Source organism: Xenopus laevis, chromosome 6S, assembly GCF_017654675.1.
Source record: "Xenopus laevis strain J_2021 chromosome 6S, Xenopus_laevis_v10.1, whole genome shotgun sequence".
In the NCBI taxonomy this organism is placed as follows: Eukaryota; Metazoa; Chordata; class Amphibia; order Anura; family Pipidae; genus Xenopus; species Xenopus laevis.
Genome location: NC_054382.1, coordinates 1,438,647 through 1,510,735, shown reverse-complemented (window position 1 = coordinate 1,510,735; position 72,089 = coordinate 1,438,647). Strand labels below are relative to the sequence as shown.

The 72,089-nt window shown below is 41.7% G+C and overlaps 3 protein-coding genes and 1 pseudogene across 14 annotated transcripts; 1 reads left to right on the top strand and 3 right to left on the bottom strand.

Moving 5' to 3' along the window:
• The window catches only part of LOC108719645, a 27,712-nt pseudogene extending 4,392 nt beyond the window's left edge, over positions 1-23,320 (bottom strand).
• A 4,035-nt stretch (positions 23,321-27,355) lies between these two features.
• On the top strand, positions 27,356-32,539 carry LOC108695571 (gastrula zinc finger protein XlCGF7.1-like). 3 transcript variants are annotated; one of them, XM_041568219.1, is made up of 3 exons: positions 27,356-27,814; positions 28,447-28,569; positions 31,413-32,539. In XM_041568219.1, exon 3 carries the CDS (start codon positions 31,559-31,561, stop codon positions 32,294-32,296), a length of 738 nt encoding a protein of 245 aa, XP_041424153.1. In that variant the 5' UTR covers positions 27,356-27,814; positions 28,447-28,569; positions 31,413-31,558; the 3' UTR covers positions 32,297-32,539. The 3 variants fall into 3 exon arrangements, with proteins under 3 accessions (XP_041424153.1, XP_018079650.1, XP_018079649.1); XM_018224161.2 differs by lacking the exon at positions 28,447-28,569 and having other exon boundaries at positions 27,464-27,814; XM_018224160.2 differs by lacking the exons at positions 27,356-27,814; positions 28,447-28,569 and adding an exon at positions 28,843-28,953.
• An 8,824-nt stretch (positions 32,540-41,363) lies between these two features.
• On the bottom strand, positions 41,364-67,195 carry LOC108695538 (gastrula zinc finger protein XlCGF64.1). Of its 10 annotated transcripts, none has more exons than XM_041568212.1 (3): positions 65,915-67,195; positions 64,261-64,369; positions 41,364-42,445 (listed from the first exon to the last, which is right to left on the bottom strand). In XM_041568212.1, exon 3 carries the CDS (start codon positions 42,410-42,412, stop codon positions 41,567-41,569), a length of 846 nt encoding a protein of 281 aa, XP_041424146.1. In that variant the 5' UTR covers positions 42,413-42,445; positions 64,261-64,369; positions 65,915-67,195; the 3' UTR covers positions 41,364-41,566. The 10 variants fall into 10 exon arrangements, with proteins under 10 accessions (XP_041424146.1, XP_018079641.1, XP_041424148.1 ...); XM_018224152.2 differs by lacking the exons at positions 64,261-64,369; positions 65,915-67,195 and adding exons at positions 46,236-46,337; positions 46,676-46,831 and having other exon boundaries at positions 41,364-42,563; XM_041568214.1 differs by lacking the exons at positions 64,261-64,369; positions 65,915-67,195 and adding exons at positions 46,236-46,337; positions 46,676-46,831 and having other exon boundaries at positions 41,364-42,540.
• On the bottom strand, positions 49,135-58,244 carry LOC108695562 (gastrula zinc finger protein XlCGF7.1-like). The gene is made up of 2 exons (XM_018224146.2): positions 58,114-58,244; positions 49,135-50,399 (listed from the first exon to the last, which is right to left on the bottom strand). The coding sequence occupies exon 2, from the start codon at positions 50,310-50,312 to the stop codon at positions 49,461-49,463; it is 852 nt and encodes a 283-aa protein (XP_018079635.1). The 5' UTR covers positions 50,313-50,399; positions 58,114-58,244; the 3' UTR covers positions 49,135-49,460.
• Positions 67,196-72,089: the final 4,894 nt, after the last annotated feature.

Sequence of the window (72,089 nt, the reverse complement as noted above, 5' to 3'; positions counted from 1 at the left end):
CTGGACTGTCAGTGCAGACACTATGGGGTTAAGTATCCACCTCCGGAGGCAGGACAGAAGAATAAACTTTCGGCTCCACCCTCCACATATATACAGATGCTCCTCCTGTATTCCACAGTTTTTATTCTTCATTTTAGTATGGAGGAGAATCAGTAGAGACATGCAAGCCATGCACAACAACAGTAGTAACATGTTAACAAACAAACTTAAAACATATGCAGGGTGGGGCTTACTGCACGGACAGTCCAGGCCATCTAGAAAAAGATTTTTTTCGGTAAGTTAAAAATCCTTCTCTCTCTAGACCGGCCCTTCCTGTCAGTGCAGACGCTATGGGGACGTCCAAAAGCTGGTCCCCCGTTTGGGTGGGTATAAAAATCACTAGTGCCGCTCTGCAGCTTGTAGTACTTTTCTACCAAAAGCTGCAGGGGTTGAATGAAAGTCATGTAGTCTGTAAAATTTGGCAAAAGTTGAGAGTGAGGCCCAAGTGGCCACTCTACAAATTTGTTCAGGTGTAGCTGAATTATAGAGAACCCGAGAAGTACTTAGTGCTCTGGTGGAATGGGCTTTGACCTTAAACGGTCTGTGTTTGTTACTGAGATCGTAGGCACATTTTGTTTATTGTGTCTACCAGCCATCTAGCAATTGTCCCTTTTTGAAGCTGGTGATCCTTTGTTTCTACCATAAGTGACTAGAAAAAAAACATTTTTTCTATAGGGCTTGGATCTGTCTAGATAGTATCTAATTGCCCTGACAACATCTAGTTTATGTAGTTCATTCTCCTTCACATTAGAGGGCCTTGGGCACAGTGAAGGGAAGTTGATCTCCTCGTTTATATGAAAGGAGGAGACCACCTGGGGTGTAAAGGATGGAATTGTTATGAAAACTGCCCTGTCTTAGTGCAGTATGAGCCATGGTTCTTTCTGGGAGAGGGCTGCCATATCCAAAACCTGTTTTGCTGATGTAATTGCATAAGAGAAACGTCATTTTCCAAGTAAGGAACTTAATGGGACAGGACGCTAATGGTTCAAAGGGGGGACCCTGTAATGCCGTTAGCAGTTGTAGTAAGGTCCCAAGGTGGTGTGGGATCTCTAAAGGGAGGCCTAACTTTGCCTATCCCCTATAGAAATTGTATAAGTTCTGGTTCTCTAGCCCACTGGTGTTGGAGCAGCAGAGAAAGAGCTGAAACTTGACCCTTGAGAGTGGCTAAGGAGAGTCCCAGTTGGAAACCCTGAGTGAGAAATTCCACAATGGTTGGTAGGGAAGCTTGGCACCATGGTCTGCTTTTGGCATCGCACCACTTTATGAATGTTTTCCAAGTCATATGATAAGCATTAGTTGTGGACTGTTTTTTGGCCTTCAGGAAGATGTCTGTGGCCTGCTTTGACAAACCCTTGGAACACCATATTTCAGATTCAATAGCCATGCCGTCAAATGTAGACACTGTAAATTGTCGTGTTTTACTGGTCCGAGTTAGTAGGTTGTGCCTGAGAAGTAGCCTCCATGGAGGAGCTACTAAAATATTCACAATCTCTGAGTACCATGGTCTTCTCTGACAATCTGGGGCGATGAGAATGGTTTGCGTTCCCTCCTGTCGTATCTTGCGGATGATCCTTGGTATGAGGGCAAGTGGTGGAAATGCGTAGACTCTGTTGAAATTCCACGGTATGACTAAGGCGTCCACGAATGCTGCCCCGGGTCCTGAGACCTGGCACATTATGTAGGCACCTTGCAGTTGTGTCTTGACGCCAACATGTCTATGTCTGGTGTTCCCCATTTGGACACGATCTGTTGGAAAACTTTGGAGTGGAGCTCCCACTCTCCATGGTGTATTTGTTGTTGGCTGAGGTAATCTGCCTCCCAGTTCAGAATTCCTGGTATGAATATCGCTAAGAAGGCCGGGACATGGGACTCCGCCCAGTCCAGTATATGCGTCACCTCTGGAGCCCTGGAGCTGCGAGTACCGCCTTGTTTGTTTAGGTAGGCCACTGCTGTGGTGTTGTCGGACTGAATTCTGAGAGGGTGAACCGTCAGTTCTTGTGACCAATAAAGGATGTCATTCCTGATCGCACTGATCTCTAGTACATTGACAGGCAGCTTTGCTTCCTCTGGTGACCAGATGCCCTGGCCATAGTGCTCGCCTGGCCACTGTGGTGTCGATGCTGGTCTTTGCTGCCAGCTTTATCATATCCATAGCTGGGGCTAGCTATGGGGCTAGACATAGTCAATTTCCCAGCTGCCCCAAGTCATGTGACTTGTGATCTGATAAACTTCAATCACTCTTTACTGCTGTACTGCAAGTTGGAGTGATATCACCCCCCTCCCTTCCCCCCCCCCCCACATCCAAACAAAAGAACAATGGGAATCAGATAACAGCTCCCTAACACAAGATGCCTGGTAGATCTAAGAACAACACTCAATAGTGAAAACCCATGTCCCACTGAGACACATTCAGTTACATTGAGAAGGAAAAACAGCAGCCTGCGAGAAAGCATTTCTCTCCTAAAGTGCAGGCACAAGTCACATGACCTGGGGCAGCTGGGAAATTGACAAAATGTCTAGCCCCATGTCAGATTTCAAAATTGAATATAAAAAAACCTGTTTGCTCTTTTGAGAAATGGATTTCAGTGCAGAAGTCTGCTGGAGCAGCACTATTAACTGATGCGTTTTGAATTACAATGTTTTTGCCCATGACAGTATCCCTTAAAGCTGGTTCTGTGACCGCTTGGTTGTGGCCTTTTTGGCTTTAGGTGTAGAGATGGTAGTAGTCATCTCATTCCTGAGATCTTCTAGCACATTGTCTGTATCCATCATGGATCTGTGTGATAGAGACAAATATGACTAAATCACTCTAGATCCCCTGTACTGGTATATAGAAGTAGCTGGCACTAGTAATACATTAGAGTAATATATATAGCATGCCCAGTATAGCTTTTCCTACAGGCATTAATACTATATGAAACAGGCTGTCTGCTGTGTATAGTGGAAAGGGACAGTCAGTGTGCTTGTATAGATTGTAGACTGAAACAGGTTCTGGTTTTATGCCAATCCCCAGTATCTGTGAATGAAGAAACAGCTGCCTTGCTGCATGTATTGGAGCTCCTTCCTACAATGTGCGCTGTCAGAAAAAAAACTTAGATGGGGCCCGCGTGCAGTACGTTATGTACGTCTTTTGGGGCCCAGAATTAAGCGCGCCGTAATGGCGCCGGTTGTTGACCCGGAAGAGTGGTAGTTGCTCTTTTGGCGGTTCACTTCTGAATGCGGAATACGGTTGCTGTGAGTGCGGAGAGGTGTGCTCCTGAAGGCTCCGTTCCTCTCAGCGCAGAAAATAAGGGGAACACTTTTGGTAGCCTGCAGCAGTAGTCGTCTCTGAGAGACTTTACTGTGCTCTTGGAGTCAGGAAGAAACCTAGCGTTTTAAGCTCCCTGCACCCAATAGTCACCTCTGCTAGACTTTACTGTGCGAGTAAAAAAAATCCAATCTTCTTTTGCACCCAGTCCTGTAGAGTGGTATGTGGGCTAACCTGAATGAATACAAATCCAGAAGAATTTTTGTATAATATAAAGAATAATAATAAAAAAAAAATATATATATATATATATATATATATATATATATATACTGTCCTAACCTCCAGCAGGACAGAAGGAAAAACTGTGGAATACAGGAGGAGCATCTGTATATATGTGGAGGGTGGAGCCAAAAGGTTATTCTTCTGTCTTGCCTCCGGAGTTGGATACTTAACCCTATAGCATCTGCTACAGGAAGGGCCGGTCTAGAGAAACTCAGTTCCCTCGTAGCCCTGGTATGTGACAGTGCGAGAGTGGGAGGCAGCAGTGAAGGTGAGGTGCACTCAGGCGCTGGCAGGCTCGGGCACATCGGGAAAACTTTGCCCACAAACCCCACTACAAACCCTGCTCGACCAGCCAACATTCGTACAGCTTCGGCCATGCCTGGCCAGAGCCTAAGAGCGGAGCCTCATCCTCCTTCACACGCTGTCACTAGAATAGCCAGGGAGGAGAAATCGAGCACTGCAGGAAGGATTGTCTCCCTGTCACCATTTTGAAGAGGAGCGGAAGTGGAGTTTCGGTAAGTTATTTCTTAATAAAGGCTTTGCAATCTAAAAGTTTAATTTGTCTTGGTGTTTATTTTTCATTGTATACCAACAAATTTTTTTAAAAATGTTTTTGATTTTACTGTTCCTTTAAGTGCACGCAGAATTATGGGGGAGCGGAGGAGATGGGGGAGTCTACTGATGGCAGGAATATGACAAGATTTGAAGCAGAGACAGTCGTGTAACCTGACAAATAAATATATATATATGTGTGTGTGTGTCACACAGGGATGGTGGGTGACTGGGATGGTGGGTCACTGAGAAAGGAGATTGGAGACCCCAGAAATGACTGTATTCTGTATCTTCACAGATTCTTCCACATGGAAACAGCACAATGAGAGTCTCCACTGCACCTGGCACTCACTTTTGGGTATATACCTGCCCCTTCACTTCACAACTCTCTGATTATTAAATATCAGTAATGCAGACGGGCTGTTATAAGCTCACAATCTGTATTTCTTACACCCACACACAGAATAGCTGTCCTCCCACTATACCTAGGGCCGCAACATTCTGATATACTTCAAAAGTAATTAACTTTATACAACTTAACACAACTTATGCAAATACATAACATTTCTCCCCTCTATTATTCTTCAAAAACCTGGAAACATTATAAAATACATAGTCAGCCAGATGCCTAGGTAAGTTGTTGGTGTGAGTTGAACTTCTGAATTTCTCTGGCCCATTCAATAAGGGTTGGAGTATTGCCTGATGTGTTTCCTGGTATTAATAGCTGTGGAATCACATTGGTGTCTCATTCCAGAAATGGCAGTTAGAAACAGTCAGTGTCTTACCCCTATGAAGGCTCAGGAACTGGTTCTATACTGCTCCCATGTCAAGTAGATCCATCCTGTAATTTGTAGGTTACTGGTCCCAACTCACTGTGGATCTGAATGGGGTCAAATAATATGAGTTCAAATTTTGACCTTGTTGAGGGCTTTCTTATTTTAACCATTTCACAGCATTCAAGGAGTTCTTCACCTTCCAACACTTTTTTCAATTCAGTTTGGTTCAGCTTGCTAAATAAAAACTTTTTTCAATTACTTTCTATTTTCTATTTGCAACGAAATTCTAATATTGAAGTTTAAAGTTTAATTTTTAACCTTCTTGTTAGAAATGTGTTGGCCGGCTCCTGCACAAAATCTTTGGGTCACGGGCAGGTCCGGGTTGAGCTCTTCTCCTGATATCCCTGCCCACGACCTAACACTGCCGGCTTCTGGCTTCCGGCACCTACTAAACTAACTACAACAACTTAACTGAAATAGGTGTTTGGAAGATGAACGAAAAAAGGGTGCCAAAGTCTCAGTGTACAGACTGCTTGGAAAGAAGCTGGTGTCCACACCAATTGAACATCTTTTTAAGTAAAGCACATAATTGTGTTTTGATTTCTGCATATTCAGCTACAAAACAAACAGTTTATGAATCACAGAAAAGCAGCATGTTCTGCTCTATCTTTTGGCTCAGGTCATTGATGCATAGTCTCAAGACTGGATTCCAGGTCCGGCCTGAGAATTAAAATAGGCCCTGCCATTTCAGGTACACAGAGGCCCAATCAGCCTACATAGAGGCCCAAACAGTCCCCACCAGCCCACTAAATAGTGACTTTCTATGGGACCTTATAGCAGCCCTTCTGGCATTTGCCAGAACCCACAGATTGCCAGTCCGGGCCTGCTGGATTCTATGGGTTGAATACCCTGGGATGAGAGTCTTTGACTCACAAAATCAACTTCAGTTTATGCAAAAACATTAAACCATACAAAATCAGAGGCCCTAAACATTTCACTCCCCCAACCCACCATGAAGCTTCTGAAATGGAAATTTTGACTTTAAATAGCAACACACTACTATTCACTACCTAGGAAAATGATATCCCTCAAAACACCACCACAACGTATCAACACAATTACATTGGAAAATGGCGAGAGAAACCCTACTAGAGAAACCCTACAACACTGGTCAAAACTGGACCTCTCCTTGTTCGGTAGAATACATGCATTTAAAATAACCCTTTTACTATTAACTATAACATCTGTTCAGGGCGTTACCCATTCCAACTCCTGAACGCGTCATTATTGCCATGCAGAGGAAGGGATTTCAGTTTATTTGGGCAGATAAATATCCTAGAATTACCAGGAAGACCATGTACAGGACTAAATGACATGGAGGACTGAGCATCCTAAATTTGTTATACTATTACAGTATATAGCGGCTCAACTGGTCCCTCTTGTCCATATACATGCTACTGTAACCCCCAAATAGGTTACTATATTGAAACACCGATTAAATCCCCATGTGCCTTATTTTTGTGACCTTCTGTCCACCGCCCAGAAATCACAGATCCCTTTCTAATTCACTCCCTAAATATCTAAGACAGGTACAAATACCCAGCTAAACTTATCAAGCAAACCTTACCAGCAGCACTGAAATTAGGAAATCCCCTATTCCCCCCCCAGGACTATATCATAAATCATTTAAATGGCGGACAGAAAACGGCTTAACCGTCTACATTTCTATTCCATATCAGCTATAAAACGTGGCATCGGATTGAAGAAGCCTATAGTCCATAGTCCACCACTCTCTGACATTATTGCTATCAGCAAATAAACCACTTTATATGTACATTTAAAAAAGACCTCTCCATCCCTCTCATATTTTGAGACTACCTGCAACAAATACCCATACTCAAAGGGCTTAATCTCCATCCTATATCAAAAGCTACTTGAAATTAATGTAAACGCTCCACCACCTTATATGACAGCATGGGTCAAAGACCTCAATAATACCATCAATGGAGAAACTTAGTCCCAGATATGGGACTCTTCAGCACGCTGCTCAAGAAATATATCATTATAGAAACAGCATATAAAGTAGTAGCTCGTGGTAAATGGTTCCCACATGCCTACATAGGATTAATCCCCAAAATAGCGAGGAATGCTTTAGGTGGTGAGGCTGTACAGGGTCGGTGCTACATATCTGGTGGGAATGTCCCAAAGGCCAAACATTTTGGATTGAGTTTATAATTATATATTCATTGACACAAACTAACCTCAGGAAGGACCCACAGCAAGCTCTATTGAACATTAAGATTCCAAACGTCAACAATCATATGAGAATATTGATCATGTTTATTTTCTTAGCAGCAAAAATCACAATTGAAAAGTTTTGAAAAAAACTTTTTATTCCCATTTCTCACTTCAAAAAAAAAAATAAACTGCATCGTGATTAATAAAAAAACTGACAAGCATACTGGTGGATAGACATGAACAATTCAGGAAGATCTGGGAGCCATGGTACATATACGCTGGAACCAATTTCCCCGAAAACATTCCTAGTATAAAATAGTTCAACTTTAAAAACAGAGGAAAATAATTACATTTCAAAGACAGAGGAGGAGAATAAAAAGGTTCAGAGATGTTTCCTTCCCCAAAAGGACACTAAGCACCATAAATACATAACATTAGTCCTTCCTACAGACAGTTGCCTCTTGGTAGACTTCCTGGAACAAAAATGTCTAAATTCTCTCTTGTAATTACTGGTTACACTATGGCAGCTGATAAGTACAGGGCCCAGTTGCTACTCCCTAACCTGGACACTAATATGGCACAAGTTATGTGGATAATGAAGCAGTAATTCTTAATGAATCAGATGAACGTGAGTGTAGGACTGGGATGACTTTGACATAGTTGATGGAATATATTGCAATATATGGACAAACAATCCCTGTTTTGGTTAAAAGGATGGGAATTTCAGTAGCTTAATACACAGAATGTATTGGTGCCCCTAATATATTGATAATGGATGAGTGCAGAGGATACACACAGTCCCAATTCTGCCAAAACTCGGAATATATCAAAAGCCCCACCCATTTTCTGACTTGCACTTTCCCACCCCTGCTTGTATCACATTCAAGTGATATTAGCGGAACTGGGATTGTGAACACCAATCTCCATGTGCAATACTTTTATTTATAGGCTTGATTGTGTTCAGCTGTTTTTTTGTGATGATTTGCTCGTGTTTGTGAAACGTTTTCTGCACTTTTTTCATTTGGGGGCAACTTAATACGGGAATACAGCTCGTGGTCGCTGAAACAAGAAAGTAAAAGAGAAGTAACGGCTCCGTAATCTTACACTTTGTCATTTAATAAAGTCCATATAATTCCATTGCTACTCATTAAATGTCATCATCGCACCACACACATAAACATTCCAAAAGCAAATTCTTTTTGTTAACAGCTGGTTGCAATTTTATCCCCTGTATTCCCAGGGAAAGACATACACCCCCAAAGTCACACATCCTAGGTGACCCGTTATTAGTCCATTGTCACCTGGGTGTCTGGGATTTGGCCAACAAAGAGCCTGGGGCCTCAGTCAGGAAAAAATGGACCATGCGCCCATGGCCCTAGTCATGCTCTATTATACATAATCACCTGCCCAGGATTTGCCATGGAAGCTTCAAAGGGGAAATTAGTTCCTTAGGGATACTGGGATCCTGTCATGGGAAAAATCTTTTTTCAAAATGAATCAGTTAATAGTGCTGCTCCAGCAGAATTCTGCACTGAAATCCATTTCTCAAAAGAGCAAACAGATTTTTTTATATTCAATTTTGAAATTTGACATGGGGCTAGACATTTTGTCAATTTCCCAGCTGGCCTTGGTCATGTGACTTGTGCCTGCACTATAGGAGAGAAATGCTTTCTGGCGGGCTGCTGTTTTTCCTTCTCAATGTAACTGAATGTGTCTCAATGGGACCTGGATTTTACTATTGAGTGTTGTTCTTAGATCTACCAGGCAGCTGTTATCTTGTGTTAGGGAGCTGTTATCTGGTTACCTTCCCATTGTTCTGTTGTTTGGCTGCTGGGGGGGGGGAGGGGGGTGATATCAGTCCAACTTGCAGTACAGCAGTAAAGAGTGACTGAAGTTTATCAAAGCACAAGTCACATGACTTGGGGCAGCTGGGAAATTGACAAAATGTCTAGCCCCATGTCAGATTTCAAAATTGAATATAAAAAAAATCTGTTTGCTCTTTTGAGAAATGGATTTCAGTGCAGGATTCTGCTGGAGCAGCACTATTAACTGATTCATTTTGAAAAAAAAATGTTTTTCTTCCTATGACAGTATCCCTTTAACAATTAAACAAGCTTATGCCACATTTCTGTGCAAGTGAAAGGTTTCTCTCCTGTGTGGGTAATCTGGGTCAAGCAAAAATAGTTGTTTTATTGAATTTGTTTGAAAATGTTCTTCTAGTGAGAATTGTATAATGCCGTTGAAATTTGACCTTTATCAAGAATCATTTGTCACATTCTGTACATGGGAAAGTTTCCATTTCATGTGAATTCTCTGGTGATTGTTAAAGTTCATCTGTATATGCTGGAGACTGGCCTCTGATAAGAAATGTTCGCCACATTCTGTACATGGGAACGTTTCAGTCCTTGTGTGAATTCTTTGGTGCTTGGTAAGGTTTCTCATGTTAGAAACTGTTGGTCACATTCTGTGAATAGAAAAGAACAGGGAGAGGCATATTCTTACATTCTGTGCATATGAATGGTTTCTCCTCAGTATCAGTTGTGAGGGGGTAGAGAAGGTTTCTCTCATTAGAGACTTTCCCACATACTATACATGAAATTATTTTTCCTTCTGTGTGACGTTGTATGTGTCGTTCAAGGTTCTCCCTACGAGACAATTGTTTCCCACATTCTGTACATGTAAAAGCTCCTGTGTGGACACTTATGTGAGTAGAAAGTCGGCCCTTTGTAGAGAATTGTTTCTCACATTCTGTACATGCATAAGGTTTCTCCTTAGTGTGAATTCTCTGGTGTTTTTTAAAGGCATTCTTTACAGTGAAAATTTCCCCACATTCTGTGCACAGAAATGGTTTCTCCTCCGTGTGAATGCTCAGGTGTTTATTAAGGTGGGTTTTCGTTGTAAATTTTTCCCCACATTCAGTGCATGTGAAAAGTTTCTCTTCTGTGTGAATTCTCCGGTGTTTTCTAAGGGTACAGCTTAGTCTGAAACTTTTCCCACATTCTGTGCATATGAATGGTTTCTCTCCTGTGTGAGTTGTCTTGTGATTATGAAGTTGATATTTTCTTGCAAACTTTTTCTCACATTCAGTGCATGCGAAAGGTTTCTCCCCTGTGTGAGTTCTCAGGTGTTTTCTATGGGTACTTTTATCACTGAAACTTTTGCCACATGTTGTGCACTTGTATGGTTTCTCTCCTGTGTGAATTCGCATATGAATACGAAGGTTCTTTTTGTCTGCAAATGTTTTCCCACATTCTGTGCACAGGTGTCTCTCCCCCGTGTGAATTTTTTGGTGAACTTTAAGTGTTTCCAGTAGGGTGAAATGTTGGTTACATTCTGTGCACTTGAAAGGTTTCTCTCCTGTGTGAATTCTCTGGTGTTGTTTTAGGGCAATGCGTAGACTGAAGCTTTTCTCACATACTGTGCACTTGAATGGTTTCTCTCCTGTGTGCGTTATCATGTGTTTATGAAGGTGGTGTTTTCTTGGAAATGTTTCCCCACTTTCTGTGTATATGAAAGGTTTTTCCCCTGTGTGAATTCTCTGGTGTTTTCTGAGGGTACTGTTTAGCCTGAAACATTTTCCACATTCTGTGCACTTGCATGGTTTCTCTTCAGTGTGAAGTCTGATATGAATGTGAAGGTCACTTTTTGTTGCAAATTTTTCCCCACATTCTGTGAACATAAATGGTTTCTCCTCCGTGTGAATGCTCAGGTGTTTATTAAGGTGGGTTTTTGCTGTAAATTTTTCCCCACATTCAGTGCATGTGAAAGGTTTCTCTCCTGTGTGAATTCTCTGGTGTTTTCTAAGGGTACAGCTTAGTCTGAAACTTTTCCCACATTCTGTGCACATGAATGGTTTCTCTCCGGTGTGAGTTCTCTGGTGATTATGAAGTTGATATTTTCTTGCAAAAGTTCTCTCACATTCAGTGCATGGGAAAGGTTTCTCCCCTGTGTGAGTTCTCAGGTGTTTTCTATGGGTACTTCTATCACTGAAACTTTTCCCACATGCTGTGCACTTGTATGGTTTCTCTCCTGTGTGAATTCTCATATGAATATGAAGGTTCTTTTTGTCTGCAAATGTTTTCCCACATTCTGAGCATTCGGATTGTTTTCTTACTGAGGGAAGTTCCTTCTGGGAGTTGGGAATGTTCATTGTAATGATGGTGATTCTGGGTCTGATACAGATGTTTCTTTCCAATGTGAGGATTTGCTGGTGTTGGAGAAGTTGCACAGTCTAATGGTCTCTTGTCTTTATCCAAAGAATCACAATCATTGGCTTCTGGGGCTTCTCTATCTCTTCTTTATTTGATGCAAATAAAAAGGAAAACAATTAATTAAATTATCATTCATTGTAAAAAATGTGTGTTATGAAATGTGTTCTTTGGTTTTGTATTTCAGTTACCAGAGTATTTATTTTTAAAATATAGTTTATCGGTAGAGTCATCACAATGAGCCCATGACTAAGTGGTATAAGGAGGAAACATGTAAGGCTGTCTCTGTAATGGGTACAGAATAAACGGACATTGATTTTACTTCTCTGCTCACTGAGTGTCTGCTCACAATATACACAACTCAATCTGCTCCCCCAGCTGAAGTCTCAGGCCACTGTACCTGCTCCTCCATGTGAACTTGATGAGTTGTGGCCAAAACCTTTATCCAATCATAGTCCTCACAGTAATTCACGTTTGTGTAAATAAAGGTTCTGTCCCAGTGGCTGCACAGATCCTATCTGATCCCCATTGTAAGCAGCAGTCCTGTCCTGCTTTATGGCAGCTGAGATTCTAGCTATCTGTATAACAGAACATTCTGTCCCAGTGGCTGCACAGATCCTATCTGATCCCCATTGTAAGCAGCAGTCCTGTCCTGCTTTATGGCAGCTGAGATTCTAGCTATCTGTATAACAGAACATTCTGTCCCAGTGGCTGCACAGATCCTATCTGATCCCCATTGTAAGCAGCAGTCCTGTCCTGCTTTATGGCAGCTGAGATTCTAGCTATCTGTATAACAGAACATTCTGTCCCAGTGGCTGCACAGATCCTATCTGATCCCCATTGTAAGCAGCAGTCCTGCCCTGCTTTATGGCAGCTGAGATTCTAGCTATCTGTATAACAGAACATTCTGTCCCAGTGGCTGCACAGATCCTATCTGATCCCCATTGTAAGCAGCAGTCCTGTCCTGCTTTATGGCAGCTGAGATTCTAGCTATCTGTATAACAGAACATTCTGTCCCAGTGGCTGCACAGATCCTATCTGATCCCCATTGTAAGCAGCAGTCCTGTCCTGCTTTATGGCAGCTGAGATTCTAGCTATCTGTATAACAGAACATTCTGTCCCAGTGGCTGCACAGATCCTATCTGATCCCCATTGTAAGCAGCAGTCCTGCCCTGCTTTATGGCAGCTGAGATTCTAGCTATCTGTATAACAGAACATTCTGTCCCAGTGGCTGCACAGATCCTATCTGATCCCCATTGTAAGCAGCAGTCCTGTCCTGCTTTATGGCAGCTGAGATTCTAGCTATCTGTATAACAGAACATTCTGTCCCAGTGGCTGCACAGATCCTATCTGATCCCCATTGTAAGCAGCAGTCCTGTCCTGCTTTATGGCAGCTGAGATTCTAGCTATCTGTATAACAGAACATTCTGTCCCAGTGGCTGCACAGATCCTATCTGATCCCCATTGTAAGCAGCAGTCCTGCCCTGCTTTATGGCAGCTGAGATTCTAGCTATCTGTATAACAGAACATTCTGTCCCAGTGGCTGCACAGATCCTATCTGATCCCCATTGTAAGCAGCAGTCCTGTCCTGCTTTATGGCAGCTGAGATTCTAGCTATCTGTATAACAGAACATTCTGTCCCAGTGGCTGCACAGATCCTATCTGATCCCCATTGTAAGCAGCAGTCCTGTCCTGCTTTATGGCAGCTGAGATTCTAGCTATCTGTATAACAGAACATTCTGTCCCAGTGGCTGCACAGATCCTATCTGATCCCCATTGTAAGCAGCAGTCCTGCCCTGCTTTATGGCAGCTGAGATTCTAGCTATCTGTATAACAGAACATTCTGTCCCAGTGGCTGCACAGATCCTATCTGATCCCCATTGTAAGCAGCAGTCCTGCCCTGCTTTATGGCAGCTGAGATTCTAGCTATCTGTATAACAGAACATTCTGTCCCAGTGGCTGCACAGATCCTATCTGATCCCCATTGTAAGCAGCAGTCCTGTCCTGCTTTATGGCAGCTGAGATTCTAGCTATCTGTATAACAGAACATTCTGTCCCAGTGGCTGCACAGATCCTATCTGATCCCCATTGTAAGCAGCAGTCCTGTCCTGCTTTATGGCAGCTGAGATTCTAGCTATCTGTATAACAGAACATTCTGTCCCAGTGGCTGCACAGATCCTATCTGATCCCCATTGTAAGCAGCAGTCCTGCCCTGCTTTATGGCAGCTGAGATTCTAGCTATCTGTATAACAGAACATTCTGTCCCAGTGGCTGCACAGATCCTATCTGATCCCCATTGTAAGCAGCAGTCCTGTCCTGCTTTATGGCAGCTGAGATTCTAGCTATCTGTATAACAGAACATTCTGTCCCAGTGGCTGCACAGATCCTATCTGATCCCCATTGTAAGCAGCAGTCCTGTCCTGCTTTATGGCAGCTGAGATTCTAGCTATCTGTATAACAGAACATTCTGTCCCAGTGGCTGCACAGATCCTATCTGATCCCCATTGTAAGCAGCAGTCCTGCCCTGCTTTATGGCAGCTGAGATTCTAGCTATCTGTATAACAGAACATTCTGTCCCAGTGGCTGCACAGATCCTATCTGATCCCCATTGTAAGCAGCAGTCCTGTCCTGCTTTATGGCAGCTGAGATTCTAGCTATCTGTATAACAGGACATTCTGTCCCAAGCAGGCTACTGACACAGTGACAAAGAAGTAGTTAATAAAAATCTTATTCAGAAATTGTAAAGAGCCCTAAAAAGCTGAATCTGTGGGGTCAGATATGACATTCCAGACAGTGAGACACAGAAGAGCAGAAAATGAAGGCACAGCAGATGCAGATTATACATCATTTACCCTCCATACATGGGGCAGATATTGGAATATCTCTTAAGAGAACGGGGAAGTGTCAGGTGACATATATAAAGCCAATGAGAAAACATTGCACATTCTCCAGATTCCTTATGTAGAGCCTGTGTTGTCCCTTGTTCCCTCACTACAACTCCCAGCATGCCCAGAGAGCACACAGGGCCTGTAGCTGAGCAGAGCCATTTTGGTGCAGCATGTCTTTGGCTAAACACTATGGCTGATTAGAACATAATGGGGGGCATTAGATTGGATCAGTAGCACTGGCTCAGAGCTTTGTGCAGAGCAGCAGTGTGACATCCAATCATTTACCTCTCACTTCCCGATTCCCTGGGACTTCCTTTTCCACAGATTCTTCCCCCAATCCTCACATCAGCTTCCCAGGCTCCTAGTGTTCTTGTCACCAGTCAGTTTGGGGCCAATTCATCCCGGGGCCAGTGGCTAGAGTCTCTGCCAGGAGCACTGCCATTCACATGTGGCAGTTTATGACAAACAAAACTCACTGCCTGTTCTGTGTGTGTAACTGCCACAAAATGGAGCTCTGGCCCCTCCCCCCAAGGAGGAAGAAGCTTCATGGTCCTAGTGCTGCTTGGATTTCTGTGTTGAAATATTTCAGTTGGTAACAAAGTCCCAGAATGCACCTCTGCTGTGTTCATTCACCGAAATGGAACCAATTCAGCCCATATATTTTGTATGGATAAATCAGCTGAAAATGGCCAATAGCAGCGCTGAAATCTAGCGAGCCCAGAGCCAGGCCAAGTAGTATTGCCCCCCTTTATATGGCAGGGGAGAAACACTGTGTCACTGTCCTTAATTGCACTCAGACTTGTAGCAGAATTATGGGGGAGCGGAGGAGATGGGGGAGTCTACTGACGGCAGGAATATCACAAGATTTGGAGCAGTGACAGTCTTGTAACCTGGGAGCTAAATATTAATATATATAAACAGTATAACCCTGAATTTATGTTCCTTGATGTAACATTTTTCTGCATTTTATCTGTTTTCTGTGCAGTCCCCACATTCTCACTACATTCCTGTGGGTGTTATTTCCATGTTTAACATTTTCCCCCCAGATTTTACATCATTTTATTAGCTCTGTCCTATTTTTAGAATAAAACCCTGTTACTTTAAGATGTAAGGCTCCTGAAACTTTCCCTCACTGTGTGTTTGGTCCATATTCACTCACAGCATGGCTGCCCCGCCCCTCCAGTGTCACAAGAGAAAGCCAGTGAGGCGCAGCAGTGCTGGAAAGGGAGACGGAGGAGGAAGGAAATGTGACCGTACAGGCAAAAGTGAGACGCTGTGCTGGGGAAGAACATGTGACATGTGAGCAGTGCTGGAGAAGGAAGTGCTGGAAATGTGACCATACAGGCAAAAGTGAGGAGCTGAGCTGGGAAGAAGCAGGAGAGAAGAAAGATGTGAGTTGGAGCAGGAGGGGGAGGAGCTGTAATGTGAAGGTGCAGGAAGGACACAAGTGGTGAGTGAGTGTTGCTGGAGTAATACTTGTGTTTTCAATAAAGTCATCACTCCTGTACTTATTTCCTTTGTATACTTTACATTTAACACATTTCCCTGAGAAACATAAAATGGGTGTTGTAGTGTATATAAGTGTCACACAGGGATATATATATATATATATAGATAGATAGATATATATAAGTGTCACGCAGGGATGGTGGGTACATTGAGAAAGGAGATTGGAGACCCCAGAAATGACTGTATTCTGTATCTTCACAGATTCCTCCACATGGAAACAGCACAATGAGAGTCTCCACTGCACCCGGCACTCACCTTTGGGTATTTACCTGCCCCTGTACTTCACAACTCTCTGATTATTATATATCACTAATCTGTATTTCTTACACCCACACCCACAATCGCTTCTATTCTCAAGGCTGCAACATTTTGATGTCCTTTAAAAGCAATTACTTTATACAACTGAACACAACTTATACGAATACATAACCGTTTCCCCTCTATTATTCTTCAAAACCTGGAAACCTTATAAAGTACATAGTCATTCAGACGCCTAGTTAAGTTGTTGTTGGGTTGGGCTAAACTTTGGTGAATTTCTCTGGCCCATTCAATTAGGAGTGAAGTGTTGCCTGGTGAATTTTCTACTATTTGTGGATGTGCAACCACATTGGTGTCTCATTCCAGAAATGGCAGTTAGAAGTAGTGTCTTACCCCTATAAAGGCTCAGGAACTGGTTCTATTCTGCTCACATGCCAAGTAGATCCATCCTGTAATTTGTAGGTTACTGGTCCCAATTCACTGTGGATCTGAATGGGGTCAAATAATATGAGTTTAAATTTTAACCTTGTTGTGGCCTTTCTTATTTTAACCCATTTTACAGCATTAAAAGGGTTGTTCACATTTCAACACTGTTTTCAGTTCAGCTGGCTTCAGCTTGCTCACCAGAAATAAAGACTTTTTACTTTCTATTTGCGACCAAATTCTAATATTGAAGTTTAATGTTTAACCTTCTTGTTAGTGATGTGTGGGTCGGCTCCTGCACAAAAACTTTGGGTCACGAGCAGGTCCGGGTTGAGCTCTTCTCCTGATATCCCTGCCCACGACCTAACACTGGCGGCTTCTGACTACCAACACCTACTAAACTAACTACAACAACTAAACTGAAATAAGTGTTTGGAAGATGAACAAACCCTTTAAGGGTAATTGTCTTGGCTTTTGTTTAAAATCACGTTAAGCTTTTGTTTTACCTTGATCTTCCCTTGCTCGCAACTCTGTGTGTTCAGTTACTTCTATCTGTGGCCATAAATATATTAGAGAGGCAGCTTACGTTCTATCATCAGTTTTGCTTAGAGACAGTGGCGGGCCAAGCCAACCGGGCGCTCTAGGCGACCCGGGTGGCCACCGCGCTCCCCTCCATGCTCTCTACCGTGCTCCCCTCCGCAATCGCTCGCACGGTCGTGCGCGCTCCTGAAACCATTGTGCGCACACATGCGCACAACGCCGGAAAGGAGAGTTTTACAGCGCTGGAGGCAGAGCAAATCGACCGAGGGGAGTGGTGAGAGGCGGGGAAAGTGACTGGGGAGATGAGGTAAAGCGTTTGAGGGGAGGGAGGCGGGGAGGAGCAGCGAACATGGACTAGGGGTAGGCAAAAGTCAGGTACCTGCCCAGCACCCCCCTTTCGTTGCGCCCTAGGCAGGTGTCTCTTCTGCCTACCCCTAGTTCCGGTCCTGCTTAGAGATTGACCAGTTGTGCTATGTGGTACTGTAGATAAAGCCCTGATAACCAGAAGACCTTCATGCAGATGTAAAAGTCCAAATATGAGTTTGAGTCCCAGGAAAATTAGGTATCCCCAAAGTCCAGCAAATCTTAGGCTCTCCTCTGCCTGATCAAAAATTATTTTCTTTAATAACCGGATTGCTGTGTTCCTCCAAAAACAACGTTTCCCAAGGACGGGGAAAACAGAAAAGATTATATAGTGTAGTATTTCAGTGTAAGAATATCTCACCCTTTGTGAGTTAAGTGCCTTATTGTTTAACACCTTGTGAATAACACTCCTCACATATCAATTAACATGCGGCGTGTACGTGTTAAAAAGACCTCACATCTATATGTGTTGCCTATTTATAGTGTGGTTACAATTAACACATAAACTATTGTATAATCAGGAGTCCAGTAGCCTAAGGCAGAGCCAGAGGGACATGCCCCAGTTCAAAAGGCCATCAACCCACAAAAATGTATATCAAAAGATATATGTCCCAAGGCTCATCTTCAGTAAAAATAAATATTTTTCACATTTTTAAAAAGTATTGATACATACTGACCCCCACATGGCCCACCTTACGCATTTCACACCCTCCGGCACTTAGTCATAGGTGTCTCCTAGACATGGGCCATGTGGGGTCAGAATGTATCATAGTACTTTGTAAAAATGTGAATAATAAATATGTATTTTTACTGAAGATGAGCCTTGGGACATATATCTTTTGATATCAATTTTTGACAATTAACACATACTCCAACTATACAAAGTCCCCAATAATGAAATTCTTTGGACACGTAACTTGCGAGTGGGTAAAGGGAAAATAGCCACAAACCACTGAATTCCTAATGTCTCCAGTGGTATAGAATACTCACAAGTGAGGCATAAATAAATGTGAACTCCTTTCCGTACTTGAACTCCTCCTCCTTCGTTATTTGGGTGAAGAGAAAAAACAGCGTGTGCAGAAACGCTTTAAAACTTTTTAATAAATAATAAAAACACACTCACAAACGAGTTCTTGGTAAATCGCATTAAAAGTTTCAGTGTAAGTCCCCAATTTCTCTATGGCTCCTCGGCGTCCCTCAGAGCTCAATCAGTCTTGCCAAAGGGTGCTTCTGCAACTCACAAGCGTGGTCTCGCTAACGCGTTTCGCCTGAACTGCTTCTTCCTTGAGCAACCAAGGAAGAAGCCATTCAGGCAAAACGCGTTTCGACGCTGTTTTTTCTCTTCACCCAAGTAACATCATGCAGATGTACCTAAAGTCCATTCTTTAAAGTTTCATTAAAATATACCACAACTCCATTGGCCTGTGGATGGTATTGAGGTGTTAGAAGTCCCCACCATTAAAACCAAAGACAACATCTTTCCATCCCCCTCATATTTTGAGACTACCTACATACCCATACTCAAAGGGCTTAATCCCTCCCTATTCTATATCACGGCTACTTGAAATTAATGTAAACACTCCATTACCTTATATGACAGCATTGGTCAAAGACCTCAATAATACCATCAATGGAGAAACTTAGTCCCAGATATGGGACTCTTCAGCACGCTGCTCAAGAAATATATCATTATAGAAACAGCATATAAAGTAGTAGCTCGTTGGTAAATGGTTCCTACATAGGATTAATCCCCAAAATAGCGAGGAATGCTTTAGGTGGTGAGGCTGTACAGGGTCGGTGCTACATATCTGGTGGGAATGTCCCAATGGCCAAACATTTTGGATTATAGTTGATAATATTATATATTCATTGACACAAATTAACCTCAGGAAGGACCCACAGAAAGATGAAGAAACATTAAGATTCCAAACATCAACAATCAAATGAGAATATTGATCATGTTTATTTTCTTAGCAGCAAAAATCACAATTGGAAAAAACTTTTATTCCCATTTCCCACTTCAAGGACAAAATGAACTGGATCGTGAGTAATAAAAAACTGACAAGCGTACTGGTGGATAGACATGAACAATTCAAGAAGATCTGGGAGCCATGGTACATATAGGATGGAACCAATTTCCCAGAAAACATTCCTAGTATAAAATAGTTCAACTTTAAAGACAGAGGAAAATAATTCAACTTTAAAGACAGAGGAAAATAATTCAACTTTAAAGACAGAGGAGGAGAATAAAAAGGTTCAGAGATATTTCCTTCCCCAAAAGGACACTAAGCACCATAAATACATAACATTAGTCCCTCCTACAGACAGTTGCCTCTTGGTAGACTTCCTGGAACAAATATGTCTAAATTCTCTCTTGTAATTACTGGTTACACTATGGCAGCTGATAAGTACAGGGCCCAGTTGCTACTCCCTAACCTGGGCACTAATATGGCACAAGTTATGTGGATAATGAAGCAGTAATTGTCAATGAATCAGATGAACATGAGCGTAGGACTGGCCAGACCAGGGATGACTGAGGTAGTTGACCATCTTGAATATATTGCAATATATGGACAAACAATCCCTGTTTTGGTTAAAAGGATGGGAATTTCAGAAGCTTAATGCACAGAATGTATTGGCGTCCCTAATATATTGATAATGGATGGATAAACAGTCCCAATTCTGCCAAAACTCGGAATATATCAAAAGCCCGACCCATTTTCTGACTTGCACTTTTCCACAACTGCTTGTATCACATTCAAGATGAAGAGAGGATAAACCCCCCAAAACGTTGATCAATTGGTGATATAACAATAAAATGAGGGGCACTGTCTACTGTTCTGGCCAACAAAGAGCCTGGGGCCTCAGTCCGGAAAAAATGGCCCATGCGCCCATGACCCTAGTCATGCTCTATTATAAATAATCACCTGCCCACGATTTGCCATGGAAGCTTCAAAGGGGAAATGAGTTCCTTAACAATTAAACAATCTTATGCCACATTCTGTGCAAGTGAAAGGTTTCTCTCCTGTGTGGGTAATCTGGGCCAAGCAAAAATAGTTGTTTTAGTGAACTTGTTTGAAAATGTTCTTCTAGTGAGGATTGTATAATGCTGTTGAAGTTTGACCTTTTTCAAGAAGCATTTGTCACATTCTGTACATGGGAAAGTTTCCCTTTTTATGTGAATTTTCTGGTGTCGTATAAGGTTCATCTTTATAGAGAATCGTTTGCCACATTGTGTGCATGGGAATGGTTTCTCCCCTGTATGGGTAATAAAATGCTGCTGGAGACTGGCCTCTGATGCTTTGGTGCTTGGTAAGGTTTCTCATTTTGGAGAACTGTTGGTCACATTCTGTGAATAGAAAAGAACAGGGAGAGGCATATTCTTACATTCTGTGCATATGAATGGTTTCTCCTCAGTATCAGTTGTGAGGGGGAAGAGAAGGTTTCTCTCATTAGAGACTTTCCCACATACTATACATGAAATTATTTTTCCTCCTGAGTGAAGTTTTATGTGTTGTTCAAGGTTCTCCCTACGAGACAATTGTTTCCCACATTCTGTACATGTAAAAGCTCCTGTGTGGACACTTATGTGAGAAGAAAGACGACCCTTTGTAGAGAATTTTTTCTCACATTCTGTACATGCATAAGGTTTCTCCTTAGTGTGAACTCTCTGGTGTTTTTTAAGGGTATTCTTTACATTGAAACTTTTCCCACATTCTGTGCACATATAAGGTCTCTCCCCAGTGTGAATTATCTGGTGTCTTTTAAGGCTTGACTCTGTTAGGAAACCTTTCCCACATTCTGTGCACAGGTGTCTCTCCCCTGTGTGAATTTTTTGGTGAACTTTAAGTGTTTCCAGTAGGGTGAAATGTTGGTTACATTCTGTGCACTTGAAAGGTTTCTCTCCTGTATGAATTCTCTGGTGTTGTCTTAGGGCACTGCTTAGGCTGAAGCTTTTCTCACATACTGTGCACTTGAATGGTTTCTCTCCTGTGTGAGTTCTCATGTGTTTATGAAGGTGGTTTTTTCTTGCAAATCCTTTCCCACATTCGGTGCATATGAAAGGTTTCTCCCCTGTGTGAATTCTCTGGTGTTTTCTGAGGGTACTGTTTAGCCTGAAACATTTTCCACATTCTGTGCACTTGCATGGTTTCTCTTCTGTGTGAAGTCTGATATGAATGTGAAGGTCACTTTTTGTTGCAAATCTTTTCCCACATTCTGTGCACATAAATGGTTTCTCCTCTGTGTGAATGCTCAGGTGTTTATTAAGGTGGGTTTTTGCTGTAAATTTTTCCCCACATTCAGTGCATGCGAAAGGTTTCTCTCCTGTGTGAATTCTCTGGTGTTTTCTAAGGGTACAGCTTAGTCTGAAACTTTTCCCACATTCTGTGCACGTGAATGGTTTCTCTCCTGTGTGAGTTCTCTGGTGAGTATTAAGTTGATATTTTCTTGCAAACGTTTTCTCACATTCAGTGCATGCGAAAGGTTTCTCCCCTGTGTGAGTTCTCAGGTGTTTTCTATGGGTACTTCGATCACTGAAACTTTTCCCACATTCTGTGCACTTGTATGGTTTCTCTCCTGTGTGAATTCTCATATGAATAAGAAGGTTCTTTTTGTCTGCAAATGTTTTCCCACATTCTGAGCATTTGAATTGTTTTCTTACTGAGGGAAGTTCATTCTGGGAGTTGGGAATGTTCATTGTAATGATGGTGATTCTGAGTCTGATACAGATGTTTCTTTCCAATGTGAGGATTTGCTGGTGTTGGAGAAGTTGCACAGTCTAATGGTCTCTTGTCTTTATCCAAAGAATCACAATCATTGGCTTCTGGGGCTTCTCTACCTCTTCTTTATTTGATGCAAATAAAAAGGAAAACAATTAATTAAATTATCATTCATTGTAAATGTAATGTGTGTTGTGAAATGTGTTCTTTGGTTTTGTATTTCAGTTACCAGAGTATTTATTTTTAAAATATGTTTTATAGGTAGAGTCATCACAATGAGTCCATGACTAAGTGGTATAAGGAGGAAACATGTAAGGCTGCCTCTGTAATGGGTACAGAATAAACGGACATTGATTTTACTTCTCTGCTCACTGAGTGTCTGCTCACAATATACACAACTCAATCTGCTCCCCCAGCTGAAGTCTCAGGCCACTGTACCTGCTCCTGTACAGCCTGTGTTGTCCCTTGTTCCCTCACTACAACTCCCAGCATGCCCAGAGAGCACACAGGGCCTGTAGCTGAGCAGAGCCATTTTGGTGCAGCATGTCTTTGGCTAAACACTATGGCTGATTAGAACATAATGGGGGGCATTAGATTGGATCAGTAGCACTGGCTCAGAGCTTTGTGCAGAGCAGCAGTGTGACATCCAATCATTTACCTCTCACTTCCCGATTCCCTGGGACTTCCTTTTCCACAGATTCTTCCCCCAATCCTCACATCAGCTTCCCAGGCTCCTAGTGTTCTTGTCACCAGTCAGTTTGGGGCCAATTCATCCCGGGGCCAGTGGCTAGAGTCTCTGCCAGGAGCACTGCCATTCACATGCGGCAGTTTATGAGAAACAAAACTCACTGCCTGTTCTGTGTGTGTAACTGCCACAAAATGCTGCTCTAGCTCCTCCCCCCAAGGAGGCAGGAACTTCTTGGTCCTAGTGCTGCTTGGATTGTCCAGTATTGAAATAACTGTGGCACAGGGGGTTGTGTGCTGGAATATTTCAGTTGGTAACAAAGTCCCAGAATGCACCTCTGCTGTGTTCATTCACCTAAATGGAACCAATTCAGCCCATATATTTTGTATGGATAAATCAGCTGAAAATGGCCAATAGCAGCGCTGAAATCTAGCGACCCCAGAGCCAGGCCAAGTAGTATTGCCCCCCTTTATATGGCAGGGGAGAAACACTGTGTCACTGTCCTTAATTGCACTCAGACTTGTAGCAGAATTATGGGGGAGCGGAGGAGATGGGGGAGTCTACTGACGGCAGGAATATGACAAGATTTGGAGCAGTGACAGTCGTGTAACCTGGGAGCTCAATATATATATATATATTATTATTATTATTATTAATAACATGTATTTATATAGCGCCAACATATTGCATAGCACTGTAAAGTAAATTTGATTATACAACTACATGTATGAATTACATACATAGAATATATGGAGTAACAAACATCACAATCAATACAGGTACAAAAAGGTGAAAATATTATATATATATATATATATATATATATATATATATATATATATATATATATATATATATATATACACACACACACACACACATACAGTATAACCCCGAATTTATGTTAACATTTTTCTGCATTTTACCTGTTTTTTGTGCAGTCCCAACATTTTCAATACATTCCTGTGCGTGTTATTTCCATGTTTAAAGGGATACTATCATGGGAAAACATGTTTTTTTCCAAAACACATCAGTTAATAGTGCTGCCCCAGCAGAATTCAGCAGAATATGAAAATATATGCTAGAATATTAGGGAATAGAATAAAACATTACTTACCTTATTTAATTCACCAGATCAGGTGGGATTTGTAACTGAGCGGGAATGAAAAGATAACCCACACTCATACTTACTACAGATGCTGAAAAGGCTTTTGATAGACTATCTTGGACTTTTCTTGAAAAAACTCTGGCAGTTTTGGACTAGGAGAAAAATTAAGACAGAGAATTTTTTTTCATCTGCAAGACTACGGGCTCTTACTGACGAGCGGTTGAAGCTGCGCTCCCCTGCGTTCCATTTTTATGCGTTCGGCCGCAGTGGAGCGCAGGAATAGACACATTAAGTTTTTTCAATGGGGCTGTACTCACACGGGCGCGTGTAGGCCCCGAACGCAGGGAAATGCAGCATGTTGCGTCACAACCTGCGTTCGGCGATGTGCCTGTGTGAGTACAGCCCCATTGAAAAAAACGTAATGCGTCTATTCCTACACTCCCCTGCGGCTGAACGCAGAAAAACGGAACGCAGCTTCAACCGCTCATCAGTAAGAGCCCTAAAAGTGAATGGTACATTATCTCCCAGGATCAATATATTTAATGGGACAAGACAAGGGTGTCCCCTTTCACCAATTCTATTTTTACTAGTAAAGAAAACCTTACTTTCACACATTAAGGATAATACCAGTATTTCAGGATTAGAGGTAATTGGTAAAGTATACAAGTGTGCAGCTTTGGCGGATGATTTCTTGATGTTTATTACTAAACCAGTGGTATCTCTATCTAACGTAGTGCTATTGTTCAACAAGTTTGGAGAATTATCTAACTTTAAAATAATTCAGCCAAGTCAGAGATCTTAAACATTAATTTGCCAGACCATACTGTAGATACTATAAAACAAAGAAAAAGAATTTTCATTTAAAATGGGCTAAACCTACTATTAAATACTTAGGGGTGAAAATTCAGGCTGACAGATAAATGATATCAGGATAACTATCTACCCTTTTTGGCAACTACTCAAAAGCTATTGTATAATTGGAAAAAGCTTAAGATATCTTGGTTTGGGAGGATTCAAGCGATTAAAATGATAAAGTAATTCCGATAAAGTATTTATTTCAGGTATTACTGATTGAAATACCACAGATGTTTTTTAGATCATTAAAATCTATGTTAATTCAATATACTGGGGAATCCCAAGGTTGAAATATAAAATATTAACGAGGCTTAAAGAGAAGGGGGGGTCTATGATTACCAGACATATACTTATATTACACAGCAGTACATCTACTGTGGATTTTGAATTGGGCTAACAGGAAGCAAAGGACACAATGGTGTGTTTTGGAGCAAGCGGACTTCAAATTTTCATTGGAAAATGTAATGTGATTAGATGATTGGATATTTCTAAGTCCGATTTCCAACACCCATAGAGCCACTGTAAAGGTATGGCATAAAAATAAATGAACCCTAAAACTTACAAATAACCCCTATATTCTTCAGCCACTGATGTTGAATCCAGATTTCCCACCTAGCCTGGAGAAAGGTTCATACTTAAGGTGGGGGAGATGGGGAGACATACCTGTAAAAATAAGTGATTTTATTAAGGGAAAAAAGATGATTGATTTAGAGGAGAGTCAATAGCATTGGGGAGACACCCGAGAGACTCCTGGGGATATAGGCAACTCTCCCACTATATACCAGCTGGCAAGAGATATAAACATCAGATATAAACATAAACATTGGTTATACCAGAGCCCAATAGTTACTACAGGCCCAGTGACACTAAAGTTCAACTACAACATATAACCCTATGCATTTGGTTAAGCTGCAGTTATTGGCATGATATATCTATCTCGTATATACCTGCAGTTGTTACAGCTTAAAGGGATACTGTCATGGGAATTTTTTTTTTTTTCAAAATGAATCAGTTAATAGTGCTGCTCCAGCAGAATTCTGCACTGAAATCCATTTCTCAAAAGAGCAAACTGATTTTTTTATATTCAATTTTGAAATCTGACATGGGGCTAGACATTTTGTCAATTTCCCAGCTGCCCCATGTCATGTGACTTGTGCTCTGATAAACTTCAATCAGTCTTTACTGCTGTACTGCAAGTTGGAGTGATATCACCCCCCCCCCAGCCAAACAACAGAACAATGGGAAGGTAACCAGATAACAGCTCCCTAACACAAGATAACAGCTGCCTGGTAGATCTAAGAACAACACTCAATAGTAAATACCCAGGTCCCACTGAGACACATTCAGTTACATTGAGAAGGAAAAACAGCAGCCTGCCAGAAAGCATTTCTCTCCTAAAATGCAGGCATAAGTCACATGACTTGGGGCAGCTGGGAAATTGACAATATGTCTAGCCCCATGTCAGATTTCAAAATTTGCTCTTTTGAAAAATGGATTTCAGCGCAGAATTCTGCTGGAGCAGCACTATTAACTGATTTATTTTGAAAATTTTTTTTTTTCACATGACAGTATCCCTTTAACACATCCATACTGTCTGGCCTTAGAAAAATTACAAGGGCCTACGAACCCCAAACTAGTAACAGACTATAGAGCATTCCAACAACAGGACACGATTAACAATTCATGCTACAGATTAAGGCATACGAATACCAAAAAATTAGGACAGACAGCATGGTTTTAAAACATATACATAGCCTGAGTGTTAACACAATGCAATACATTCAGATACCAATCATGAATTCTGCCTGTCACAAAAAACGTGTGTTACTTGCTGGTAGTACACAAGCCCTAAGGCCCAAGAACAGCATTGAGCAAGATCATAACATTACACACCTTTTAGTAAATACAGGCCTCTGATATACCTATTGCCTATGGCTTCCTAAAACAACTAACAAGGGAAAGTTGTGCTCACCACTAATTATAAAACCATTAGGCGGGGGTGCAATGAGACTGTGACCACAAAATACATATAGTCAACTACAAGAGTCCTCTGCACTCAACCCATTATCAATATATTTAAGACAGAGACATTTTGTGCTACTGCTACTGAAAAATGCCTTACCCTTTAAACAGGGATTGTTTGTCCATATATTGCAATATATTTAAGCTGAACAACTACGTCAAAGAACAGCCATATAACCAACATTGGGCACCTGAAAATTGGAGAAAAGGCCCAGAGAGGAGGACTACTTATATGAATAGAACAACAGCCCCTGAAGCTGTACACCGGCAGCTAATATATAATAATTTCACTATACCTCTAGTTGGTCACATGATTACATTCAGCAGAGGCTGCTCAGGTGCGCCCCAATTAACCAGAGTGTTCCCTACTACAATCTATGTTACACAATGACATATGAAAGGATTCAGGTCATCCCCAGTGTAGCAGCAGCCATAACACAGGCCTGGAGCAATTGTTTAGACATTCAGTGTGTAACTGATCAGGTGAGGCTACTCAGGTGTGTATCCAATAAGTCTATTCCCAGATCATTACCTGAGTCTGCACAAACTACTTGTAACAAAATGTAGAGTCAGCTGGAAAGTTCCGAGCACAACCCTGGAAGGTCCGGTCGTGTATCTGATCCCATGATTACACTCAGCTGAGGCTACTCTGATATGCATCTCAGTAGCCAGTTCTGGGAGGTTGCCATTTAACTCTAGTTGCTATAACACTTTCCATAGCAACAATAGGATTCAGTGCATTACCTGGAGTAGAGGTTGGAGCCATAACACAGGACTGGAGATATTCTCTGGAAAACTCAGTGAGTGTAGGTTTTACACAACCTTCGGAAAGACTTGTGAGGGAGGCAGTTGGCTCCGAATTCTGACTCCATTTAAAGAATATCTCCCCGCACAGGGGAACCAAACAAAAACAAAATGGAGGCAGTCAGACGCAGACAACTATGAGGACTACTAACCTTCCACAAAAATACCGGGGTGCAGAGCCACACACCATCGCCACTGGACGCTTTTAGGCTGGCAGGAGGGCACACGGATGGGGGGACAGGCACTTGCTGATGGGGGCCAAGCTGAACATCACTGAAGGCCCCAAATATGAGGTAATGTGCAGGGGAAAAGATCTCCTGGATCAATAAACCCAGTCCCTACGTGCCATTTCCAGACACCTAATGCTTTCCCAAGGTTAAAAAAAACAAAACTATTGCTTTCTATGGAGCAAGGAAAGCAGAAGGGAAAAAGACGCCATAGAGGGGGGTGGGGGGCTTTTAAAGCTTTGGAGGGGGTCCTTGAAAAGAGGTTTACAAGCAACACAGCCTCAATTTCTTCCACCAGCTAATACATTCATTGAGACAATCGTAAATAACGAATAATGTGAATAAAGAGATGAAATATGGATTCCAATGTACATTTTGGGGTCTCTCCGTGCCAGATATTTTAGTAATTCTATGCACAATTCAGATCCATGATACTTCTTGGTACCCAATGATATGTGGGACATAAAGTGAAAGCTGTGAACTACTCATTTTGGGAAAGCTTTGGGTTTGGAGTAGAAAGACAGGCTTTAGATTTGCTCACATCTGTACTTTTTTTAAAAAATATATGGTTATGGGGTAAACATTTGTGGCTTTACTATACATAAAACTCAATTTGGTATATTGTTTTACAAATATTTTTCTTCTTAATTGTAATAAAGTAACTGGTTTCCTATTTTATTTTGTTCTTTATGATTAAGGGTGTGTTTGGGTGAATACTTCAACATCAGGAGCAAAGACCAGCCTTAATACTCCCCAAAGTATTCACCCTGGGGAGAAACCATTAAGCCTCAACTTCGATGAGCCAATTATACTTTTAAGGTGTAAGTGCATTATTTGTATTGAATATATTTATATTTTACTCTGTGGAAGCCTCTTTCTTTTGGTTGTTTATAGAAGCCCAACTCACACACAGTATGTTAAACAGGTGACTAAGGGAATAAAGATGCACCTTTATTATTTTACATAGTTTCACCCCAGGGTGCAAATTAAGGTTGGATCCAGGCTATTGATATCCCATGCTAATTAAGATCCTATGATAAACATGTGACTATGCTAATGAAGGTCGTTAGAGAACAGGAACTCATCAGCCCCCCTTTACATATTGTGGGGGAATCTTTTTACCAAAAAGGTGAGTTAGTTGTGGGGAAGAGACGTGTGGGTACAGGAGCTCTGCAGGCTAATGAGGAGACTCTGCCCAAGGACAGGTAACTATATCAGTGTTTCCACTGATCCCCCCTGAATTCTGTGAATCCACTGGAGTCAGCTTGTGCTACTGAGCCCATTTGTTTCCTCTCATACTGATCACTTATTGCTTTTTTATTCTCCTTATGTCTTTGTGCTTATGGCTCAGTTATTTATGTTGGGGGGATTTATTGGAGTTTATGGTTCCTTTGGTTAAAGGGATCCTGTCATCAGAAAAAATGTTTTTTTCAAATAACATCAGTTAATAGTGCTGCTCCAGCAGAATTCTGCACTGAAATCCATTTCTCAAAAGAGCAAACAGATTTTTTTATATTCAATTTTGAAATCTGACATGGGGCTAGACATATTGTCAATTTCCCAGCTGCCCCCAGTGATGTCACTTGTGCCTGCACGTTGAGGGGCAAATTCACTAAGCGCCGAATGCTAGTGTTAATTCGCTAGCGTTTGGCATTTTCGTTACTTCGCAAATTCACTACCGAACGCTGGCGTAGATTCGCTATTGTTACTTCGCACCCTTACGCTTGGCGAATTTTCGCTACGAACGTAACTACGCAAATTCACTAACGCGCGCAGTGTACTGAATGCTACCTTTTACGCTAGACTTCCTTCGCCACCTCAGACCTGGCGAAGCGCAATAGAGTAGATAGGGATTGCTTCAAAAAAAGTCAAAATTTTTTCTAAGTCCCAAAAAACTCTGGCGTGTTTTCTACATTATTTGGGGCTCCCCTCCTTCCCCCCTACATTTCCTGACTCATGGCAACTTACCTAGACAGTGGGCACATGTGTAGGGCAAATAAAAAATTTTATTTGATGTTTTGAAGGTTTCCCAGGCATTTGTAGTGCTGATACGTATTCCTCCATTGAAATTTGAATTTGGCGCAGTATGCAAATTAGCCTTCGCTAGCGTAACTTCGCTTCACTTAGCGAATCAACGCTAGCGCAACTTCGCAATCTTACGCTACCCCTCTGTGCAACTTCGGATTTTAGTGAATTTGCGGAGCGCTGGCGAAACTACGCCTGGCGAAGTGTGGTGAAGTGCGCCTGGCGCAACTACGAATGTTAGTGAATTTGCCCCTCAGAGAGAAATGCTTTCTGGCAGGCTGCTGTTTTTCCTTCTCAATGTAACTGAATGTGTCTCAGTGGGACCTGGATTTTACTATTGAGTGTTGTTCTTAGATCTACCAGGCAGTTGTTATCTTGTGTTAGGGAGCTGCTATCTGGTTACCTTCCCATTGTTCTTTTGTTTGGCTGCTGGAGGGAAAAAGGGAGGGGGTGATATCACTCTAACTTGCAGTACAGCAGTAAAGAGTGATTGAAGTTTATCAGAGCACAAGTCACATGACTGGGGGCAGCTGGGAAATGGACAATATGTCTAGCCCCATGTCAGATTTCAAAATTGAATATAAAAAAATCTGTTTGCTCTTTTGAGAAATGGATTTCAGTGCAGAATTCTGCTGGAGCAGCACTTACTGATGTGTTTTGAAAAAAAAAAATTCCCATGACAGTATCCCTTTAATGTTGTATTGCACTTACTGTGGGGTTAGATTTCTGTTCTCAGTTTGTCATTGTGAATTTTTCCGGGAAGAACTGCTGCTTCCAATGGGGATCAGATAGGATCTGTGCAGCCACTGGGACAGAATGTTCTGTTATACAGATAGCTAGAATCTCAGCTGCCATAAAGCAGGACAGGACTGCTGCTTCCAATGGGGATCAGATAGGATCTGTGCAGCCACTGGGACAGAATGTTCTGTTATACAGATAGCTAGAATCTCAGCTGCCATAAAGCAGGACAGGACTGCTGCTTACAATGGGGATCAGATAGGATCTGTGCAGCCACTGGGACAGAATGTTCTGTTATACAGATAGAATCTCAGCTGCCATAAAGCAGGGCAGGACTGCTGCTTACAATGGGGATCAGATAGGATCTGTGCAGCCACTGGGACAGAATGCTCTGTTATACAGATAGAATCTCAGCTGCCATAAAGCAGGGCAGGACTGCTGCTTACAATGGGGATCAGATAGGATCTGTGCAGCCACTGGGACAGAATGTTCTGTTATACAGATAGCTAGAATCTCAGCTGCCATAAAGCAGGACAGGACTGCTGCTTACAATGGGGATCAGATAGGATCTGTGCAGCCACTGGGACAGAATGTTCTGTTATACAGATAGCTAGAATCTCAGCTGCCATAAAGCAGGACAGGACTGCTGCTTACAATGGGGATCAGATAGGATCTGTGCAGCCACTGGGACAGAATGTTCTGTTATACAGATAGCTAGAATCTCAGCTGCCATAAAGCAGGGCATAACACATAATTTATCTGACTTATGGTGATGACTATGCCAAACTGTAAAAAAAACTTAATTACCTAAAATACAAAACCAAAACTTAATACACATTTTTTAGTGAATGACATTCTAAATAATTTTTTCCTTTTTTTTACATATTTTCATCAAATAAAGAAGAGGTAGAGAAGCCTCAGAAGCCAATGATTGTGATTCTTTGGATAAAGACAAGAGACCATTAGACTGTGCAACTTCTCCAACACCAGCAAATCCTCACATTGGAAAGAAACATCTGTATCAGACTCAGAATCACCATCATTACAATGAACATTCCCAACTCCCACAAGGAACGTTCCTCAGTGGAACAAGAGTATGAATGCCCAGACTGTGGGAAGATATTCTTGAAGAAAAGGCAACTTTATACTCATCAGAAAATTCACACTGAAGAAAACAATTATGTATGTACAGAATGTGGAAAATGTTTCTCTCTAAAGAGATATCTAGTTGAACACCAGAAGATTCACTCGGGAATAAAACCTTTCATGTGCACTGAATGTGGTAAAAGCTTCTGCCATAAGCAAAACCTTCAGCAGCACTTTATGACTCACACGGGGGAGAGACAATTTCCTTGCACAGAATGTGGGAAAAGTTTCTCTCGAAGGAGTCATCTAACCCAACACCAGATGATTCACACAGGAATAAAACCCTTCGTTTGTACTGAATGTGGAAAAACCTTCGCCCAGAAAATAAATCTTCAGCACCACTTTTTGACTCACACCGGAGAGAAACTCTTTCCTTGCACAGAATGTGGCAAATGTTTCATTTCCAAGGCTGAACTCACGAAGCATCAGAGAATTCACACCGGGGAGAAACCGTTTTCTTGTACAGAATGTGGGAAGGGTTTCAGTTTAAGGAATCGCCTCACGAAGCATCAGAGAATTCACACGGGACAGAAAACGTTGCCATTCAATAGATGTGGAGAAACATTCTCTTCTAAGAAGAACCTTCCACCACATATGAGAATTTTCCTACAAGAACGTTGTTTCCCTTGCACAGAATGAGGCAAAGTGTTGTCCACAAATAGAATTGTTATCAACCATCAGAGACTTCAAACACAAGGAACTTTCACATGTACAGAATGTGTAAAACCTTGTGATAAAAATTTCCCTCCAGGCTCTTCCATGTCAACATTACCTATTGGCTACGGACGCATCTCAACAAGCACTCGCACTAACGTAGGCACTAATGGATTATTTGTATGGAAAACATATTACTCAATAAATGTTCTTTTAGTAACTTGTTTTTATCAGTCTCTTATATTTTATTGCTTGTTAAGAGTTTTAATCCCTTTTCAGTGCCCTTAAAGGGATACGGTCATGGAAAAAAAAATGTTTTCAAAATGAATCGGTTAATCGTGCTGCTCCAGCAGAATTCTGCACTGAAATCCATTTCTCAAAAGAGCAAACAGATTTTTTTATATTCAATTTTGAAATCTGACATGGGGCTAGACATTTTGTCAATTTCCCAGCTGCCCCATGTCATGTGACTTGTGCCTGCACTTTAGGAGAGAAATGCTTTCTGGCAGGCTGCTGTTTTTCCTTCCCAATGTAACTGTGTCTATGTGGGACCTGGATTTTACTATTGAGTGTTGTTGTTAGATCTACCAGGCAGCTGTTATCTTGTGTTAGGGAGCTGCTATCTGGTTACTTTCCCATTGTTCTGTTGTTCGGCTGCTGGAGGGATATCAGTCCAACTTGCAGTACAGCAGTAAAGAGTGACTGAAGTTTATCAGAGCACAAGTCACATGACTGGGGGCAGCTGGGAAACTGACTATGTCTAGCCCCATGTCAGATTTCAAAATTGAATATAAAAAAATCTGTTTGTTCTTTTGAGAAATGGATTTCAGTGCAGAATTCTGCTGGAGCAGCACTATTAACTGATTCATTTTGGAAATTTTTTTTTCCCCCCATGACAGTATCCCTTTAAGGACTCACCCTGGTGGTCTAGTGGGTGGTGGGGTCTCCTGCCATGTGCTGCCGTGTTCCTCCTGTTCAGGTTCTCCTATGGCACATGCGGGCATGCGCTTCCGGGTTTATGCGCCGGCGTGATGACGTCATTGCCCTTTGGCGCGAAATTCAAACTATTTAAGGGGATTTCAGTGTTTAGCACATTTCCCGTTGTTAGGTTCTATTAGCTAGTTCATGGTGCTTAAATCTACTTGAATCCTCCCTGCGTATTGACGCCATTGTTGCTTCACCACAATCTCTAGATTTCTTTAGAAACATGGGCGTGGGCCTTTTCTCCCTTAACTCTCTCCACTCTCTTCCCCTCTTTCCCTTTGAGGTCTCCCCATCTCTTTTGCAGCTTCTTAGGCTGGATAGGATCGTGTAAGGGTCTCTGAGGCGAAGGTTTTGTGAAGGAGAGTATTTGGAGATCAGAGATGAAATATAGGGAGGGGTTTCATTATTAAGGGCCTTGAATGTGAGTGTTAGTAATTTGATTCTAGAGGAGATTGGGAGCCAGTGAAGGGACATACATATGGGAGCAGCTGATGTTCTATGTAACAGTGTTTGGTAGAGAATTCTCCCGAGCTACTGAATGATTTTGTATTCGGTGCTTGAATAAATTTCTTTCTCTGATTGAAACTTTGAATGAGCAATGGCTGTATCATTGGAAAAGTCACTCACAACGAGGTCCTGACCCAACAACTCCCTCCTTTGAACAAGACAGTCTAACAAATAGTCATTGTGAGGCTAATTGCCAATGTAGATGATTCTAGTAAGAGAGACCGTGAGGTTGAGATGGTGGAAGTGGATATTGTGCCTATTTAATGTGTATTCTTTGTATCACCTGACGAAGGGGGGACGCCCTCCGAAACGTTGTTGATGCAATAAACACACCAGGGGTAGGACCCCGGTTTCAATCGCTCCGTGTGCCAACCTCTCGCTTCTTCGGGATATTGTGCTACACAGAGTAGATGCAAAGTGTCAGGTATGGTGGGCTTCTTGTAGAAATACTTGCAGTGAGAATAACACAGGAGGATATGACTCAAGGAAAGTAAATAAAGCTCCAATGATGGATTGTCAACTCAACAATACCTTAAAGTCAAATGTGCAGTTTAACTAGAACAAATCCTAAAGAATTCGGAACCATATTTATTCCATATGGCAGCGGGTGATGGGAGATGAGCTCCAGAAGATTTATATAACATATTGATAGGTTAAAGGAGAACAAAAACATTCACACCAACTTTCATTGTCTGATTGGCCACCACAAAACCATTTAGTACTGCACTCATTATATGGCAGGTCTCTGTTTAACGCCTGAATTCACACTTACAAAAAACATTTTTTCCATAAAGATAATCAAATTGTTCTCTCCCTCCCATATCTGCCCTGTGTTTCACATTTGGCATATGTTTGATTAAACAAGACTTCTATATATATATCCATCTCCTAGAATTTTACAGTAGCAGAAGGTTACAAGATACTTCTAGTGTAACAGCCAGGAACATTTTAAACAAAATGGCGGACATGAGGAATTTTTTTATTAATACAGAATATATAATGTATAATTGCAGATAGAATTTGGTAGGAGGGCTAATAAGACTGTACTGGCTTTTTCTTTATTCTTCATTTGATAAAATAGACTGAGGCATTTATAGCTGGGCCTAATAAAGTGCTAGTTAATGTGCTTGTAAGGTGGTGTAATACATTTTAATTAAATGGTTCCAGTGGTTATTAAGATTGTTTTCAGGGAGGATATAATTCCAGAAGGAAGTAGAGGGGAGGCGGCCATTCTAGCAGTGCAAGGGAAAGAAGCCATTCTGCTGGGTGAGATCAGGCAGGACTGTGTGTTAGACAAGTGTATATTAAAGGACAAGGAAAGGCAAAAAAATAAAATCCCATTTTTACTTTAATGAAAAACAAACCTATCTCCAATATACTTTAATTAAAAAATGTGTATTGTTTTTATAAGAAACCTGACTGTATGCAGTGAAATTCTCCCTTCATTTACTGCTGTGGATAGGAATTCTCAGACGGTCCCTAACTGCTCTGCAGGGAAACAATCATACTTATGTACAGCAGGGGGAGCCCCCGCCTTACTTCCCAGCCATGCAGAACTCAAGCAGCTTTGTTTATGACGATCCCTAAGCAGCCCAGACCACACTGAGCATGTGCACAGTCTTGGTCTTGCAAAGATGTATAACAAAGTTACAAGATGGTGACCCCCTGTGGCCAACTTTGAAAGCATAAATCATTTGTTTGATTAGGCTTGTGGTGCAGTAAGTTCATGTTTATATTTAGTATACAAAATACAGCATTTCTAGCCTTATTCTATTTTAGACTTTCCTTGTCCTTTAAGTGGATTATTTATTAACCCGCAACTTTTTTATTGTAAGGGCTGACCCTGGTGGTCTAGTGGCCTTCAGGGACAAACGCCGTGTGGTTCCTTTCCCTCTGGTGACGGTTTCCACTATGGTGCGCTTCCGGGTTTTACGTGCCGTTGTTAGGTCTAATTTGATTAGTTCCTGGGGGCTTTATTCTGTGTATTGATCATGGTTTTGACCCTTGCCTACCTGACTATTCTGAACTCTGCTGATACCGAACCTTGCCTGCCTGACCTTGCTTGAACTCTGTCTGTACCGACCCCGGCCTGCCTCACCACACTATCCCATTTGATCCTTCTGAAATTGGTGTTGCCTTCCATCCTAAATCCTTGGCAATGATTGTGCCCCTTTGCTCGTCCAGAACTCTTGCTTGGCTCCTCTCATATTAAGACCTGGTGGCATCTGAGTAGCTGAGGGCTCCTCCTAAAGCCAAAGGCGGCAGCTAAAGGCAGAAGCTGATCCGAGACCGGGAGCCTAGCACTTGTTCTGCATTTAGGGAGCCGATAGTGACAATCAGTTTTGATACTGAAAATCAAAAAAATCACAGAAGAAAAACCCACGATTTTTTTACGTGATTTATTATGCCCTGAATCTGTTCCAAAACTCCATCTAAAACCTTCCGAATTCATGTAAAAGTCAATAGTTTTAAGATTCCACTGCCACTGAAAAAATGCAGAAAATGTAAAGTTTGGTGATACCTTTTATTGGCTAACTGAATAAGTAAAAATTGCAAGCTTTGGAGCACCTAGGCCCTTTCGTTAGGCCTGAGGAAGGGGGGCAATTTTTACAAGCTGTCCCCTTAACCATCTGAAGCTGTTTTAACCCCACAAAATATTCATGTTTTATTTCCTCAAAGCCTCAAATTTTTTTTGGTTTTCGGGCATCAAACTTGAAAAAAATCGTGGTTTTAGCGAGACAATCCAAATAAATGGTGGTTTTTAAGAGACAGTCCAAAAAAGTTGCGGTTTTTCTCTCGATCCAATTTTTTTCAAGTTTTTTTAAATAGTAAATAAGGGTAAATCATGGCTCTAGTTTGATTGGATTTAAAAAGAGATTTTGATAAATAACCCCTATGTGTTGGAAGAATAAATCTGGTTAAGAGGCCAAGTCTTTCATATGTTTTCTTGAACTTTACATGTGAATTCCTCCCTAACAAGGGGAAGAGATCAGCCCAGGAACAGGAAGTATAGGGAATCTAAAGATTTATCTGACTATGGGAGGAGATTGAGATTAGATTCACTTACCCCAGGGGCAGTTTCCTGTCTGACCATAGGAAAGAGAACAGCCCAGGAGCAGGAAGTACAGAGAATCAGAGCTCTGTACCTGGGTAAGTACTGGGGGAGATTGGATTCACTTACCCAGGGGGGGGTTCCTGTCTGACCATAGGAAAGAGAACAGCCCAGGAGCAGGAAGTACAGAGAATCAGAGCTCTGTACCTGGGTAAGTACTGGGGGAGATTGGATTCACTTACCCAGGGGCAGTTTCCTGTCTGACCATAGGAAAGAGAACAGCCCAGGAGCAGGAAGTACAGAGAATCAGAGCTCTGTACCTGGGTAAGTACTGGGGGAGATTGGATTCACTTACCCCAGGGGCAGTTTCCTGTCTGACCATAGGAAAGAGAACAGCCCAGGAGCAGGAAGTACAGAGAATCAGAGCTCTGTACCTGGGTAAGTACTGGGGGAGATTGGATTCACTTACCCCAGGGGCAGTTTCCTGTCTGACCATGGGAAAGAGAGCAGCCCAGGAGCAGGAAGTACAGAGAATCAGAGCTCTGTACCTGGGTAAGTACTGGGGGAGATTGGATTCACTTACCCAGGGGGGGGTTCCTGTCTGACCATAGGAAAGAGAACAGCCCAGGAGCAGGAAGTACAGAGAATCAGAGCTCTGTACCTGGGTAAGTACTGGGGGAGATTGGATTCACTTACCCAGGGGCAGTTTCCTGTCTGACCATAGGAAAGAGAACAGCCCAGGAGCAGGAAGTACAGAGAATCAGAGCTCTGTACCTGGGTAAGTACTGGGGGAGATTGGATTCACTTACCCCAGGGGCAGTTTCCTGTCTGACCATAGGAAAGAGAACAGCCCAGGAGCAGGAAGTACAGAGAATCAGAGCTCTGTACCTGGGTAAGTACTGGGGGAGATTGGATTCACTTACCCCAGGGGCAGTTTCCTGTCTGACCATGGGAAAGAGAGCAGCCCAGGAGCAGGAAGTACAGAGAATCAGAGCTCTGTACCTGGGTAAGTACTGGGGGAGATTGGATTCACTTACCCAGGGGGAGGTTCCTGTCTGACCATGGGAAAGAGAACAGCCCAGGAGCAGGAAGTACAGAGAATCAGAGCTCTGTACCTGGGTAAGTACTGGGGGAGATTGGATTCACTTACCCAGGGGGAGGTTCCTGTCTGACCATGGGAAAGAGAACAGCCCAGGAGCAGGAAGTACAGAGAATCAGAGCTCTGTACCTGGGTAAGTACTGGGGGAGATTGGATTCACTTACCCAGGGGGAGGTTCCTGTCTGACCATGGGAAAGAGAACAGCCCAGGAGCAGGAAGTACAGAGAATCAGAGCTCTGTACCTGGGTAAGTACTGGGGGAGATTCACTTACCCAGGGGGAGGGTCCTGTCTGACCATGGGAAAGAGAACAGCCCAGGAGCAGGAAGTACAGAGAATCAGAGCTCTGTACCTGGGTAAGTACTGGGGGAGATTGGATTCACTTACCCAGGGGGAGGTTCCTGTCTGACCATGGGAAAGAGAACAGCCCAGGAGCAGGAAGTACAGAGAATCAGAGCTCTGTACCTGGGTAAGTACTGGGGGAGATTCACTTACCCAGGGGGAGGGTCCTGTCTGACCATGGGAAAGAGAACAGCCCAGGAGCAGGAAGTACAGAGAATCAGAGCTCTGTACCTGGGTAAGTACTGGGGGAGATTGGATTCACTTACCAAGGGGGAGGTTCCTGTCTGACCATGGGAAAGAGAACAGCCCAGGAGCAGGAAGTACAGAGAATCAGAGCTCTGTACCTGGGTAAGTACTGGGGGAGATTGGATTCACTTACCCAGGGGGAGGTTCCTGTCTGACCATGGGAAAGAGAACAGCCCAGGAGCAGGAAGTACAGAGAATCAGAGCTCTGTACCTGGGTAAGTACTGGGGGAGATTCACTTACCCAGGGGGAGGTTCCTGTCTGACCATGGGAAAGAGAACAGCCCAGGAGCAGGAAGTACAGAGAGTCAGAGCTCTGTACCTGGGTAAGTACTGGGGGAGATTGGATTCACTTACCCAGGGGGAGGTTCCTGTCTGACCATGGGAAAGAGAACAGCCCAGGAGCAGGAAGTACAGAGAATCAGAGCTCTGTACCTGGGTAAGTACTGGGGGAGATTGGATTCACTTACCCAGGGGGAGGTTCCTGTCTGACCATGGGAAAGAGAACAGCCCAGGAGCAGGAAGTACAGAGAATCAGAGCTCTGTACCTGGGTAAGTACTGGGGGAGATTCACTTACCCAGGGGGAGGTTCCTGTCTGACCATGGGAAAGAGAACAGCCCAGGAGCAGGAAGTACAGAGAGTCAGAGCTCTGTACCTGGGTAAGTACTGGGGGAGATTGGATTCACTTACCCAGGGGGAGGTTCCTGTCTGACCATGGGAAAGAGAACAGCCCAGGAGCAGGAAGTACAGAGAATCAGAGCTCTGTACCTGGGTAAGTACTGGGGGAGATTGGATTCACTTACCCAGGGGGAGGTTCCTGTCTGACCATGGGAAAGAGAGCAGCCCAGGAGCAGGAAGTACAGAGGACCAGACATCTGTATCTGGTCATGGACTGGGGAAACCAGAATTACTTGTCCAGGTGAACATTCTTATCTTATCAGGGGTAGAGAGCTTTGGTTATAGGAACTTACCATAATACACCGTACTGCACATATACCATACACCTGGACATTTCTGTGAGTCCTAACTAACTTTCACCATCTAAATCTCTTACTGAAACATTGGAGGATGATTAAAAGAAAATGTATCATAAATATCCCTGTGTGGCTGAAAGGAATGTGTATAATGTCTCTCTAGTTACATAGGGTTGAAAAAAGTCCATCAAGCATGTACTTGGAAAGTGTAATCATGTCCCCTCTCATCACGGATAGTCCCCTCTCATAATTTAAAGGGATACTGTCATTGGAAAAAAATTTTTTTTCAAAATGAATCAGTTAATAGTGCTGCTCCAGCAGAATTCTGCACTGAAATCCATTTCTCAAAAGAGCAAACAGATTTTTTTATATTCAATTTTGAAATCTGACATGGGGCTAGACATTTTGTCATTTCCCAGCTGCCCCTGGTCATGTGACTTGTGCCTGCACTTTAAGAGAGAAATGCTTTTTGGCAGACTGCTGTTTTTCCCTCTCAATGTAACTGAATGTGTCTCAGTGGGACCTGGATTTTACTATTGAGTGTTGTTCTTAGATCTACCAGGCAGCTGTTATCTTGTGTTAGGGAGCTGCTATCTGGTTACCTTCCCATTGTTCTGTTGTTAGGCTGCTTGGGGGGGGTGATATCAGTCCAACTTGCAGTACATCAGTAAAGAGTGACTGAAGTTTATCAGAGCACGAGTCACATGACTGGGAGAGCTGGGAAACGGACAATATGTCTAGCCCCATGTCAGATTTAAAAATTGAATATAAAAAAATCTGTTTGCTCTTTTGAAAAATGAATTTCAGTGCAGAATTCTGCTGGAGCAGCACTATTAACTGATTCATTTTGAAAAAATTTTTTTTTCCCATGACAGTATCCCTTTAACTCTTCCCTCCCTCTAACCAGTTTAGTTGCACTTAGTCTCTGCACTCTCTGCAGCTCTATATCCATCATGCGTTGCTGCTGTAGGAGAGTGAGGCTTATGGGGCAGATAATGAGATTTGCCTCTTCACTTTCCCTGCCCCTAAGGCAAATGCCTTTGCTAAAAACACAACGGGGTCATTTATAAACTTTGTGTATATTTTTTCGCATATCGTTGTTTTGCCCATGTTTTACCCTAGATGCTTAAATGACACTGATGTGCCTGTCTTTACGGTTTTTGAGACTTGCGGAGAGTATTCCCAATGACTCGCAAATGACATGGGTGTTTATGTGAGTGCGGCCAAAGTGCGTAGTCGTCATACTCAAACATAGTGTTTAGCCAATATTTTTTCCACATCAAAGTTCACCTCCCATTATAATGTAAAAACTTCTCCACCTGCACCCACTAGTTCTGAACTAAAATGCTCTACTTTCTGTTATCAAACTAGTTGGGTTGGTACCATTGTATTCCCAGGGAACGGAGAATCCATTTATAGTTGGGTCTACTCCCTGTCCCCAGGATGAAACTGGCAAATATGAGAGGTAATTGAAAAAAAAATGTTTTGCCCATTAAGATGTAAGTTTATGAGAAAAAAAATTAATGCACTACACCTACTAAAATATTACATTTCTTTTATTCAGTGAAATATTTTTTAGAAAATAAATCCATGCTTGTTTGTACCTTTAGATATAGTTGAGTTGGAAGGTGCATCTACCAATACATAATAATGGCAGAAGACCAGGAGAGTCTAAAGGAGAAATAGGTTATTGCATCTCTTCTCCTGTATGTCTACAACCACCTTCCATGATTTACTATTAGAATCAAATTGGGAGCAGAATCAGTAAGTATTACTGGTGAGCATGCCGGAGACCTCTAGTGACCAAACTGAGGTAAAACCACAAACTCAATAATTTCTCCAAGGCATGCTATTAGGTAAAAAAATATATTTTATTCACATCAGTAGTTAAAAGACATGGATAGTATCCCCTCTAACGCCTAACGCGTTTCATGCTTACCCAGCACTTAGTCATAGGCAGAATCCGCTTAACCAAGGGAAAGGTCTCCCTCCTGTGTGGATCTGCTGGAAGAAAGTGTGAATTTGTTCTCTTGCTCTAAAAATATCTAAAAATAATCACTTTATCTCCTTTGCAGAATTAGATCTGTGACATTCTGTGCAAGTGAAAGGTTTCTCCCCTCTGCATATTACTTGATGCTGTAGAAGGCTGGCCTTTGTAGAGAAACATTTGCCACAATCTGTGCATATGAAAGGTTTCTCCCCTGTGTTAGTCGTGTGGTGGCCGTGTAGACTTCCCTTACTGTGAAAGCGTTTCCCACATTCTGTACATGTCAAAGTTTTTTCTTCTGTGTGAAGTTTCGCGTGTCTCTCAAGTCTATGCTTATGAGTGAATTTTTTCCCACACTTGGTACATGTGAATTGCTTTTCTCCTGTGTGGACAATTAAGTGAGAAGAAAGTCTGTCCTTTGTAGAGAAACGTTTGCCACATTCTGTACAAGTCAAAGGTTTCTCCCCTGTGTGACTCGTATAATGTCTGTTAAGGTGACTCTTTAAACTGAAACATTTTCCACATTCTTCACAAGGAAATGGTTTCTCTCCTGTGTGAATTTTATGGTGCGTCTGAAGCTGGCTTTTCTGGGAGAAGCTCTTTCCACATTCTGTACATTCAAATGGTTTTACACCCGTATGAACCTTCTGGTGTCGGACTAGATGATCCTTCAAAGCGAAATGTTTCCCACATTCCGTACATTTATAAGGTTTCTCCCCCGTGTGAGTTTTTTGGTGTTTTTTAAGGCTTTCCTTGAGCCTGAAACTTTTCCCACATTCTGCGCAGGTAAAAGGTTTCTCCCCAGTGTGAAATGTCTTGTCCGTGTTAAGTTCGTTTTTTGTTTTCCCATATTCTGAGCCTTCATAATGTTGTGTCACTGAGGGAAGATCCTCATGGGAGTTGGGAAGGCTCATTGTACTAAAGCTTTTTCTGAGTCTGATACAGATGTTTCTTTCCTGGTGTTGGAGAAGTTGCACAGTCTAATGGTCTTTATCCAAAGAATCAGATAATCATTGGCTTCTGGGGCTTCTCCGCCTCTTGACTTTCAAGCAAATATATAAAAAACTGTAAGAATGTATTTAAGAAAAAACATTTAATTTACAGAAGTAGTCGATACTTTATATTGTTTATAAAATTCTTCCAATAACTTGCCTGAAGCACTAAAGGGTGGTGGAACATGGGGTGATTAGTCGCTCAGCTATAAACCATCACTACTGTCAGAGAATAATCTCTCCAAAATGCCTTCCCACCGGCAAGAATGTGAATCATCAGTTGGATGGAATGCACCTCGCTATGTTTTCCAAAAGGAAACCTGGCAATTTTGGGAAATTATCGACGTGCATTCCATCCCACCAGTGATTCACATTCTTGTCGGTGGGAAGGCGTTTTGGGGAGTTTAGTTGCCCACAGTAGCAAAGATTTATCAATTGGTGACTAATCTTCCCATGTGCCACCACCATGCAGGCCCCCAAAAGCTTGTATTTTATAACCTACTTCATTACCCAACAAAAAGTATAACCTACCCTATATTTTATTCATTTATTGAAATGTTACATTTAGCCACAATTTTTTTAAGATTCTGGGGGCGGAGGTATATATAGCACCCAAACCCCTACTAATAATTATAAGACAACAACCCTATCAGGTCTTAAGCCAAATGATCTAAAATGGGTTGTTCACCTTAAAGTTAACTAAGTATGTTATAGAACGGACAACTTTTCAATTGGTCTTCATTTTGTGTTAATAGTTTGGAATTATTTGCTTCTGACTCTTTCCAGCTTTCAAATGGGGGGAGGGTCACCCATCTAAAAAAAAACACAAAAAAAACAGATGCTCTGTACGGCAACAAATGTATTCTTGTTGCAATAATGGTAAATTATTCAAAAAGTATAAAACAAAATAAATAATGACCAAATGAAAAGCTTAGAATTGGCCATTCTATATCATACTAAAACTAAACTTAACTTAAAGGTGAACCACCCTTTAAAGGGAACTATGAAGAAATAATGTCAAGGTTGGGGTTGTTTATCTGGAGAAAAGGGGCTTGTGAGGAGACATGATTACTTTTTATAAGGAGATAAGAGGGTGTTATAGACAGATAGTGGGGATTTTTTTCCCATAGAAAATATCAATTGACCAGAGACCAGAGAAAAAGAATTTTCAGTTGAAGTAGAGTAGGGGGTTCATCACAGTGAGGTTGGGAAATGCACTGCTGTTGTGATGCCTCATTCCCTTAATGCCTTTAAGAGAGACTTGGATGATTTCTGCAGAACCATAATTACCAGAACAGCAGTAAAACCAAGATCTACGTGTAGTTTTATATACATACGAGTGTATATGTGTAGTTTTATATACATACGAGTGTATGTGTGTAGTTTTATATACATACGAGTGTATGTGTGTAGTTTTATATACATACGAGTGTATGTGTGTAGTTTTATATACATACGAGTGTATGTGTGTAGTTTTATATACATACGAGTGTATATGTGTAGTTTTATATACATACGAGTGTATGTGTGTAGTTTTATATACATACGAGTGTATACGTGTAGTTTTATATACATACGAGTGTATGTATTTAGCAGCCCAGAGCACACTAAGTGTATATAGTGCCACTGACAATAGATGAGAAGATCTGGATCATAACTGGATCATCAGAAGCTCAAACTCTGAATTGTGACATTATATATACAATACAGTAGCCATGTTGTCTTTTAGGATTTGCTTAGTCTAACAGTCAAGATACAAGGTATGGTGGTGTAACTGGCACAAAGACTTAACAAGAAATAGTTCTCAGCCCCCAGTCAGATTTCATGTGTTTCTTATACAAAAGAAAGTCGACATCATTAAATATTTACTGTAAGTGAAACAATAATATTCTTATTGTAAGTTCTATAGAGGGGTTGACACTAACTAATGTATGATATGCAGAATTCTTACAGATAATACTATATACTGAAATAATCCACTTATTACAGGAATCTCAAATATAATAAAGACAAAGTCACAATGACACTGATCTAGTTACCTGTCGTTGGGCAGAGTCTCCTCATTAGCCTGCAGAGCTCCTGTACCCACACGTCTCTTCCCCAAACTAACTCACCTCTCATTCTCACACCTTTTTATCCCATTTTGGATCCCCCCAAGCCTGGATCTGCTTCAACTACTGACAACAAAGAACTATGGGCCGTGCCTTTGTTTTGGTAAAAAGGTTTCCCCACAATATGTAAAGGAAGACTGATGAGTTCCTGTTCTCTAACGACCTTCATTAGCATAGTCACATGTTTATCATAGGATCTTAATTAGCATGGGATAATGACAGTCTGGAGCCTTAATTTGTACCGTGGGGTGAAACTATTGAATATAATAAAGGTTCATCTTTACTTCATCAGCCACATGTTTAACATGATCCCTTGTTTGTTACTACTAATTTATGGTTTTGTTGTACAGGGCTTTGCCCTCAAGGAGCGCTATACAAATAAAAATATACCTACATACATATATACGTGTCCCAGGAATGTTCCCCTTGTTGAACATGATTTCAATGACTAGGACTTGTACTGGAGATATTTTGGTCTTAAAATAAATATCGACAGCAGATTAGAAATTCATTTATGGTGAACTCCCCCTTGAAGTCAATGTATGTGCCAATTTCAAACCCATTCAAAGGAGCATCCAGTTGATTATCAGAGATAATAATAGCAGGGGTTAGTTAACAAGGGTTTGGGTGCTCATGCCCAAGATCTTACCTTATAGGAGATTACAGACACTTTCTATTCTTCAACCGTGGCTGACACAGATTCACATAGAAGTTGATGCAGTTAAAAAGTGAATTTATTTAGGAAAGTAAGTTATGAATATAAAATCATCTTCTTCCACGCGATCTTCTTCCTGCTGTGAACGGATGCATGCGTAGTAGGATCATTTCACCGGTACGGATCTACTGCGCAGGCGCCAAAACGCCGTTCAAAGCAGGAAGAAGATCGCGTGGAAGAAGATGGCGTCGGTGAACTCCCTGGACTGGACCTGCGCAGAAGGGTAAGTAACAAGTTAGGGGCATTTGCCCAGCGGGACGGGTAGGCCTGGGGGGAGGAGGGCAACAAACTGGTGGGGGGTTTGCACCGACTAGGTTTCCTTCCCCTTTAAGCAGCGCTTGAAAGTTTGGAAAGAAGGAGAAAGTCCAACAGCTGGAGGCAGAGAGTTCCAGAGAAAAGCAGAAGCCTGAGAGAAGTCTTGTAGGTGAGAATGGGCAGAAGTGATGAGAGGAGAAGTGAGGGAAGATCAGAAGCAGAGAGAAGGTTTCATGAAGGAGAGTATTTGGAGAGTATTTGGAGATCAGAGATGAGTGTAAATTGAATTTGATTGTAGAGGAGATTGGGAGCAGCTGATGTTGAGATAATTAACTACTCCCCATTTTACGATACACCCTCTGTGAATATATTAATGAATATATTAATGAATATAGTGACAATTCTGTGTATAATTCCCCCAGAACTCATAACAGGGTGACAAAATGGCAGGTTCATGTTTTATACCCTCAGAATTATATCAGGATGATGAAGCGACAGTTTCATGAATAAAACCCTGGAATTCATAGGAAAGTGTCAGTTTCATGTATAATACCCCAGAATTACATAGTAAAATAATAAAGTGGAAATTCCATGTATAATACCCCCAGATTCCCAATGTGATGCACATTTGACTAAGTAAATATTATTAGTTACAGAAACTTACGGGGGAAACAGCAGGTGAATAAGAAACGAGTGTTCCTCGCTGCTGTCAGCTGATTCCTTTCCTCTAACTGCCTGTTCTGTGCAGGAGGGGGATGGGCTTATGCTGGAGACACAGGAGTCAGTGATGAGGAAAAAAACTCCTTGGACATAAACTACTTCAATGTACTTCAATCAGGGGGGGCTTCAGCTTTTACTGCTAATTGAAAGTGCTGCTGCTTCAGGCTCCCTAATTGGCCAATTTGCACACTGAGGTCCTCGATGCAGAAGGACCTGCTTAGGTGGCCGACTAATTGCCTGACAATCCCGGGGATTCACGGGGCACTATTTTCCTGACAGGGGGAGTCTATGGGGACAGCAGCTCCAAAACGGGGTCAATTAGATAAAAAACATCTTTGTCATAGACATGGTTAACAAAAAATGTGCAGCTGAGGAGATATTTACCTCAGAATGAATCCCTGTCCTGAGCCTTCATTTCATCATGGAGTTGCCGACCCCCAGAAACACTCACTGCTGCACTTCCTGATATGACATCACAGGTTCTCCTGGCAGAGGCTCTAACATGAAGTGAGCATGTGCAGTTATTTGCACAACTCCTATTGGCTCATTCTCCTGCCAGTCTGCTTGTGATTCCTTTACTGTGTCAGTGAGCTGGAGGGATCAGTGGGAGTGGCACATTTGCATAGACTCTGCAGTTTAGTGTGGGGGAGGGGAAACCATAGGAAAAGTAGTAGAGACAAGAGAAAGGTCTGTTGCTTTCAGGAGGTGGAAGGAATAGTTTATCACTGTGTGTGTGAGTTGGGAGGGAAGCGTTTGAGGAGAGACATTTCAGTGTCACAAGGGGAGGGGCTGGTAAGAGGAGGAAGGGGAGGAGCCTGGAGCTGCAGTGGACAAGTGTGTGATTGACAGGGAGGAGGAGGAGTTCATGGAAAGTCTGTGTGGGACATTCACTAAGAATCGTAGTTGCGCTGGCGTCCGCTTCGCCGCCCTTCGCCAGGTTTATTTTCGCCAGTGCTCCACAAATTCACTAAAATCCGAAGTTGCGCTCAGGGGAAGCGTAAGGTTGCGAAGTTGCGCTAGCGTTAATTCGCCAAGCAAAGCGAAGTTACACTAGTGATGGTTAATTTGCATACGGCGCCAAATTGAAGTTACGCTGGAAGTATACGTAGCAGCACTACACAAGCCTGGGAAACCTTCAAAACAGCAAATAAAATGTTTATTTTGCCCTACACATGTGCCCATTGTCTAGGTAAGTTGCCATGAGTCAGGAAATGTAGGGGGGAAGGAGGGGAGCCCCAAAAAAATGTTTCGATCTTTTTCAGCCTATCACCCATAATATAGAAAAAACTCCAGCGTTTTTTGGGACTTAGAAAAAATTTTAACTTTTTTTGAAGCAATCCCTATCTACTCTATTGCGCTTCGCCTGGTCTGAGGTGGCGAAGGAAGTCTAGCGTAAAAGGTAGCGTTCAGAACAATGCGCGCGTTAGTGAATTTGAGTAGTTACGTCCATAGCGAAAATTCGCCAGATGTAAGGGTACGAAGTTACACTAGCGAAGTTGCGCCAGCGTCCGTTAGTGAATTTGCGAAGTAACAAAAATGCCCAACGCTAGCGAATTGACGCTAGCGTTAGGCGCTTCGGCGCTTAGTGAATTTGCCCCTGTGTGTGAGGAAGGTAAAGTCAGAACTGGGGTGAAGTCAGCAGAGTTGCCAGGTTGGAGGTTTTCCAGCCAAATTGGGCTACGAATTTAAAGCCCAGGCTGGTTATGAAAGTACAAAATAACCAAGGTAGGGATTTGGCCTACTTTTTGGGCTTTTGGCTGGTTTGTACTTTGTGCCAAGCCTGTGTCTCCCAATGCATGTTGGGTAATGTCGTTTTTGTGTAACAATTGCCAAGTTTAATGTAAGACTACTGTAGGGGATCAGACAAATTCTTCCCCCGTTTTTCTGTCTGTGACATCATCCCGACCAGTTACCGGCTGGAGAGCCTCCCAATTGGCTGGGTGCCCCAGTGCATCCTTGGGAGAGGGGGAGTGCCTGACTTTGAAGCCAAATATACAGGGTTTCCCAGACAGCTTATAAAGGGATCCCTGCTGCAGCAGCCAGAGAGAATCAGATCTGTGGAGATTGACACGGCTGCTTAAAGGAGAAGTCAACCTGTACAGGGAAAAAACCCTCCCTCCTCCACCCAGCCTACCTGCCCCTCTGGGAAATGCCCATAACTTGTTACTTACCCCTCTTTCTAGGTCCTCTGCTGCGGAGTTCACAGGCGTCTTCTCCCTAGCGCTCTTCCTCCTGCTCTGACTGGCACTTTTTGGCGCATGCGCAGTACGAGGCATTTACCGGTAAGGATCTTCTGTGCATGCGCCGAAAGTCACCAAGTTTTTGAAAAAAAGATCGGAAACTTCGTGATTTTCTTACGAACGGCAAATTCACAAAGGCAGATGTTACCATCTCTAAATGTCTCGTAAGTCCGACAATTTTCTAAAATTTCTAAAACTTTTCATCGTACAAACGACATTTACCAAGACTTTTCAAAAGACAATTTGACCGACATTTTCATTTTGGAGAGCCTAAAGTGTCTGAAAAATTGTCGGTAAAAAAAAACGAGTTTACGAGTAATTCATAAAAATGACGGGAAAAGTGGCGCTGAAAAAAACCACGCCCACTTTTAACGACACTAATTCAAAAGTGTCGTACATGTCGGAAAATTGGTGGAGAAATGCTCCGTGAATTTGTCGGCTGTTGCTACGTCTTTTTCTACGACATTTTTTGGTTTCCGACACTTTTGTGAATTCCCCCCGTTGTGTCATTGCCTGACTGAACTGCATGAAACATATTTTCTAGTGCTTTTTCACTGGTGGAGAGAAACATCCCTATAAATGGACACAATGCACGCACGTAACTGAAGTATTGCATGAATTTTATTGAGCAATATATTTTACATAAAAATAATCCATAAAAATAATCCCATAGTGTCACACACTGTATCTGTGAGAAGAACTCAGTGTGAAGGCTTGTTGGAGTGCAGGTACCACCCAATAGTGTTGGCATGGGAGAGTCTGGAGGAGAAATAAGTGACTGTATTATATGACTGTTCTGGGGAGGAGATGAAACCTACTATTGGGAAACTCCATTCTGAGAAAGGTTTTTCCATGTAGATGATGGTGTTGAAGGTTGGATTTAGTAGTAGTATAAGGTCTCCCAAATCCTGTAGATGTATACGTTGCTCTCACTCATGAACTACCTGGTGTTTGACAAGGTATCTCTTTGACGAGTACCTTCTCCCACATTCTGCACAATGAAATGGTTTCTCCCCCGTGTGAGTGTTACAGTGGGACTTGAGGTTGCTTTTTTGAGAGAACCGTTTGCCGCATTCTGTACAAGTGAAGGGTTTCTCTCCTGCGTAGATTACATGATGTTGTTGGTCAGAATCTGTAGCAGATGTTTTTTCCTGTACGTGAATTTGTAGGTGTTTTTTAAGGTTTGCCTTCCGAGTGAAGTGCTTTCCGCATTCAGTGCACATGAAGAAAGGTTTCTTTCCTGTGTGGATTATGTGATGCACCTTAAGTTCAGTACTTAAACGGAAACTTTTTCCACACTCTGTACAGGCATAAGGTTTCTCTCCTGTGTGAATTCGGTAATGCTTGTTAAGCTCACTAATGAAATAGAAACTTTTGTCACATTCTGTGCACGCGTAAGGTTTCTCCCCAGTGTGAATTCGGTGATGCTTGGTAAGTTGGCCCTTTGAAATGAACCATTTCCCACATTCCGTGCAAGCAAATGATTTCTCCCCTGTGTGAGTCTTGAAGTGTTCCTGCAACTGGCTGTTCTGGCAGAAGGTCTTTCCACATTCCACACACACAAACTGTTTTATTCCTGTGTGAATGTTCTGGTGCCGGACTAGATGACTCTTTAGAGAGAAGTGTTTCCCACATTCTGTACATGCGTATGGTTTCTCCCCTGTGTGAGATCTCTGGTGACGTTCAAAGCAGAATTTTTTAGAGAATATTTTCCCACATTCTGGGCATTCATATTGTTGTGCTACGGAGGGAAGTTTGTTGTGGGAGTTGGGAATGCTCATTGCACTAAAGATGTGGATTTGCTGGTGTTGGAGAAGCTGCACAGTCTAATGGTCTCTCTTGTCTTTATCCAAAGAATCAGACAATCCCTAAGATGTAATGGAAAGAAGAAATGGGTCAATCATAATATAATCAATATTAAAATGAACTGCATTTTTGTTTAGTTAATAGGGTATAAAGTGTCTGGGAAAACAACAGTCCTGTACTGCCTTATGGCTGAGATCTGTAAATCAGAGGTAACCACGTAAATATCAAAATGGCAGACCCACAATGACATATTGACAACAGATCCCAGGAAACGGAAGCACAAGTTAGTGCAATACGATATTAAACAAAGGAACCCCAATAAATCCCCCCAACATAAAAGCAATAAGTGATCAGTATGAGAGGAAACAAATGGGCTCAGTAGCACAAGCTGACTCCAGTGGATTCACAGAATTCAGGGGGGATCTGTTATCCAGAATGCTCGGGACCTGGGGTTTTCCGGATAACGGATGTTTCCATAATTTGGATCTTCATACCAAGTCTACTAGAAAATCATATAAACATGAAATAAAGCCAATAGGCTGGTTTTGCCTCCAATAAGGATTAATTATATCTTAGTTGGGATCAAGTACAAGCGACTGTTTTATTATTACACAGAAAAAGGAAATCATTTTTAAAAATTTGGATTATTTGGATAAAATGGAGTCTATGCGTAATTCGGAGCTTTCTGGATATCGGGTTTCCAGATAAGGGATCCTATACGTGTAGTTACCTGTCCTTGGGCAGAGTCTCCTCATTAGCCTGCAGAGCTCCTGTACCCACACGTCTCTTCCCCAAACTAACTCACCTCTCATTCTCACACCTTTTTATCCCATTTTGGATCCCCCCAAGCCTGGATCTGCTTCAACTACAACAAAGAACTATGGGCGGTGCCTTTGTTTTGGTAAAAAGGTTCCCCCACAATATGTAAAGGGGGGCTGATGAGTTCCTGTTCTCTAACGACCTTCATTAGCATAGTCACATGTTTATCAAATTTGCACTCTCGGATGAAACTGTGTAAGATCCTGTAGATAATCCTCCATCCCTTACACAAGTTGGCTAAACAAAGGTAACCCTCAAATTGTATATATAGTGAATAAAATACCCCCTCTTGTAAAATATAAGGATATTATAAGTCACCGAGGAGGTTCATGACCATATAAAAGTACGAGGCCGAAGGCCGAGTGTTTTTATACAGGTCATGGAACTCCGAGGTAACTTCTAATATCCTCATATTTTACAACTGGGGGCAGGGGCGTAACTATAGAGGAAGCAGACCCTGCGGCTGCAGGGGGCCCAGGAGGTATAGGGGCCCCATGAGGCTCTAGTTCATATACAATTTCAATAAATATTGATAAAACAGGACAACCTCTGGATATGTTGGGGGGCCCTAAAATTAATTTGCTGTGGGGCCCAGTAACATATAGTTATGCCACTGACTGGGGGTACTTTATTTATTATAATACACACGTTTCAGTGAGTCATGTGACAGAAATGACATCAGAACTCACCGTTTATAACTGATGACATCAGAACTCACCATTTATAAGGATATTATTTACAAGATATTCATGGCTTTTGTGTATTATATATAAATAACATATTTTAAGCTAATGCTTTTACCATGTTTGCAGGGGAACAAGGGCGGCTGCACAATTCCCTATATACAGGGTCACACTGTAGAATTCCTCAATGTTGTAACATTATCTTGGACCATTGGAGACCTGACATTGTTTGACCATTCCTACTCTGCATTAAGATACAGCAAAAAGAAGCAGGTCAACAACCAACTGGACTTCATACAAAGCGGTTCCTGCACAAAGTCTTCATTATTATATTTAATGCCTTCACCTGAAGGAATAGATGGACATAGTCAGATCAGAAGTTTTATTTATATTTGTATTGTTTTTTTTGCATGTATGTAACAAATGGTCTTTTGACCACTAGGTGGTATCTTACAAATTGTAACAAAGTGATAACGTGTGTTTGTTGTTCTGTGATTGGTCACAGCCCCTTTATAACATGTGTACAGGGGTGTGCCCTTTAGCCTATGAGTAAGTGCCCCAACAGGCACGAAACGCGTTAGGTTTTTATGTCCTATGTTCTCATTTTTTATACATTGTTTCTTTATTACTGGAGGTCCTCACATCTCTTTTGGATTTAGTGTTTTGGACTTGCACCTCGGGACTGGGGTGAACTGTGAGTAATTCCTCTGCAAGTAATTTCAAACAAATATTCTTGTATTTTTTTGATTTATTTATAATTTTTTGAGTGGTACTGTCTATATTTTCTGTTATGTGGCATCAGCACAAAACCCTGCTACTATAGATCAGAAGTGCCCATACTTCAACAATGTGAGGTCTACTTTGAGGGATGTTGTCCCATTAGGATCTACATCCATAAAATCATTGTTAGCATTATGTTCCATGGAAAATCTGACTTAAATATTGATTTATGAGAAATTGTATCTTGTTATATTTAACAAACAACTGTTTCGTATGTGACCCTAACATAATTAATTATCTGAACGAAAAGCATGAGAGTAAACAAGAGGGTGATAGAGAAGCTGTTTGTTGACAGTGTCTTGAGATCTACTGATCACCAGCTCAAGGTCTCCTGGTTGATAATGATCTACCTTCTGGGCACCTCAGACATAGATCTTTTATATCCAGGAACATGGAATTCATTTCTATTAATCTGTAATACCTTTAGGCATCCCAGGAGATTAGTCATCTGTAAAATATGCCACAAATATGTATCTCCATATATTGTAGTCTAGAACCCTTTTCTGATCAGACAATTTATGTCCTGTAAACTGTACAATTGAGTCCCAAGTTTGTCTTTATTCGCTCAGGTGCAACGATCCCTTCAAGATATTGTATTGTCAATCATTGTTTTATATTTTGTGGTTGGATTCTGAAAGGATTCCCTGTGATTGGTAATATCTTGTAATAGTCAGTTATAACCTCCAATCTGTAATTGTCTAAAGGTGCCCATACACTGAGAGATCCGCTCGTTTGGCGATGTTGTCAAATGAGCGGATCTCTCCCCGATATGCCCACCTTGAGGTGGGCAATATCGGGCTGATCTGATTGTGGGCCCTAGGGCCCAACGATCGGATCCTAACGAATACCAATGGGCGGTCGGATCGCGGGACAGAATCAACGAATAGATGCGGTTGCGAACCGACGGGATTTTTTGTCCCATCCGACCGAGATCTGGCCGACTTTCGGCCAGATCTCGATCGGTGAAGCCCGTCGGGGGGCCCCATACACAGGCCAATAAGTTGCAGACTTGGTCTGTCTCCAGCTTTTATCGGCCCGTGTATGGCCACCTTTAATCTGTAGCCTCAACTACATCCTCAACTTTTGCTTTTTGGATAACAATTCCTTTATATTTTAGTATCCTGCACATCTTTCAACTGTTACTGTTACTGTTTACAAAACAGTAACTTGTACTTGATCCCAACTAAGATATAATTAATCCTTATTGGAAGCAAAACCAGCCTATTGGCTTTATTTCATGTTTATATGATTTTCCAGTAGATGTAAGGTATGAAGATCCAAATTACAGAAATATCCATTATCTGGAAACCCCCAGGTCCTGAGCATTCTGGATAACAGGTCCCATAACTGTACTCAGGAGTCTGAAATACATTTTTTACTGTGTTTATGACAAGGGTTAATCATTGCAACATTAAAGGGGTTGTTCACCTTTACATTAACTTTAATATGGTGCACAGAGATGTTTTTTTAATGTTTTTTATTGCGGTTTGCGTTTTTTATTCAGCAGTTCTCCAGTTTGCAATTTGAGGAGTCTGGTTGCTAGTGACCAAATTACCCTAGCAACTATGAATTGATTTGAATGAAATATTGGAATATGAATTGCAGAGAGCCAGAATAAAAAGAAAAATTGTTTAGATGGGGTCAGTGAATTTGAAAGCTGGAAAGACTCAGAAGGAGAGAAATAAATATTAAAAGAAAAAAATGAAGACCAATTGAAAAGGTTAGAATTTACCATTCTATAACATACTCAAAGTTAACCTGAAGGTGAGCCACCCCTTTAATGTTACAGTATGGGGGACACGTGCAAGGTCTCTCTGCCAATAGGTGATTGGCGCCTGACTTTAGGCACAGACTAATCGGAATGAAATATTTACACACAGAACCATGGCAAATATCTTAGACCTTGGGAACCCATGGGAACAACATAACAATAATAATAAATAAATGTTGGCGTAAAATTAGGGAAAACGGGATATAAAATCAAGGAAAAGCAATGCATTTTTTCAGACTGAGCGGGCTGTTCCTGCTGAATTGTGCTTAGTACAGGGAATACCTATGCTGCCATAGTTTTATGGGATCTCTCTGTACAGACTATGAGCAAACTTAGGGGCTGTTCCTGCTGAATTGTGCTTAGTACAGGGGAATACCTATGCTGCCATAGTTTTTGGGATCTCTCTTTACAGAATGTGAGCAAACTTAGGGACTGTTCCTGCTGAATTATGCTTAGTACAGGGGAATACATATGCTGCCATACTTTTATGGGATCTCTCTTTACAGACTATGAGCAAACTTAGGGACTGTTCCTGCTGAATTGTGCTTAGTACAGGGAATACCTATGCTGCCATACTTTTATGGGATCTCTCTGTACAGACTATGAGCAAACTTAGGGACTGTTCCTGCTGAATTGTGCTTAGTACAGGGAATAAATATGCTGCCATAGTTTTATGGGATCTCTCTGTACAGACTATGAGCAAACTTAGGGACTGTTCCTGCTGAATTGTGCTTAGTACAGGGAATAAATATGCTGCCATAGTTTTATGGGATCTCTCTGTACAGACTATGAGCAAACTTAGGGGCTGTTCCTGCTGAATTGTGCTTAGTACAGGGAATACCTATGCTGCCATAGTTTTATGGGATCTCTCTGTACAGACTATGAGCAAACTTAGGGGCTGTTCCTGCTGAATTGTGCTTAGTACAGGGAATACCTATGCTGCCATAGTTTTATGGGATCTCTCTGTACAGAGTATGAGCAAACTTAGAGGACTGTAATGACCCAAAGCTGCAAAAAAACCTGAATGAAACAGAAGAAGCTGTCATTGCCGAGAACAAGGAAGAAGAACCTAAGGTGAGTTCCACCAAATTAAAACCCCGGCCATAAATGTATTATTTTAATAATCTATAGGCCACTGGCCACCAATGTTTTTAAAAATATTCTTTGGGGCTCTGTACCACTAATTATTTTTTTAACTTATACGCGGTGGGCCCAGGTCACCAAAGTTTTAAAAACTAGTTCTATGGCGCCCCTGACAACAAACTTGTAAGGGGGGGGGGGTGGCCACCATTTTTAGAAATATTTTTCTATGGGGCCCCTGACCACCAATGTTTTTTTTGTTTAACTTGTAGTGGGGACCCTGGACACCAATGGGTATTTTTATCATATGGGGTCCTGTGATCTCTGATGGCAAAGAAAAAGGAGAAGAGGCTCCTCTGAGGTTCTCACGCACAGGAACCCTGGCTCATCATACCTCATCCTTTGTAAAACCATCACATATTTGGTTAAACAATTATAAGGCAAAAAATGTGTTTTTCTTTTACATGAACTATTATGTTTCTGAATATTATACAAAGGTGAACAACCCCTTAAAGGCAGAGACACACACTCAGATTTAGGGAGATTAGTCGCCCAGCAACAAATCTCCTGTTTGGGCGACTTATCTCCCCAAACTGCCTCCCACTGACTAGAATCTAAATTTCTGGCGGGACGGCAATCAGTGCGCTCCGTTTTCTGAAGTCGTCCAAAGTTGCCCCACAAGGAAACTTCAGAAATGATTTAGGAAAATTAAGCAATGCCATCCTGCAAGCGATTTACATTCTAGCCTGCAGGAGGCAATTCTGGGAGAATAGAGGAAGAGGAGATTTATCGCTGGCAGACTTCCCAAATCTGAGAGTGTCTCTGCCCTAAATTAGCAAGGGATAATGAGAGCCTGGAGGCACCCTTCATTTGCACCCTGGGATGAAACTGTCACATAATAAAGGTGCAGTCTTAAGGTGGCCATAGACACACAGATCCTATCATACGAATCCAGGATTCGTACGATTTTCGGATCGTGTGTGGCGTGTGCCGACATCTTTCGTCCGGCGGAGATTGGTCGTTTGGTCGATCGGTCAGGTTTGATTTTGACCCGACCGATCCCGTCGGAGCCCACGGCACATTGTAATCGGATCAGATTACCCCCGATATAGGCATGTTTGTTAATGGCATATCGAGGAAAGATCCGCTCGTTTTGCGATGTGGCCTTAACGAGCAGACCTTTGCATCTATGGCCACCTTAAGATCTAAACTACACAGGAGATTGTGATTAGATTTTTCCTGACCCACCAAATATCATCATGCACAAGATCTTTTAGGATCCTACAAAATCTCAACCCCAGAGGTCAGATGAGATAAAGTCACACGGTGGGTATAGTTCAACATCATCAGATTTGATCTTGTCGGGTGCAGACGCAGTGTTCCCCGATGAAAGACGAGTCGTTCCAAATAGTGAAACGTCCCTGTAGTTTACACGTCAGATTTTTATGCCAATCCCATTATTTTAGACTCATGTGGCTTCATCTGGGATGAGTTCTGTTGATGTGACACCATCCGACTATGGGGGACATTTACTAAGATTCGCCAGGCGTATTTTTGCCAGCGCTCTGCAAATTCACTAAAATCCGAAGTTGCGCTCAGGGGAAGCATAAGGTTGCGAAGTTGCGCTAGCGTTAATTCGCCAAGCAAAGCGAAGTTACGTAGCGATGCTTAATTTGCATACGGCGCCAAATTGAAGTTACAATGGAGGATTATGTAGCATCACTACACAAGCCTGGGAAACCTTCAAAACAGCAAATAAAATGTTTATTTTGCCCTACACATGTGCCCACTGTATAGTTAAGTTGCCATGAGTCAGGAAATGTAGGGGGGAAGGAGGGGAGCCCCAAAAAATTTCCGATCTTTTTAAGCCTATCACCCATAATAAAGAAAAAAACGCCAGCGTTTTTTGGGACTTAGAAAAAATTGTAACTTTTTTTGAAGCAATCCCTATCTACTCTATTGCGCTTCGCCTGGTCTGAGGTGGCGAAGGAAGTCTGGCGTAAAAGGTAGCGTTCAGTACACTGCGCGCGTTAGTGAATTTGCGTAGTTACGTCCGTTGCTCAAATTCTAGGCATAAGGGTGCGAATTAACACTAGCGAAGTTACGCCAGCGTCCGTTAGTGAATCGGCGGAGTAACGAAAATGCCCAACGCTGGCGAATTAACGCTATCGTTAGGCGCTTAGTGAATTTGCCTCTATAACTCTCACGTGTAGTTTAGCGCTTTATTCTTCTGGCAATTGTTTAAAAGAAACGGTAAGAAAAACATCCAAAGTATCGAGTATTAGTATGTACAACACAGAGAAACGACAATACTGTAATTGGTTTTTGAATTTAAAAAAAAATCAAACTTTACCATTACATTATGAGTTTGTGAAGATTCTCATTCATCCGGTTAATGGAATATCAGTCGAAATAAGTCAAATGAACTGGACTCGCCGTTGTCTCAATTGAGAATAATAAGAGTCAGTTGGTGAAACGAGTCCAGTTGACTTATTTGTATTGATTTCTAAGGCTCAGGTTAGAGATGTGTCTCCTCCTCCCAGTGAGACTCAGTCAGTGCTCAGTTCATACAGACCCCCCTCATTCCTCCCCTTAAAGCATAAGAAGTAAGTTTTAGCGGCACTTAGTGCACTCAGTCCATACCTCAGTATAAACAGTCCTGCGATTTGCCAGAGTTTTCCACACACACAAACTCCTCAGCTCTCACAGCTTCACACACTTCCTGCTTCCCCCTCCCCCAGCCAGTGACATCACTCACCACGCCCACATTCATTATATTACACTCTCTGTTATTCTCCTCATGTGCTGCCTCTCCTAGAGCATTGTGGGAAATATGCAGCTTCCCTCCACACGTCTCTCAGTCACTTTCAGACAGAGGAGTCTAGAGGACTGTTGCCGTTCTCTTGCCCCTGCCCTGGGCTCAACTCTGAAGCTGAATTTCCATAATGAAAGGGAACCATCTTGTTTCTCTCACACTGGGGCAGATTCACTAAAGTGACTTTTTTACCAGAAATCCCATCCGCAGGGACATCGCCAATTCACTAACAGGAGCAGATGCCAATTGGTTAGTGAAAGAGACCGCCGCACTCTTTCGCAGGCAACTTTTCACTCCGGCAAATGCTCATTACTCCACAAATTCACTAAATTGCGGATTTTACTTTCACCAGGGTGCAGAGCCGGGCCAACCCTGCCAGGCGCCCTAGGCAACCTGGCGGGGCGCCGGCTCAGTGCACGTGAAACTGCGCATGCACAAAACGGCACTCCAGCGCGCATGCGCGAAAAGGGCGTGCGCAATTTCCGGAAGATTACACTCACCAGCCCTGCGAGAGACGGGTCCGGACACGGGGTAGGCGACAGAGCAGGTACGTGCCTGGCGCCCCCGCAGCTTTGCGCCCTAGGCACGTGCCTACTCTGCCTACCCCTAGTTCCGGCCCTGCCAGAGTGTCCTTCAGTGTCACCTCAGACCAGGCGAAGTGCTGAAACGAAGCGTCATCTCCCTCAGTGACATCATATCCTGCACACCGGAAAGTCATAAGAAGTATAAAAACGCAGGCGACTTTTCTATTTTTAATGCGTTTTGCCTTCAAAACTCTGAACGATTATATTTTTGTGTGAACATTTTTTTTAACCATTTGAGGGGCCCGCCACATATATTTAAGTGTGGGCTCATGTCTACTGGAGCTTTATGTCTTTATTTTGCTTCCTTGGACATGTGTAATAATAAGTGGCCACTTCCAGCATTTACAAAATCTCTAATAAAGACTTATATACGATTTTTATGCGCCTCCCCTATTCAAATTGACCAAAGTGTAAGATTACTAGCGAATTTTCATTAGGCAGAAAAAAAACACTAGTGAATCTTCGCTATGAAAGTATCGCTAGGGAAAAGTCGCCAGCGTTCGGGGGCCCAGAATGTAACCTTGCATTAGTAAATCTGCCCCACTGTATTTATAGGAAAGGCACAGGCAGTAACTAGGGTTGCCAAATTTTCTGTAAAAAAACTACCATTTATTTTTTTTTCTATTAATAACATCGGAATCAACCATAGTTTTTACCTGCCAGGTGGCAACTCTAATGGAACTACCCACTGTGAGGTCCAGTGCAGGCCATGAAGCCGAGCCCCCCCACACACAGGAAGTGACATCACGGTGAATTCGCAAAGCCCACAAACCGCCAGCAGGCCCTCATTCACACCCCATGCGACCCGGTAGTTCCACCATTGGGCGCGGTAATTCTGTCATGCAAACACCAGAACTCACAGTGCAAAGTGCGGGGCAGGGAATGGAGCAAAAGTGAAAAAAGCCCATTTGCGATTTTTTGGAACCCCAAGGTGTTGATTTTAGACACCAACGACCAATTATGTGTAATAAACCCATAACCCCCATAACCCCACCACTTACTGTTGTGAAAACAATTGGCAAATTGAAACAGTTGTAATGGTGTTCACTTGCTGTGTGACGAATATCGATGTTTTTTTAGGTAACCAGATCCCTATAACTGCTGTGTATTGTTCAGTGCTATTGTTTAATTGCTCCCGATATACTGTATACACAGTACATTTGCTATAACTGCCATATGATATCTAAAGATTTAGGGGTCCGTTTACTAAAGTGCGGTAAATCTGACTTTAAGTTTCCGCATGTTATCGCTGAGAATATTTTTACGCCAGAATATTCGCAGCGACTAAGTTTACTAAGCAGCGATACGCTCAGAAGTCATTGCGATCACTTGCGGTAACTACGGCGGTTATTATGGCAATTTTTACTGTGACATTTATGGCCAGAAATGCACCTTCAAAACTCATAAATTTTATTGACTGATGATTATACCATCCAACAACATCACCAGAGTAACACCAATCAAACATGTCTGCATCATATAAACCCTTCTGCCAATAGAATCATAGGAACAAGAAATGATACCAGTCAATCTCTTTGCTTCATAGAAATGCACAGTTTAATGTCGCCAATCACAATGAAACCAAAAAAGTGTAGAGGCTGACGAATCCTTGGACTGTGATGCCGCTGCCAATAATACGACTCTGAGCTGAAACTGCTGCTGTTGCACCAGATAGAAGCAGAAACCAAAACACCCTGTCAGCAATAGCTACAGATCTCTCTCCTGTCAGCAAAGAATGATGGGTAAAAAAAATAAGTATTATGGGATATTTCCTGCCCCTTGAGAATTTTCTGGCGAAAAAAATACTTTTACGCCACTACATAGGTGGCGGTAAAAGTTTGCGAATATTCTGGCGTTAATTTTGTCTTTAGCACATTTCGCTGTTTAGTAAACCATGCATTAATATGTACGTAGAGTTATTTTCAGCGAATGCGATAACTGGCGAACAATTATTCTTGCGCAAGAAAATTCGCAAATTTATATTTACCGCAGGTTAGTAAACTGGCGATAACATATTTGGCGACAATTCTGTCTATATATTGTGCGAATATTTTTAGCGCACTTTAGTAAACGGACCCCTAAATCATCTTAAAGGACCAGTAACATCAACATTTTTTTAAACAGTAAGACAAATTAAACTTTAAAATCGCAAAGCCTTTATTAACAATCACCCGCATCACCATCTGCACCACAACCCCACGCCACACCTGGCGCCCCCTCGTCCCCAGCCCATGCTGCACCGTTATGCCACGAGTGCCCTACAGAACAGCCTGCAGCCTGGCGCCCAGACCTACATGAGCGCACCTCCCTCCAGCTACGGGGCTCTGGGCTCCAGCTCCAGCCAACAGCAGCACTGGGGTTGCTATGTAGGAGGACAGAGAAATAAGACACAAGGGGGGAGATTGGAACATGATATATGGCCAGGATGGAGGTTTGACTGCAGCCTCCTCAGATGTTGAGTGAAACAACAAAGCACCTGCATTCCGCTCCCTTAGGAGATCACGTACAGGAGACTGTGTATCTGGATGGCTCCCCCCTCAGTTCTGGAGCTGTTTATTTTGAGACTATACCTTTACACTTCCATAAATAATTCTCACCATTAATTGATTCATTTTGACATTGTGGCCTTTACTTTATTTTTCATTATATTTTCCATAATGATTGGACTGACTCGGCTTAAGGCCCATAACCCTGAGGTGGATTGGTCATTAGGGACATTAGCCTTTTCCTCACCTTATTGTTCTCACAAACCTCTATTTTAGTTTGCACTACAAAGAGAGAACGGGATTTATGGTTACTAGTGATGACCGCAATTTTTTGCCAGGTTTAGTCACAAAAATGAGGCCCATAGACTGGCTGAAAAAATTTGTTGTCCACAGACTTCAATGCATTTTTCAATGTTTTGCATATTTTTAGCAAAACAGGAAAGGTTCACCCTGTTATGTTTTGGTTAGCTGAGGATGAGTAGAGTATAACAGTGCTTTATTAGCAGAGTCATGCAGGCATTACACAACAGTAACTTTCACTTTCACGTTGTACAGAAAGTCCTGTGTATGCACCGTACAGTCATTTAAATTGACCTCTGAGTATATTTGTTACCATAAGTGTTTCTCACTTCTCTTCTCCTTTGGGCCCATGTATAAACTTGGTCCTTGCCACAATCTATAGTGTCTCTATTATTGTTCTTTAAATTTCTTTAAAAACAATATAAGAAAATAGTTCAAAGTTGTAAAAAAAATTATCCCTATTCTATAAACAGATGAAGATTTTTTTGGAACATTGAACCGAAGGGTGAGAAGTGTAGCCAGATGAGCACACACCTTAGAGATTTATTGTCACCGAGTCTATATACAGGTATGGGACCTGTTTTCCAGAATGCTTGGGACCTGGGGTTTTCCGGATAACGGATCTTTCCGTAATGTGGATCTTCAAACCTTAAGTCTACTAGAAATTCATTTAAACATGAAATAAACCCAATAGGCTGGTTTTGCTTCCAATAAGGATTAATTATATCTTAGTTGGGATCAAGTACAAGCGACTGTTTTATTATTACACAGAAAAAGGAAATCATTTTAAAAAATTTGGATTATTTGGATAAAATGGAGTCTATGGGAGACAGCCATTCCGTAATTCAGAGCTTTCTGGATATCGGGTTTCCGGATAAGGGATCCTATACCTGTACAAGTAAGACACCTAATCAGTCCCATTTTTTGGAAATTTAACGGTTTCTATTGATGTGGGAGCAGTCAATGTATTACGTACAAATTTCTCCCAAGTTTATCAGGAACTTAAATCTACAGTTACCAATAAAACATATAATATTAAACAATTTGTTAATTGTTAACAGCATAGAAGCAGTCTATTTGATTACTTGTAGAAAGTGCAATAAACAATACGTGGGATGTACTATAATAAAGAACATATCAGGGAGCATATAAATCAAATTAGCAATATTAAATAGTGTAAAAAAAACAATTTATAGAATGTAATAATAGGGACTTAAAATATTTTTCGGTGCCAGTGAATGAACAAGTCAGAATGGGTATGAGAGGAGGAGATACTCCAACCAGGTTAAGTAAATGTGAGGTTTATTGGATTTTTTTACTTACAGACGCGGCTCCCATTAGTTATGAATTTTACATTTGATGTGACATGTTTTGTACAATTCACAAGGTCATACAATTTGTGTAATTTACATTTAATGTTTGCTGGCATGGGAGAGTCTGGAGGAGAAATACCGTAAGTGACTGTATCTCTTCCCTTATGTGACTGTTCTGGTAGAGCTGAAACCTAATATCGGGGAAACTCCATTCTGTGAAAGTGAAAGGTTTTTTCCATGTAGATGATGGTGTTGAAGGTTGGACTTTGTAGTAAAAGGTTTCTCAAATTCTGTACATTTAAAAATTGTTCTCATACGTGAATTCCCTGGTGTTTGGTAAGGTTTCGCTTAGAAGAGAAACTTCTCCCACATTCTGCACAATGAAATGGTTTCTCTCCTGTGTGAGTCTTACAGTGGGACTTAAGGCTACATTTTTGAGAGAAGCTTTTGCCACAATCTGTACAAGTGAAGGGTTTCTCTCCTGTGTGAATCCTCTGGTGCTTCTGAAGGTATCTTTTCCCAAAGAAGCTTTTACCACACTCAGTGCACACAAATGGTTTTACTCCTGTGTGAATATTGTGGTGGCAGAGAAAATCCCTCCTATCAGAGAATTGTTTCCCACATTCTGTACATGTATACGGTTTCTCCCCTGTGTGACTTAATTTATGGAGCCTAAGGACATGTTTTTGCCTAAAATGTTTGCCACAATCTGTGCACATTAAAGGTTTCTCCCCAGTGTGAATAAATTGGTGTTCTATAAGGACTTTCTTTTGCCTGAACCCTTTTCCACACTCGGTGCACATGAATGGTTTCTCCCCAGTGTGACCTCTCTGGTGATGTATAAGTTTGCTTTTCAACAAGAATCCTTCCCCACATTGTGTACATTCATAAGGTTTCTCCCCTGTGTGAATAAATTGGTGGCGCATAAGGACTTGTTTGTGTCTGAAACTTTCCCCACACTCTGTGCACGTGAATGGTTTCTCCCCAGTGTGACCTCTCTGGTGAAGAATAAGTTGGCTTTTCTCCAAGAATCTTTTCTCACATTCTGTACATACATAAGGTTTCTCTCCTGTGTGAATGAATTGGTGGCGCCTAAAGGCTTTCTTTTGTCTGAAACATTTCCCACATTGTGTGCACATGAAAGGTTTCTCCTCAGTGTGACCTCTCTGGTGAATAGTAAGACTGTGTTTATACTTGAAAGTTTTTCCACATTCTGGGCATTCATATTGTTTCCCGGAGGGAAGTTTCTTCTTGGAGTTGGGAATGCTCATTGTAATGAGATGAGATGAGATGTTTCTTTCCAATGTGAGGATTTGCTGGTGTTGGAGAAGTTGCACAGTCTAATGGTCTCTTGTCTTTATCCAAAGAATCACAATCATTGGCTTCTGGCCTTCTGTACCGCTTATGGTTTTAAGTAAATAAAGAAAAGAAAAAAAGCAATTTCAAACTCTAAATTATGTATACACTGTTTGTGAATAGAAAAGTATAATTAATAAAATGTTTATTTCTCATTCCTTTATCTAGAAAACAAGTAATCCTGCCCTGTCCTATGGCTTTAAAGGAAGATTGAAAAAAATATATATTTCAAATACTAAATAAACATTTCACCCCAAAAGGGTCTTCGACAGGAGAAATCAGAGCAAACAGGGAAAAAGAAACAATAGTCCTATATAATACACAAAAGCCATGAATATCCTGTAAATTATATCCTTATAAACGGTGAGTTCTGATGTCATCAGTTATAAACGGTGAGTTCTGATGTCATTTCGGTCACATGACTCACTGAAATTTGTGTATTATAATAAAGTACCCCCAGTTGTAAAATATGAGGATATTAGAAGTTACCTCGGAGTTCCATGACCTGTATAAAAACACTCAGCCTTCAGCCTCGTACTTTTATATGGTCATGAAACTCCTCGGTAACTTATAATATCCTTATATTTTACAAGAGGGGGTACTTTATTCACTATATAATACACAAAAAGCCATGAATTACCTGTAAATTATATCCTTATAAACGGTGAGTTCTGATGTCATTTCTGTCAGATGACCCACTGAAACTTGTGTATTATAATAAATAAAGTACCCCCAGTTGTAAAATATGAGGATATTAGAAGTTACCTCTGAGTTTCTTGACCTGTATAAAAACACTCGACCTTCGGCCTCGTGTTTTTATATGGTCATGAAACTCCTCGGTAACTTATAATATCCTTATATTTTACAAGAGGGGGTACTTTATTCACTATATATTACCCCAGTGTTTCTATAAATTATATGTGAAGAGGTCTGATGCCAGTTAGGTTGGGATTTGAGGCGAGTTCTTATCACTCAGTATTATGTTTCATAAAAAGCATTTTCCTTACAGTTGATAATATATAATGAAATAAGACTGAAATATAACGACAGGAAAACATAAAGATCATTAGGTCATTAAATTACAGTATTAAACAAAGGCACCCCAATCGGCAATAAATCCCCCCAACATGAATAAATGAGCCATAAGCACAAAGACATAAGGAGAATAAAAAAGCAATAAGTGATCAGTATGAGAGGAAACAAATGGGCTCAGTAGCACAAGCTGACTCCAGTGGATTCACAGAATTCAGGGGGGATCAGTGGAAACACTGATATACAGGTATGGGACCTGTTACCCAGAATGCTTGGGACCTGGGGTTTTCCGGATAACGGATGTTTCCATAATTTGGATCTTCATACCTTAAGTCTACTAGAAAATCATATAAACATTAAATAAAGCCAATAGGCTGGTTTTGCCTCCAATAAGGATTAATTATATCTTAGTTGGGATCAAGTGCAAGCGACTGTTTTATTATTACACAGAAAAAGGAAATCACTTATGGGTTATTTTGATAAAATGGAGTCTATTCCGTAATTCAGAGCTTTCTGGATATCGGGTTTCCGGATAAGGGATCCTATACGTGTAGTTACCTGTCCTTGGGCAGAGTCTCCTCATTAGCCTGCAGAGCTCCTGTACCCACACGTCTCTTCCCCAAACTAACTCACCTCTCATTCTCACACCTTTTTATCCCATTTTGGATCCCCCCCAAGCCTGGATCTGCTTCAACTACAACAAAGAACTATGGGCCGTGCCTTTGTTTTGGTAAAAAGGTTTCCCCACAATATGTAAAGGGGGGGCTGATGAGTTCCTGTTCTCTAACGACCTTCATTAGCATAGTCACATGTTTATCAATGGCTCTTAATTAGCATGGGATAATGAGAGTCTGGAGCCTTCATTTGTACCCTGGGATGAAACTATTGAATATAATAAAGGTTCATCTTTACATCATCAGCCACATGTTTACCATGAGTGTCCCAGGAATGTTCCCCTTGTTGAACATGATTTCAATGACTAGGACTTGTACTGGAGATATTTTGGTCTTAAAATAAATATCGACAGCAGATTTGAAATTCATTTATGGTGAACTCCCCCTTCAAGTCAATGTATGTGCCAATTTCAAACCCATTCAAAGGAGCATCCAGTTGATTATCAGAGATAATAATAGCAGGGGTTAGTTAACAAGGGTTTAGGTGCTCATGCCCAAGATCTTACCTTATAGGAGATTACAGACACTTTCTATTCTGACACAGACTGGGCATTCAGACACTAATGTAGTTAAAAAGTGAATTTATTTAGGAAAGTAACTGGATATCACATGGAAATCTCAAAACAGGTTTTAAAAGAATTATGTCTATAAAATTATCTTTTCAGCAGATAGAGTGAATAATGATTCTAATCATTCCGTTTCTCCCATAAACATAGATAATTCTGAGGCCCTGTCCTGTGTATTGACTCACACAATTCCATCAGATTAAACATATATCAGATTAAAACTAACATTACAATGCATGTACTGACCCCATATTAGGGTAACTTTGTCTCTAGACAACCAAAAACTATCAAGGACCTTTTCACCCAGTCTTACAGAAAATGCTAAATCTACATCATCTACATCATTATAAATATAGCTCCAACAAGTTACACAGGCTTTACATTAGGTTCTAATGAACAGGGAACAAATGGTGAATAACAAACAAGGGTTACAGATACAATAGGATTAGAGGGTCCTACTCAAAAGAGTTTACAAACTAAAGGTTAGGGTACAAATTAGACAAGGATTTCAGCAACACATTTATGATTTTTGATACAGCAATGATTAATTAAGAGTAATTAAAGGGATTCTGTCATGATTTTTATGATGTAGTTCTTTTCTAAATGACACTGTTTACACTGCAAATAATTGACTGTACAATATAAAATGTCATTCCTGAAGCAGCAAGTGTATTTAGTTGTAATATTGGTGTGTAGGTGCATCTCAGGTCATTTTGCCTGGTCATGTGATTTCAGAAAGAGCCAGCACTTTAGGATGGAACTGCTTTCTGGCAGCCTGTTGTTTCTCCTACTTAATGTAACTGAATGTGTCTCAGTGGGACCTGGATTTTACTATTGAGTGTTGTTCTTAGATCTACCAGGCAGCTGTTATCTTGTGTTAGGGAGCTGCTATCTGGTTACCTTCCCATTGTTCTTTTGTTTGGCTGCTGGGGGGGAAAAAGGGGGGGTGATATCACTCCAACTTGCAGTACAGCAGTAAAGAGTGACTGAAGTTTATCACAGCACAAGTCACATGACTGGGGGCAGCTGGGAAACTGACATTATGTCTAGCCCCATGTCAGATTTCAAAATTAAATATAAAAAAATCTGTTTGCTCTTTTGAGAAATGGTTTTCAGTGCAGAATTATATTAACTGGTGTGTTTTGAAAACAAAAAAAGTTTTTCCCATGACAGTATCCCTTTAAGGTACATTGAATAAGCTTCCCTAAACAGGTGGGTCTTTAGGGAGTGTTTGAAAGTTTGGAAAGAAGGAGAAAGTCTGACAGCTCAAGACAGAGAGTTGCAGAGAAAAGCAAAAGCCTGAGAGAAGTCTTGTAGATGAGAACGGGCTGAAGTGATGTGAGGGGAAGATCAGAAGCAGAGCAAGGGGTTGCGTGAAGGAGAATATTTGGAGAGCAGAGATAGGATAAAGGGAGGGGCTTCATTGTTAACGGCCTTGAATGTGAGTGTGAGTAGTTTGAATTTGATTGTAGAGGAGATTGGGAACAGGTGATGTTGAGTGGTGAGATAACTAACTACTCCCCATTTTACAAAAACAACCTCAAGGAATATATTAATGAATGTAGTGGCAATTCTGTGTATAATCCCCCCAAAACTCATAACAGGATGAAATAATAGCAGTTTCATGTTTACTACTCCCAGAATTCATAGGAAATGGCAGGTTCATGTTTTATACCCTCAGAATTATATCAGGATGATGAAGCGACAGTTTCATGAATAAAACCCTGGAATTCATAGGAAAGTGTCAGTTTCATGTATAATACCCCAGAATTGCATAGTAAAATAATAAAGTGGAAATTCCATGTATAATACCCCCAGATTCCCAATGTGATGCACATTTGACTAAGTAAATATTATTAGTTACAGAAACTTACGGGGGAAACAGCAGGTGAATAAGAAACGAGTGTTCCTCGCTGCTGTCAGCTGATTCCTTTCCTCTAACTGCCTGTTCTGTGCAGGAGGGGGATGGGCTTATGCTGGAGACACAGGAGTCAGTGATGAGGAAAAAAACTCCTTGGACATAAATTACTTCAATGTACTTCAATCAGGGGGGGCTTCAGCTTTTACTGCTAATTGAAAGTGCTGCTGCTTCAGGCTCCCTAATTGGCCAATTTGCACACTGAGGTCCTCGATGCAGAAGGAACTGCTTAGGTGGCCGACTAATTGCCTGACAATCCCGGGGATTCACGGGGCACTATTTTCCTGACAGGGGGAGTCTATGGGGACAGCAGCTCTGAAACGGGGTCAGTTATATAAAAAACATCTTTGTCATAGACAGAAAATGTGCAGCTGAGGAGATATTTACCTCAGAATGAATCCCTGTCCTGAGCCTTCATTTCATCGTGGAGTTGCCGACCCCCAGAAACACTCACTGCTGCACTTCCTGATATGACATCACAGGTTCTCCTGGCAGAGGCTCTAACATGAAGTGAGCATGTGCAGTTATTTGCACAACTCCTATTGGCTCATTCTCCTGTCAGTCTGCTCCTTTACTGTGTCAGTGAGCTGGAGGAAGGGGAGGAGCCTGAGCTGCAGTGGACAAGTGTGTGATTGACAGGGAGGAGGAGGAGTTCATGGAGAGTCTGTGTGTGAGGAAGGTGAAGTCACATCTGGGGTGAAGTCAGCAGAGTTGTCAGGTTGGAGGTTTTCCAGACAAATTGGGCTACTAATTTAAAGCCCATGAGGGCTTTTAAAGTACAAACTAACCAAGGTACAGATTTGGCTACTGTTTGGGTCTTTGGCTGGTTTGTACTTTGTGCCAAGTCTCCCAATGCATGTTGGGTAATGTCATTTTTGTGTAACCAGTTGCCAAGTTGAATGTAAGACTACAATACCCAGCATGCAATGGGACTGACTTGTGTAGAAGTGGCCATTACCAGACTTTGGGCTCTGTACCCCAGTCTCCCGTCCCTCGTAAAGGGGCTGTTCACCTTTGAATTAACCGTTAGTGTGATGTACAGAGGGATATTCTGAGACAATTGACTATTGGTTTTCATTTATTTATTATTTTTGGGTTTTTACGTATTTAGCTTTTTATTCAGCAGCTCTCCAGTGTGTAATTTCAGCCATCTGGTTGCTAGGGTCCAAATTCCCGTAGCAACCGTGCACTGATTTGAATACGAGACTGGAATATGAATAGGAGAGGCCTGAATAGAAAGATGAGGAATAAAAAAGTAGCAATAACAATACATTTGTAGCCTTACAGAGTTTGTTTGGTGGGGTCAGTGACCCCCATTTGAAAGCTGGAACGAGTCAGAAGAAAAAGGCAAATAGTTATAAAACTATAACAAATAAATAATGAAAACCAATTGAAGATTTGCCATTCTACAACATATTAAAAGTTACCTTAAAGGGACACTGTCATGGGAAAACAGGGTTATTTCAAAACACATCAGTTAATAGTGCTGCTCCAGCAGAATTCTGCACTGAAATATTTAATTTTGAAATCTGATATGGGGCTAGACATATTGTTAGTTTCCCAGCTGCCCCCCAGTCAAGTGCCTCACGAGGAAACTTCGGGCGACTTCAGAAAACGAATCGCCGCGTGTGATTAGCACAGGCGATTTTTCATTTTAGCCAGCGCAGACAGAAGGAAGGCGTTCGGGAAGATTCGCAAAGACAAGACAATTAGTCGCCAGGCGACTAAATCTCCCACGAAACACTCAGTGTGACCTTACCCTTATAGTCATTAACTGAATCAGCATCACAACATCACCCGGCAGTTCATTCCCCAACCTCACTGTCCTCACTGTGAATCAACAAAAAAAAGGATAAGTATTTTTTATTAACGATTATTTTGAAGAAAGTTTTATATATTTGTAGGGAATCCGTGCGAAATCATTGCACTTATCCCTGTAAGCAGAGATCAAGGCCAGAGCCTGTGTGTGTGTGAGCTGTAAGCTGTTACCTAGCAACCAGCTTGTCAGTGATCTCAGTGCAACAGGAAGTGACACAGCAGCTAAGGAGTGGCAGGCAGGAAGAGGAAGTCACAGAGACTGGCAAAAGAAGAGAGCCTGGCATAGAGAGCCGCATGGTGGACAGAGAAGGAAGCCAGAGAGCTGCTGGTGGGACCAGAGAGCTGAGAGGCTGCACCACATTCATTTGGATCAGACTGGCACAGGGAAGCCACATACTGTGTCTGGAGAGACAGAGAGTGTGAGAGGAATCCAGACTGGAGGAACAACCAGCAGGAGATTCCTATCTGAGCATCCAAAGGGACTGCTAGTCTCACTGTATGTCTGACTGTGCTGGACTCACCTGAAGAGACTCTAAAGTATCCAAAGAGGATTTGTGAGTATCCTGGTTAAAGGGACAGTACCCTAAAGAGCGCTGAAGATAAACATTGCCTTTTTTCTTGGTTAGCTAGAAAGTTTGCACAAGCAAGTTAGTTAGTGAGGCCCTTTTGCTACCAGTTAGGATACTACGACTTTGAATCTACTTCGACTTCGATTAGTCGACTTCAAAGTAAAAATCGAAGTACTGTCTCTTTAAAAAACTTAGACTTCAATACTTCGCTAAATTAAACCTGTCAAAGTGCTATGTTGGGCTATGGGGACCTTCTACAGCATTTTTCTAAGCTTTTGAAGTCAAAGTAAAAATCGTTCAATCGAACGATTTTCGAAGTCAAAGTATTTCAATTCGATGGTCGAATTTCTAAGTATTTTCTACTTTAAAATTCTACCCATGATAAATCTGCCCCTGTGTGTGTGTTATTACTGTATTCCTAGTGGGGCCAACCGTAGGTGCATCCCAGGATCCCACTAGGTGGAGGCACTGCGCTAGTAAGTACCAGTTACCCAGTCTCTCCCAATACCACTGTGGAGTGGCTCAGGTTTGTCCCGTGTCATTAGGTAAGCGCCACACGTGGAGTGTAACACCGACAAAGGGGTGTCGAAAGGGTTACATATTTAAATATTACTTTTAACATTTTTGACAGTTTTTTCTGTGCTAAATAAGTTGTGTGCTATTGTGCCTATAGCAAGTTACTTTACAGTTAGTTTTCCTTCAGTCGAGGTGGGTGAGGTTTGATTAGTTGCACCTGAAAAGACTGTATAAATAGAACCCCATGGAATTTGCTCTGGCGGATAGCTCCTCTTTAAGTGGTTGATATGTAAGTGAAGTTACAAACACAGGCATTTCAAACAAAAGGAGGTTATAATAAGGTAAAATATTGTTATATATTATTTAAAAAAAAACAAAAAACATTCCTGTCGTTGTTTGCACTGTAACTGGGATAATAAGCACTAGCAAGGTCTGACTCATTGCACATTAGTGATGAGTGAGTTTTTTCACCAGGCATGGAGTCACAGCGAAACTACGCATATCTGCAAATGTTTTCATTAAACTGCAGCAAATATCCACCGCGACAAAAAAGTTGCCAAGACAAAATTATCACAGAGACAAAGAAGTTGTCATAAGAAAATCTGCCCATGGACTTTAATGCATTTGAACAAAAAAGTCACCACAAGAAAAATGCCCATCAACTTTAATGCA

Coding starts and splice junctions, on each gene's coding strand:
- LOC108695562 (XM_018224146.2), bottom strand. CDS start 50,312: ATGAGCATTCCCAACTCCCACAACAAACTTCCCTCCGTAGCACAACAA.
- LOC108695571 (XM_041568219.1), top strand. CDS start 31,559: ATGAACATTCCCAACTCCCACAAGGAACGTTCCTCAGTGGAACAAGAG.
- LOC108695538 (XM_018224120.2), bottom strand. CDS start 64,239: ATGAGCATTCCCAACTCCAAGAAGAAACTTCCCTCCGGGAAACAATAT.